The 71514-nt window shown below is 34.4% G+C and overlaps 7 protein-coding genes and 1 non-coding gene across 10 annotated transcripts; 4 read left to right on the top strand and 4 right to left on the bottom strand.

The window, feature by feature from the left end:
* The first annotated feature begins 14412 nt into the window (after positions 1 to 14412).
* Positions 14413 to 15829, top strand: LOC133288177 (dof zinc finger protein DOF2.2-like). The gene has a single exon (XM_061485886.1). The coding sequence runs from the start codon at positions 14583 to 14585 to the stop codon at positions 15603 to 15605; it is 1023 nt and encodes a 340-aa protein (XP_061341870.1). The 5' UTR covers positions 14413 to 14582; the 3' UTR covers positions 15606 to 15829.
* A 4003-nt stretch (positions 15830 to 19832) lies between these two features.
* On the bottom strand, positions 19833 to 27712 carry LOC133287250 (L-ascorbate oxidase homolog). 3 transcript variants are annotated; one of them, XM_061484835.1, is made up of 9 exons: positions 27563 to 27712; positions 27335 to 27444; positions 21666 to 21936; positions 21309 to 21372; positions 21231 to 21270; positions 20821 to 21180; positions 20360 to 20725; positions 20181 to 20259; positions 19833 to 20043 (listed from the first exon to the last, which is right to left on the bottom strand). In XM_061484835.1, the coding sequence occupies exons 1-9, from the start codon at positions 27704 to 27706 to the stop codon at positions 19840 to 19842; spliced, it is 1638 nt and encodes a 545-aa protein (XP_061340819.1). In that variant the 5' UTR covers positions 27707 to 27712; the 3' UTR covers positions 19833 to 19839. The 3 variants fall into 3 exon arrangements, with proteins under 3 accessions (XP_061340819.1, XP_061340811.1, XP_061340802.1); XM_061484827.1 differs by lacking the exon at positions 21231 to 21270 and having other exon boundaries at positions 20181 to 20260; positions 20346 to 20725; positions 20821 to 21166; positions 21276 to 21372; XM_061484818.1 differs by lacking the exon at positions 21231 to 21270 and having other exon boundaries at positions 20821 to 21166; positions 21276 to 21372.
* A 3258-nt stretch (positions 27713 to 30970) lies between these two features.
* LOC133287270 (reticulon-like protein B13) lies at positions 30971 to 32016 on the top strand. Its single transcript, XM_061484845.1, has 4 exons — positions 30971 to 31091; positions 31199 to 31397; positions 31510 to 31721; positions 31802 to 32016. Exons 1-4 carry the CDS (start codon positions 31034 to 31036, stop codon positions 31975 to 31977), a joined length of 645 nt encoding a protein of 214 aa, XP_061340829.1. The 5' UTR covers positions 30971 to 31033; the 3' UTR covers positions 31978 to 32016.
* Positions 32017 to 32342: 326 nt separating this feature from the next.
* TRNAW-CCA (transfer RNA tryptophan (anticodon CCA)) lies at positions 32343 to 32414 on the top strand. The gene has a single exon. It is a non-coding gene; the product is annotated as a tRNA-Trp (tRNA).
* A 7218-nt stretch (positions 32415 to 39632) lies between these two features.
* LOC133287691 (pentatricopeptide repeat-containing protein At3g50420) lies at positions 39633 to 46095 on the top strand. The gene is made up of 6 exons (XM_061485353.1): positions 39633 to 40007; positions 40212 to 40337; positions 40842 to 41113; positions 41756 to 41870; positions 41957 to 42175; positions 43885 to 46095. Exons 1-6 carry the CDS (start codon positions 39633 to 39635, stop codon positions 46030 to 46032), a joined length of 3255 nt encoding a protein of 1084 aa, XP_061341337.1. The 3' UTR covers positions 46033 to 46095.
* Positions 46096 to 47659: 1564 nt separating this feature from the next.
* Positions 47660 to 54016, bottom strand: LOC133288003 (nuclear pore complex protein NUP58). Its single transcript, XM_061485699.1, has 6 exons — positions 53573 to 54016; positions 53331 to 53445; positions 51924 to 52394; positions 50790 to 51324; positions 48599 to 48639; positions 47660 to 48413 (listed from the first exon to the last, which is right to left on the bottom strand). Exons 1-6 carry the CDS (start codon positions 53878 to 53880, stop codon positions 48375 to 48377), a joined length of 1509 nt encoding a protein of 502 aa, XP_061341683.1. The 5' UTR covers positions 53881 to 54016; the 3' UTR covers positions 47660 to 48374.
* A 4970-nt stretch (positions 54017 to 58986) lies between these two features.
* Positions 58987 to 59923, bottom strand: LOC133288253 (dof zinc finger protein DOF3.4-like). Its single transcript, XM_061485975.1, has one exon. It carries the CDS (start codon positions 59779 to 59781, stop codon positions 59056 to 59058), a length of 726 nt encoding a protein of 241 aa, XP_061341959.1. The 5' UTR covers positions 59782 to 59923; the 3' UTR covers positions 58987 to 59055.
* An 8179-nt stretch (positions 59924 to 68102) lies between these two features.
* On the bottom strand, positions 68103 to 70035 carry LOC133288396 (GDSL esterase/lipase At2g23540-like). Its single transcript, XM_061486152.1, has 5 exons — positions 69777 to 70035; positions 69536 to 69666; positions 69175 to 69423; positions 68758 to 69013; positions 68103 to 68326 (listed from the first exon to the last, which is right to left on the bottom strand). The coding sequence occupies exons 1-5, from the start codon at positions 70033 to 70035 to the stop codon at positions 68103 to 68105; spliced, it is 1119 nt and encodes a 372-aa protein (XP_061342136.1).
* Positions 70036 to 71514: the final 1479 nt, after the last annotated feature.

Here is a 71514-nt window from a genome sequence, read left to right as displayed (position 1 = left end):
TTTTCTAAAGTAATGTAGTCAAACATGTCACCTATGCTGACGGGACTAGTCCCGTCACTGATACTGACGGGACTCGTGCCACGTCAGCGCCACGTAAGCAGTCTAATTACCGTAAAGCTTCGGAAGGCCATAACTTGTGACTCGGGTTTCCAAATCAGATGATTTTTTTTTATTTCACATAACTTTTCAAGATCTATGCAATGACACCTCATTTGATATATTTTATCTCCCACAAACATAGTCTTATGGATAAACACTCTTGTGATTGTGATACAGTTGTTACAAATTCAAACTATGTTTGTGGGAGATAAAATATGTCAAATGAGGTATCATTGCGTAGATCTCGAAAAGTTATGTGAAATAAAAAAAATCATCTGATTTGGATACCCGAGTCACAAGTTATGGTCTTCCGAAGATTTACGGTAATTGGATTGCCTACGTGGCGCTGACGTGGCACGAGTCCCGTCAGTATCAGTGACGGGACTAGTTCCGTCAGCATAGGTGATATGTTTGACTGCATTACTTTGGAAAAACTTATCCAATCAACTTTAACCGGACAATTCTTTTGTCTAAAAACTTTAAAATGGTGCTTTTCCTGTGGTATTCCAAATTCCAAAGGAAATAAAGTTCAGGTGTATGATCATCACTGGGATCAAGTGAATGATTGTCAATCTCAAAAAAAAAAAAAATTGATCTTTGTATTATGTGTAGGGTGTGAAATGATATAACTTCGACCCCATTATCCATTAACTCCCCTTCCAAGCAAAGGAGAAAGATATAAAGGACAAATTTATTATCAAAATCATAGTCATTATCTACGATACATCAACCACTAATTAACAGTATAACCCATTTACTTATTATAAGCATAATTGCTCTAATGGGACAATAAAATAATCAAATTAAGTGTGCTATTTTGATTATCTCTAATTAGTTGTTCGGTGAAAAGGGGCCCTTTCAGATATTCTTATGATTTCTTATACAGTGAATATGGGCTTGCTGGCACATACTTTATCTTCGCCCGAAAATTGGCTTGTATGATTTTATTGGTTTCTACGAGTCAAAAAAATTAAAATAATATTTTTTAATTAAATAATTACATATTTATTGCAGTTTTAAGAAAAATTACGAATCTATTGTATACTGTGACGCCTCATTGAGGCGTCTCACCCTAAGGGGAAGACGCCCAAATGGGGCGTCTCATTGACATGTGTCACTTTTTTTTCAAAAAAAAAATTAATTTAATCATAAAACTTTTGAAGGCCATAACTTTTGACTCGAGTATTCAAATCAGGTAATTTTTTTTTTTGATTCCACACAAATTTTCGAGATCTACCGTAATGACATCTCATTTGACATATTTTATTACTCACAAACACAATTTTAATTTGCAAGAATGGTATTATAAGAGCGATTAAACCCAGAAGCCTCTGAGTTCTGAATTTGTGATTTAATATAAAAAAATAAATAAAATTTTGATTTGTGATTTAATTTTTTTTTATAATAACTTTTTTTATTATAACAAAAATTTGGTTTGTGATTTAAATTCAAAATAAAAATAAAAATTATTATTAATAAGGAAAAAATAAAGATTTGATTTGTGATTTAAACTAAAAAATCAATTTGAAAAATCTGTAGAATAAAGGAAATAATTAAATAAATATTCTAAATTTCTAAGGAAGAAGGATATTATTTTTAAAATTAATGATTACTGCTATAAGCTTCTGGGTTATTATTCGTGGTCTGAAATTAACGATGGCTTATGAATGTTTTTCAAAAATAAAATTACCTAAATTAGGCGTGATTGCCTCTGGATTGAAACCCAATTTAGACGTGATTAGTGATGTGTTAGGTTTTGACACGTGTTGACACGTGTCACATTTTTAAACTCAGAAGCCTATGAGTTCTGCATTTGTGAATTAATACAAAAAATAAATCAAGATTTGATGTGTGATTTAAATTAAAAAAATAATTTTTTTTTATTATAAAAAAATTTGGTTTGTGATTTAAATTAAAAGTAACAATTATTATTAATAAGGAAAACAAAATAAAGATTTGATTTGTGATTTAAACTCAAAAATTAATTTAAAAAATCTGTATTAATAAAGGAAATAATTAAATAAATATTCTAAATATCTAAGGAAGAAGGATTACCTGATTTAAATTTAAATTATGTTGGTGAGAAATAAAATATATCAAATGAGATGTCATTGCGTAGATCTCAAAAAGTTATGTGAAATCAAAAAAATAATTACCTGATTTGGATACTCGAGTCAAAAGTTATGGCCTTTAGAAGTTTTATGATTAAATTAAAAAGAAAATTGGAAAAAAAGTGACACGTGTCAACACCTCATGAGAGACGTCTCATTTGAGCGTCTTCCCCTTAGGGTGAGACGCCTCAATGGGGCGTCATATGTGACGCCCAAAAAAGACGTCACAGTGTGCAATAGGTCCGTAATTTTTTTCAAAACTGCAATAAATGCGTAATTATTTAATTAAAAAATATTATTTTAATTTTTTTGTCGTTTCTATGAGTTTGAAAAGTATTATAGAAACATTCGTTCAATTCGTGAATGTTTTAAAGTTTTTTGTTTCCACGATAATCACAGTTTCCAGGTGGCTTTGCTACAAGATAGAAGATGCAGGCGGGCAGGATCCTACTACAATAATCGTGCTAAATTACAAAAAAAAAAAAAGAGTTGCTGCGCTATTAGCATGCAAGGGTTGATTATAAAATTAGGGGTCTAGAATCATATTTTATGAACTGAATTTTAGCTTTTAAATATTGGAGATTATTTGTTAAATTAACATAATTTAAATCTAGTCCTACGATAATTTCCTACTCAAACTTTAACAAAAAAAAAAAAAAAAACCATTTACAATATTAATGGAACAAAACATGGATGACGTGGAAAGTGAGGCCATTTAATCCAGGAAGATTATAGTAATATCCGCTCGTTTATTCTTCAAACATACACTTTCGAATAACTGATCATATAACAGTCGGTTGATTAATTAATATGCACCGCATACCAGATACCGTATAGTTTGTAAGAGTTTGTAAACAAAAAAGTTTGTAAATATAACCTGAGGCTTAATTAATCACGAGTAAAGCTGCCTAAGCATGCAAAGCCCCAAAAATGGATCAAGCCGCGTTGATAGGCAGCATTGGAAACAGTAAACTGAAAATTCTATTAACGCCTTTGTTCGTAGTGTCGTCTAGTGAGTTCTAATTTGATTGTCAGAAATTCTTCATATAGGTCCCTCCCCATTTCAATTAGAATCCATATGCCCCCAAGCCATTAATTAGGTGATCAATCGTATTTTACTATTTTCCTACCCAAGGAATCTTTTCCAACAATAGCTTTTGTCAGCTTTGAACCCTTTGTTACGTTGGAATTCTCACTCCTCAATCAATCTCATTGTGGAATATATGTTGATGACCTACGTACGTTGCTGCTTTTAAGGTAGGGACCGTTCAATATGGCGAAGAAAAGCTACAACTAAGAACCATTCATTGACGATCTTGATCTCTTTAGAAAGATCCATGACATCCTCCGTTTCCATTTAATTAATGAGACTAAAAAATTTCAGCTTACATTTTCCCTTTGCCTTTAGCTAGCCACGGGAAACCCTAAATTAAAGTCTAGAAGGAAGACGCTATAACCGCTTCTCTAGTGTACTATAAGTATCCGATATCGATCATTTGTGTTGTTCCAATGATCAAATGAGACAGGCATTCAAGTGTTTGATATAGATTGATGGTTTCTCTCTCTGTATATATAGCCAAACACAAACACTCCTCTTTGATCAAAGGGAGGATGCATAGTAATCACATATTGGAAAATCTGTAAGTACTAAAGATCAATAAAGGCCATATCGATCGCGGTCGTAGATTGAAGAGCGAGTCATCATCGGTACTTACGGATTAGAAATGTATCAGGTTGCTGTAACAATTGAAAAGGAGAAGGAAGAGGAAAAAAAAGAGAGGGGGGGAGCCAAAAAGACGTAATGGGAAGAGCCCTGAGAAAGCTGGAGTGCTGGATAAGGTGAGACATGAGCAGGGGCCCATGACCCATGTATATGGGAATGTGCGTTTGTATCACATCCCATTCCATGCATAATGCACTGGAGTCATGTCCTTTCGTCTTCCTATCCTATACCTATGCGTTTCATGTCTACCTTACCTTCTTCATTTAAATACAATAAAAATATGATCTGTCAGCGAATGAGGATTTAATGTTTTAAAATAACATATGCAAACTATTATAATGAGCCGTTAGCCTTCCTCGTTTATTTGGAATTGGAACATTCATGTGTTAGTTTCTTATAAAAATTTTAATATTATTATTAGGGGGAAGGTTATACTCTATATAGCACCGATACAACACGTGACACGACACGACACTCCGACACGTCAATCCTAAAAAATTATGGATTTTGACACGTTGGGATACGTTTTAATATTAAATAATATTTTTAATTTATATAGTGTATATTTCATTTAATATATAATAATTTAACAAAAAATAAAACTAAATTAATAATACCTATCAACACGTTATAAAGATGGAAGCTTTAATAAAAAAAATAAGAACTGGGATGAGAGAGATATAATATCAGATAGAGAGATCAAATCATATTAGAGAGAGAGATCAGAGACAAGGAGATACAACAAGAGCGTGATAGGAATTGACAACAATGATGCTGAGATGATCTCTTATCTACTTAAGGAGAAAAAAGACAAAAAAATAAAATTGATATAATCAGGTGGAAGCTTTATTAATATATTTTATTTTTTAAAAAAAACAAATTTAAAAAAATTAAAAAAAAAATTACGAAAATGTCATTTGACCGTGTCGGACACGGTCAAATTCGTGTGTCGGAATGGTCAATGTGTCGGAAAAAGTTGACCACGTGTCTGACACCATGTCAGAGCGTGTCGCCGTATCGGAGCGTGTCGGACACGACTCTCCCTGTTTTTTACAAGTGTCCGTGCTTCCTTGGTTATACTTACAACTTGTTTTCGTTTACAATCTCTTACAATCATATCTTAACCGTTAATTTCCGCCAATCAATGATTATCATTTATTGTAAATTAATAATTAATTAAAAATTTTGATTTGCGAAAATCTTAATCGTTGATCGACGAAAATCAACGATTAAAATATGGTTGCAATTAAGTTATAAACAAAAATAAGTTATAAATATAATTTTTCTCCTGTTATTAAATATTAGATAGAACATCTTTTTTCATTCTTATCCTAACTTTCCTTGAATCTTCAAGTGATCAGAATTTATTAAGCATCATAATAATGATGGGACTTCTATTCAATCCTAACAAAGTTTAATTATATTGTAATAAAATAAATTAATACTAAACTATTAATATTAGTATAAAATTATCATTGGAGTTAATTGTGAAGGAGAACCGGTAGATGAAAAAGGTTGTACATCATTATTCGGCGCGAAGGAAGTGAAAGTGAAAAAACAGAGAAAGAGAGATACAAAACAAAATGACTGACAGAATAAAAGAGGGGCAGTAAGAGGTAGGGCAGGGCCCTTGACGGCGACTACGGAGATAAATATATAGTACCTATATGCCCGCACTGCCCGCGTTGCCCAACATGTCGTCTAAGTCTTTACAAAGTGGCGTCGTTTTCAGCTCTGCCCAGCAAAATGCCAACTTTCAATTGTCTAGAAATAAAGTTTTGCAAATCATCTATATATTATATTTAATATTCAATAATTTAACAAAAAAATAAAGTTAAACTTATAATATTCATTAATTTTATAAAAAAACATAAAATATTCTAAATATTTATATTAAAATAAATAAAATAGATATCGTAATCCAATAAATATAATAGTTAAAATTTAAAATGCAACGCAACATAATTTTTAAATCTTTGACAACAAATATTAAAATATCATGACACGATACGTCAAAATTTTTAAAATGTCGATAGTTATAGCAAATCATTAGACTACTTGTGAAGGAAATATATTATATTAGGTTATCTGTTGAATGTTTTTTTATTAAAAAAAAAAAAAAAACAGAGAGAATAAAGTTTTGCACTCCAACTGAACAAAGCACCACTCACTGTCTCTTTCTTTCCCTCTCCAAATTCTAATTTCTAGGGTATCTACCCTTTTATGTATGTATGATCTGTCACGTACAATATGAACTACGAAGGACACTAAAACTAAAAGCCAAAAAGCCATGTCGTTCTCATCTTATGAATATATTCAGAATTCTCAAGATCAAAATTGGTCTCGCTCTCCGGACGGCACGCGCGCTCAGTGTACTATTCGTTTATTTTGATGTTCCGCGCATTCATTCTTCAGACTACAGTATTGAAACATCACATCACCTGAGGAATTATGGATCTCAATAATTGACAATTGCAGTTTCGTTTTTTCACTGCTCACTCTCCTTTCTCTTTCCCTTACTTACTATTCCATTATTATTGAACTGTATTGAAAATAACACCAAACTGCACCACAGTAATTTTCTAAAACATTTCTTTAACCTGAATTGGTTTTAATTTTTCAAAAAACTTCAATTATATGACCGGTTCAGAATCAAACCTAACTATCCAACTCAACGTAAGCAAATTAAAGCTATGATCTCTGTTTAATTATATATATGTTGACCACAAGTCAGTCTACTAACAATTTCCTTGATGATTCATAAAAGCATGATGCTCGTTTAATTTCCAGCTGCTAGATTCACACTAGCATATTCTCACAACAACTTTTCTAGTTTCATATTTGGAGAGAATGTTTGCTTTGGTCACTCTCAACCAACATTGTGGCATATATGCATAGACTGATTGCTTTGTTCAACACTTTTATATGGGAAGTGAATGAACATATTTTAAATTTTATTTCTTTCTATATATTGGATTTTTCAGAAGTCAGAACAACACGTGTGAAAGAATACATTTCCTTTTGGTTAAGTAGTCTAAAACATATGGCGCTGGATTCTTTAGCTAGTTTTTGAATAAGATGAAACCACCCCAGATCATAACTATATAGTTTTTTGAATAATTAAAAAAAAAAACTATATAGTTAATCCATAGATTTCATATCAAGAGATGATATTGTAGATAGATATTACAAATTAATTAAGACTTTGTTTAGATATCACCAATTAATTGGTTGCTATATATGGTAGCAATGCTATCTTGCAACTTAAGTGATAACATTATTTTACCCTTCATCATTACTCAATATCTCAATCAATTAAGATCTTGATTGACAAATGGTTCTGCAAATCGGAGACATATAGACCCCTCCCTTTTCCCATAAGCTCCTCGTGCCAACTCTTTTGATCACTTTCGGGTAAAATTAAAATGTATGGAAAAAGTTTATTTAAAGCCTGACCAGAAATTTACGCTAAGCAGCTTATTTACATAACCATGTTACTAATTGTGGGTATCATGTCACTTTAGTGTTTAATCATTCAATAATATATGCTTACTGTGCATATGTTCTGACGCTTGGCAAGTTGATAGATCACATAAAATTGACGTTCAATTTGTCAGCTTCTTATTAGGTAAAACAGTAAAAAGTATTATGAACGCTTAATGAGTACAACTTTTTGTCATTACGACTCGGGTCTTGTTTGTAAGTATTATAAAATTTCTACTAACTGCATGCTTTTTGGCCATTTCATGTAGTCATATCAGATTGAGACCCAGACTTCCAAGTCGTCTCTAGAAGGGCATACAGTGGTCATCCAATTTCAGCTAGGAAAATGTTTCTACGTGGGGTGATATTTATGTCCTATATATTAATACAATATTGTATTAATGCTATATTCTTCTTCTTTTTTTTAAAAAAACATTAGTTTACTACAGTTTGCATATGAGTTAGTAACATATTTACAAAAAAATATTAGTAAATAAAGTATTTACTAATTATGATGTGTAGAAATTCAAACGTGTGTAAATTACATTTTTATTACATTTATATACACGTTCAATCAAATACTGTATTACGGCCTTGCCATTAAATATTCAAGAAGGAATAAATTCTACATTTGAAAAGCATAGGAACATCTAATAATAAACAAACCGAGAAAAATCAAAATACTATCATGTTCGTGTTAGGTAAAGTGGACCGGAGAATTAGAACAGCTTTTAACAAGGACCGATCCACGCACATAATCATTGTAAGGTCGTTCCTACCTACCATCACAATTATATACGGATAGGGTACTTTATTATTTTAAAAGGGTTTTCTTTTTGTCATGTTACTGACAAGAGACTATTTTTCTACACACTCATATTATATGTGGGATCCACTAAATAGTGAAGTGAGAAAAAAAAAAATCAAAGTTGAGACCCAACTTGGATGTGTGTAGGAAAATTAGGTTCTTGTCATGTAACGTAACAAACCATTTTCCCATTTTAAAATGATTGTTTAAATGTCTATATTCATAAATCTTCTCAGTCCAATTTCTAGTAGCTTAAATTTTCTCGTTTTTCTTTCCTAAAATAAGGGCCTGCTTATCAATAGGTTTATTTTTTCCTAAATAATTATTCTACTATAACTATTAACACAGATAAGAACACGTTCTCATCTCAATGAGTATAGTTCTTCCAAACCATAATGAAATGCTTGCGTGAAAGAATGATTTTTGTTCTTGTCCTATGACTTTATTTTTCACCATATATATATATATGAAAGGCTATATTTACAAATTTTTTGTTTACAAACTACACTAAGTATGACCGGTCATGCTTCAATCAAGAGTGTATGACCAGTCATCTTAGTGTAATTTGTAAAAAAAAATTGTAAACGAATCCTTCCCCTATATATATATATATATATATATATATGTGTGTGTAGGATAGGATCATTTGACACCAGTGTCAAATTTACCTACATTTTTATCATGCCGACCTTGGCTTACTACTCTACCACTCTCCAACATTGTTAGATCAAAATCTCAACTAACTTTTACAATTTCTCTCTCCTCTTGAGATTATGATCTAATGATGTTGGAGATTGGTAGGCAAGGTAGGTATGAGAAAAATGTATGATCTAATATAGTTATCTCCAACAACTCCAAAATTACACCGTTTTGAGGGTCAATGAAATTAAAAAGGATGTTTTGATAAAATTTATATAACAAAAAAAAATTCTAAAATATTTTTAGAAATTCTCTAAATTCCCAAAACAATGTAGTTTTTATTGGAATCGACACAATCTCACACACACAATTGATAATCAGAAAGGAGAGAAAGGAAAGAAAAAGTGGAGACATATTTATCCTAGTTCATCCAATGTAGGTTATGTAACACCCCGTATATATCCGACAATATTATCATAATATCGTATTAAGCTGCGCTTAATTAAAAAAATGCGGAATTACTTTTTATTTTCAATTATGATGCCATTAATATTACCAATTTGCTTAATAATCAATTAATAAAACATCGCCTGTATGTAATTGCAATAAAACAGCTAACTGAAATACCTCATAACATAGATAACATAAGTGTGGCTCTAGTCACGGAACTACAACAACGTAGACCGGACCATCTAACAGTTTATACAACTCCAAACTACAAGTACTAACAGAAAGTGTCATGGACAATCCCCATGCTCACTCAAATAAGGCAACATGCCCAACATCAGTCTCAACAACAACATATCATAAATAGCGGAAAACATAAACAGCATCCAAATCCAGTCATGCTAACATATAAGCAGAAACAACAAAATCAGCTAAGCTCCGGCCTCCCGCCGCCTGAGGCATCAGTACCCATACTACCTGATCCTGAAATAAGCATTCCCCAAACGAGGGGTAAGATCTCTAATCTAGAAATCTCAGTAAGTCAGTGAGTCCTCAAGGATCTTCCACCCCAAGCTCACTTACATGTGCAATATAAGTTCAAAAGCAGTTTATCATTTATCATTTCAAAAACAATGCAATGCAGCAGATAATCATGCCATGTGTCAATACTAATCTACTGGCCAGAGACAGTGCAGGTATACGTCTATCACCTACACACCGTGCAAGTACCACTTGCATTCACCCCGGTACACCATCTTGTATGGCGCTACATACTCAGGCTTCCCGTCAAGATGAAACAACACATGCATATTAAAAGCCATTACATGTAAAGTTCAATCAACATATCAAATATCCAAAAGCATATACACAGCATGCATAAACCATACCCCCATGGGACATGGTGGAACCACAACATGGCTAAACCGAGGACACGAAAGCTTACCTTGCAAGCTAGCTCCAAAAGCCAAGAGTCCACAACTCAAAGTCCAAACACAGCAGATTCACAATCTGTTATGGACCAACAATACATCAACAACATGCACCACAAGCATACAATATTAAGACAACGCCTTTCCTTACGTTTTCAAGTCTTAAAACTTCTAACAAAGCCACAAGCCCTTAATCCCATGATTCTGGCTTGGTCCATTAAATACAGAAGTTCAACTTCATCAATCTAGGGTCCACAAACCCCCCAATAGCCTACTGTACACACAGCACAGCTACTATTCTACGAAATCCCAGAATATCCGGATATTCCTCGGGACCATATCCGGATATGCAATATCCGGATATCTCACTGGACGTATCCGGATATGCAATATCCGGATATCCAGAATCCCATATCCGGATACCTAGTATCCGGATACTCAAAACTCATATCCGGATATCACATATCCGGATATTCGTCGGGCACATATCCGGATATTTCACGACAGAATGCAGAAAATGCATTTCGTGAAGATATCCTTCCAAGGTTGGTTTTTACCGATTTTAAACACCTAAACATGCATTTCTAAGTGTGTTCAACATTACCCCACAACAAGTTATCATCTTTTGACTTTAACATGCATCAAGCTTTAATTTTTAAGCATTAAACTCAAGATCAAAGGTTGGTATACATACCAAAGGCTTAAATGACTAACAGAACCGGTATCTGCACTTTTCTTCCGAAAAGCGACTTTCAGCATTCTTAATCACTTATTACGATTATTAAGCCTCATAAATAATTATTAGGGTCAATTATGGAATCATTTCCTATTTTCTCGTAATTTATTAATTAAATTTCTTAATTAACGGTGCGGGTTGTTACAGGTTACGTCCAGCAATGTGCACTATATTCTCCTCACTGCACTCATTAAAACATTTGGTTTACAAGGGGATATAAATAGAAACCCTAAGCAACAACAGTTATTCATGGTTCCAAGCCCAAATTACTAAGAAAAAGAAAAATACAATAAGCCAAAGGCTCACAATAGTACCAGGCCTCCGCGGTCCATAGGGAGTTGCCTCCACACCCCTACCGGGGAGGTTGCCTCGATCCTCTCTTGCCTTTCTTTGCGCCTCGCCAACAAGAGTCGTCATCTGAATGTGAAGTATGATTCATACTCAACATTCTCCCACTTGTTGAGTGCTTCGCATGTTTCTTTAGTCTCAATGCAACTGTACATCATTCATTGCCTTGGTCAAAAACTCAGCACTGTTCACCTTTGTGTCAACTTTCTTCAGCACTACAACCTTGTCTTCTATCTTCTCTCTGATAAAGTGGTATTATATTTCTATGTTATTGGTCCTTGCATGGAAGCCTAAGTTCTTAACCAAGAAAATGACACTTTGACTATCACACCCAACGATCACTTCTCCTTGTGCAAAACCAAGCTCTTTGCTCAACCTATGCAACCAAATAGCTTCCTTGACAACATGTGTCAAGGCCATGTACTTTGTCTTTGTAGTAGATAAAGCAACTGTGTTATGCCTTTTACTCATCCAACTGATAGCTCCGCCGAATAAGGAAACAACATATTCACTTGTAGACCTTCTGCTATCAATGTCACCTCTCCAATCAACATCCACAAAGAACTTCAGCTTTAATAATGTTTGTCCTATTGATTCCTTCAAGCCTTTATAGCATAACCTAAGGTCAGATGCACCACAAAGATAACGAAACACGTGTTTCACTGCCATCCAATGCTGGCTCATTTTCTGCCTTAGACATATACCTGCTCAATACTTCCACTGCTTGATCAATATCATGACAAGGAAAATCATGACATACATCAAACTTCCAACTGCACCAGCATAAGGAACTGATGTCATCTCTTCCTTTCTTTCTTCGGTCTTGGGACACTAGTCAACTGATAACTTGGAACCTGTAGACATGGGAGTCAACACTGGTTTGCAGTCAATCATATTGAATTTGTTCAGAATACCCTCAATGTACTTCCGTTGACTCGACCATAACTTTACTTTGTCCCCTCCTGATCTGTATGCCCAAGATCACACTTGCAGTGCTTAAATCTTTTATTTCAAACTGAATGCGAGTCGACATCTGAATACGAAGTATGAGCCATACTTAATAATTTTGGAGTTGTTTGAGATAACTTTATCTCTTGTGACATGAGAAATATGTTTTCACATATATATATATATATATATATATATATATATATATATATGAAAAATTGTTTCTAAATCTATGACAAAAATTATTTTTATGCCACAAACACAAAACAAGAATTTGTGCCCTTGTCTACTATTCTGATTTTTTCTTGCCCTTAATCTGGTCTAGAATTTGTTCCCAGCCCCTTTCGTTCTTGTTTGTTGTACTAGTAATTGCCATCCATATTTAAATTGTATCTTCTATACCTTTAAGGGGGTATTTGATATGGAATGATGGGAAAAGTGGGGAATATTTATTTACCATGTTTGGTGGTATCTTGATGCACCGACACTGACACGGAACACGCGACACGACACGACACGCCGACACGTAAATTCTAAAAAATATCATATTCTGACACGTTGAGACACGTTTTGATATTAAATAATATTTTTAATATATATAATATAATTTATATTTAATACATATATCAGCCCATAATAAGTCATATAACCAATCAAATTTTCAAATTTTATAACATAAATATAAATATAAATAATTTTCATACCTTGTTAATTTTTCATGTCAAATTTCATAACAGAAAAAAATTAATTTAGAAATTATTTTCTCATGTTTCGTTAATAATAAGTGTAAATAAATAAAAAAAGAAACTAAAAACTAGTAGGGCGTGGTTTCTGTTACTGTGGAAGCACATAGAAAAGGAAATCAAACTGTTTGAATCCTTAAACAATAATCACGAGTCTTTGTCGGCATTAATTGTCCTAAGTGAACAAGCAAAATGATTTCTTCTTTACATAATTTTCATTACTGATTTTGCAAAGACCGCACGGATGATATAATATGTGTAATGATTATGGCATTAATATACCTGCGATTGATAAAATCAAAGTAATCATGAGTTTTAATTTTCCCTTATTAATTATATAAATTAGTTATCCTATCCTTAAATTATAAGAATTATTTAAATTGAGCATGTTGATAGAGGCGAAAGTGTGTGTTCGATCCTCTCTAGTTTGGAAAGAATTTAAAATCTTAATCCTGAATCTGCTTCAAACAAGATCGTCTCCAATAAAAGATACACGTGGTTTATAAAGAAAAATTATTTAAATTCAATATATGTGAAGCATTAATCTATTTTTAACGTACAGATTAGATGGGGTAAACATTAAAATTCAAAATGAAATCTGTGATTAATTAAGTTATTATTTCATAAATAAATATTTCGTTCATGTTTAAATTAATTTATTTTACCTTGAGCAAATTTTAAGACTATAATATTTTAATGATAATATTTGATTAAAAGTACTGAAAAAACTTTTCATAAAGCGTAATAGAGGGACACAGATTCAAAACTTAACTATTATATGATTTAATATAATCTATTTTTAACAATAGTAAGATGCACTTTTTAACTTTATATCTCCCCATAATTTAAATGAATAGGTCATTATATTCATTTAAAAAAGTCAATTGAATTTTTTTCAATACATGAAAAATATTTATAATTGTAATTTATTATTTTTAATCTTACAAAATAATTTTTTGACTCTACCTTAATTTCAATTTTGATAATTTTTCTTAATGAGATCATATACTAATTAACCCTGCCAAAATCTTTGATTACGTACAATGCCATCTAATATTTTAAGAACATATAATAGAAGAATTGAAATTTAAAAAATTATCATTTGTAATGGTTAATAGACTTACCAACCAAGAATTTTCTCGCTTCAAATAAAACTTCCAACATTAAAGAGTTTTGATTTATGACATGGATGGCCTAAATGGGAGTTCATGAATGATGACTTTCTTTCTCTCACATGGACTCTATAAAAATATACTTTTAAATAATCTTTTGGCAGTGTCCCCATTCTATATATTCTTTTGCAGCAAGAAGGACCAAACTGACAACAAAGCAACCCCAATTGAATTCCCAAAGGTGATTTCATCATATAGCTAGATCCAACCCAATTCTCTCTCTCTCTCTCTCTCTCTCTTTCCATTTCACGCATTCATTAGTACACATAGCAAACCTACTTTCTTTCGCTTTTCTCTCCACTAACACAAAAAGACTCTCCATTCACTACCCTTTTGCTTTTCGTGTTTTTGGATTGTTCTACTTCTACATCCAAAAAACAAAAAAAAAACATAAAGATGATCCAAGAACTGTTGGGTGGTGCTAGCTTCATATCAGGAGAAAGGAAAATCTCCATTAACGGAGAAGCTCTACTAACACACACACCCTCTCCTAGCTCTCTTCCTTCTTGCACAGCAAGCGTTACCACCACTTCTACAGCTAACGCCGCCGCCACTACCACCACCACCACCACTGCTGCTGCCTCATCAAATTCAGAAAATCAAAACTTGAGGTGCCCGCGATGTGATTCGTCGAACACAAAGTTCTGTTACTACAACAACTACAACCTCACTCAGCCTCGCCACTTCTGCAAGACATGTCGCCGTTACTGGACCAAAGGAGGTGCTCTCAGGAATGTTCCGATCGGAGGTGGCTGCCGGAAAAACAAGAGCGTCAGCGTGTCCAACTCCGTAGCAAAGGTAAGTGCTACAAAGATGAAAGCAGTGGCATCGGAGCTTGGAAGGTCAGGACTTGGTCATGGTTATGATCATGAGCTTCCACTAACCCCTATCCTGTGGGGTTCGCCACAAAATACTCATCTATTGGCTTTAATGAGAGCTAGCCAAAACCAAAACCAAAACCCTAACCCTAACCCTAGTCCCATGTCCATTAATGCTGTTACAGTCAAGGAAGAAGGGAACTTAATGGGATCGCAGTCCCACATGGTGACTGAACCATTGATTGGAAATGGGTTGTTGAATCCTAGAACCCTAGGCTATGATGCTGTTGGACAAGCTCCTTCATTGGGTCTATTCAGCTCTTTTTGGAGAAACAATCAAGAGCAGACACATCAAACAAATAATGGCTTTGTACTTGGAGAACTTCAAAACAGTGGAATTCAAGAACTTTACCATAAGCTCAGGTCATCATCAGTTAATTATTGCAGTGACAGTTCACCAATATTTCTGGGAAACATGGCTTCTTCCCCTTCTTTATCCAACATTTTAGATTCATCTTCAGTTCATGGGAGTGAATTAGGGTGCTGGAATCCAACCGTTTCTTGGTCTGATCCTCCCACAACCAATGGTGCATACCCTTAACAGCTGAAACTGTTTTTCTCCATTTTCTTTTCTCATTAGGTAGAACTCCTTAATTAATTTGTATTTGTAGAGTCTTTTATTTTGTGGTTGTTTGTTTGCTTTGGTTGTGTGTTTGGTTGATGTTGTGTTTAGCTTAGCTCTCAAAGGGTAAGAACCAGAGAGTTTCCATTGACTGGAAAACGTCGTAGTGTTTCTCAAATGCTTCATGTTGTTGTTAAATCTCTTCATTTTATTTATTTCTGCACCTTCGCTTCTTCCTTTTCAACTTTTTCCCGTCTCTCTTTACTTCACCTCTAAAACGCCTAATACAATTTTTTCTGCTTTCTGTGCACTATGCTAGTGACCAAGAGTTGTGGGTCCTCTACAAATATATATATATATATATATATATATATATATATATATATGTAAAATAATAGGCATCATCAAAATGCAAAGATTTAGGGTGTATTGACGTTACATCAGAGGCAACAGTCAATATATATATTTTATAAGACCAAAGAAAAAAGAGTAAAGCTGGGCTACAAGAATATATCATCTTGGAAAACTAAAAAACTTTAGGGTTTCGTTATTAAGAAGTACCGAAGGTGGTGGGTAGCATATGCAAATGCAAGATTTTGTTTTGTTACGAGAAATCTATGAATCTAATGCAAAAGCAGCCTTTGGAAAGAGTTTCCTGAACAGCACTAGATTCTTGATGTTGATTGTGAGGAATCCACCTGCACTTGTTTCTTGATACAGCCTTCGCTGAACAACTATGCCTTACTTCTGTTTCTCCGGTATTATTGCACTAAATTTATTTACTTCCAACACTGAAAAAAAAACTCTCTCACCTCTAATCTGTGTTTGATATACACTGAATTAGCAGTATAATAGGATTATGTTATCCTATTATGTGTTTGGAGTAAACAAGATATCATCAGGATATAAATATAATTGGACTAAAATACCTTTTATAAAATTTGTGTAAAAAAATCATAGTGATAATGTGTTTTTTTCAAAAGCGAGAACGAGAACCAGAAGCCCAAAGAAAAAGAAAAAAAGAAAAGAGGAGGATATATATAAAAAAGGCTGAAGGTGCAAAGTGTTTGTTAGATGGAGTATCAAAATCAGTACATGTTCAACGAAACAGTTGAAGTTGAACTTGTAAAATTTCCCAAGCGAAGCGAGAACGAGAACTAGAAGCCTAAAAGAAATGAAAATTATTTTTCGTTAGGTTTCTTTTTTTCTTTTCTTTTTTCAGATTTGTTCCCATTGTTCGTCGATTAGGATTATTGAACGCATATTCCCCTGATTCAATTGCAAATCTGTCTGTTTTCTATTTTTGATTTATGAGAGTTAAAAGTGCTGAAAAATTTAAAATTTAATATGAAGTGGGCAAGGAAATCAAACAGGATGGATGAAAAGGGGTTTAGCTTACAAAAGGATGCTCTTGTTTTCTATGGATAAGTTGGGAAATAAAAAATTAAATTTTGCTATATTTGGTTTCTAACCCAAGCCCCCCGGTTTGGCCAAGATAAAATAACTCAACTTAATAAGTTTATTCTATCCTATGAACTCATGTAGGATTTTTTTATTTTTTTTGGGACAAAACCAAACGTCTCATAAAAACATGATAGGATAAATTTTCATTGTTCATCTTTCGAGCTAGCCAGGTAGCTGTCTACTCATGCATCTTGGTACGAAACAGTAATGTGAGCCTATCTATCCTACTATATATGTGAATTGAGAATCACCCGGCGGTCATCTGAAAACAGTGTTTGGGCTTCCTTTATCACCCCATAGTTTTCCTGTTTAGGGCTATGGACCCTCGCTCATGGTGCATGAATAAAAATCTTTTACGTCAACAAATGATCCCCAATTAAACAAAAAATATACTTAAATATTAGGAGAAGGATATACTTACCACTAAAAAAATTTACAACATTTACAACTAACTTAATCACCATTGATTTCCGTCAATCTAACGGTTATCATTTATTGGAAATTATTAGGTCGCATTTATTAATTAATTATTATTTCTAATAAATTATAACCGTTAGATTGACGAAAATCAACGGTAATTAAATTGGTTGTAAAGATGGTAAACTTTTTTGGTGGTAAGTTATCCTGCCCTATATATTATGAGAGTTATAATTAATCTCGGTAATTTAAAAAATATCTAGATCTAGTTAAAAAAAATTTTAATCTTGTAACTTTTTGATGCCATATGTTATGTAATAGGAATAGTGTAATATTATATAGGAATCTCTCTAATCAAACTAATTCTAATGACACCTTTTGCTATGTTTCACTCAAAGGTAGCAAATGATAGTTTTGGATGTCCAATAATTCTCCTCCCCCTTTCCATCTCCTAACTGCAACCATGCGCTTCTTTCTTACAAAACATATATAATGTGGTATATTGGTTTTCTTTCTTATTTATTTTTTTCAAATAAAATAAGAATATATTTAATTTCGATTATTTTTTAAATAAGAATTTTAATAAATCCTTCAAAATATTTTTTAGTGTATTTGGATGTAAATTTTTTTTTATAAAATGACTACTTAAACAAAAAAAGTCAGATATAACTTACTTTAAAAGTAATGATATTTTCATTTGTATCCAAACAAGCTCTTAATATATTTTTTAAAAGTTTAAATTTTTTTCTTATGATAAAATCATCATGTTAGATAAAAATGAAAACAAATTTTATCATGCAAGACAAGAACGGACAAATATTCTCATAAAGTACTAGTAATATTTAAAAAAAAATTAGGACTGTTATGGATATATACATCATATCCTAACTACTCACCTGAATCCACATAAATACATAATTATCTCAACAATATTGAGCAATCAAGTACTCAAGATAAGGACCTCATCCCAACAGAAAGTGAGTTGAATCCTAACGCAATCTGGGAGATCTAAAAAGGCTCAAGCCTAAGAAGGTAATTCTTATAAATAAGAGCCTAAAGACTCCAGGTACACACTTTTAACCTATTTACTATTACTGTCAACACTGTGCACACACCACGTCTTGGCTATAAGCCTATTGCTTGTGCGCAGTGATTGAGATATTGACCATAGGCCAGATACATACCTACTCCTTATCTTGAGCAATCAAGTACTCAAGATAAGGACCTCATCCCAACAGAAAGGGAGATGAATCCTAACGCAATCTGGGAGATCTAAAAAGGTCCAAGCCTAGGAAGGTAAATCTTATAAATAAGAGCTTAAAGACCCCAGCTACACACTTTTAACCTGTTTACTATTACTGTCAACACTGTGCACACACCACATTTTGGCTATAAGCCTATTGCTTGTGCGCAGTGATTGGGATATTGACCATAGGCCAGATACATACCTACTTCTACGGTATTTCTGAGCGCATACCATCTGGTATAGCAATACGGTCTATCTAGGACCTAGCAAGGACCTATCTTATTATTCATTTACGTGAAAGAATTCAAATGATATTTTTGGTCGTGTAGTGGTATGACATGTGTACGAGCTATGGCAAATTAACAAGAGCTTTGTGAATCTGTTACATTGTATTGTTTATTTTATCATGATTTCCATTATTTTTGGAGACCAGCCCAGTCTAAACAAGTATATGGGCTAAGGTCAAATATAATACAAAGTGGCCCAAATTGTAGCATTAAACCAAAGAGAAATATCTTGTGGATTCATGACACGAAGCATGATCCAGACTAAAGGGAACAACATGAAATCCTGAATTAACGAAATAGCGATTTTCACAATTTCACTATTAGGACTAATTTAAGATGACGATATCAGATTGCTAAACTAGCACCATGAGATGGATCTGGTGACCCTCCTATTTTTTATTTTTTATTTTTAATACTACCATGAGGTATCTTCACACAGGACTAACATGTTCGAATATAACTTTGACCTGAACATAAGGTGCTTTGAATCCTTGTACTTCATGTAAAATCCTTGCTAGCTGATCAAATTTAAGTGAACGAAATCCAACTCAATTAATTCATAAATTATAACTGTAAATAATTAAGTATGAAATCAATTGTTAAATTACAAATGAGCAATGGAAATTTAATACAAGACTTTTTTCAATATACGTAATAAGACTATAAGAAATTTGAGAAATTAACTTCTCTCCATATGTTCTTTTTAAAAAAATAAAAAAAAAATCTAATTGTAGTCAAGCCCTCATGACTAGAAGATAGATACGCCAATAAATAGGAGGTTGATACTTGATAGTTGATACTAAGGGTGATGTCCAACAGCTTTGCCGCAAAGCAGGGCATTATTGGGAATGTCATATTCATTAGCAAGGTTTTGCTGTGCATTCCACACCCTGAGATAGAACTGTTGACCAAGATATTGCCTTTCCCATATTGCAGACCTCAGGTTCCACATACCTTGGTTATCCAAGGACACCAATATTGTAGTCCACGAGTTTGGATACACCTACATTCATTTGAAACACACCAGTTAAGCATATAAAAAAGAAACAAACAAATAGGTAAATTTTATCATAAAAGTTTTAAGTACTTTCTCTAAAGAAATCTCAACACAAGGAATAAGGCACTTTCTTGCTTAGCTACCTGTGCAGTGTGTCTAGTCAGGGCATCCACTAGATTATAGGTACTTCTACTGGCATCTGTCCACTGGCCGAAACCATAACTGTAATTGTACCAATGAACATTATTAAAACTCCCTTAAGCTATTGCAATAAAAATAAAGATAAATCGAAACAAAACTCAAATCAAGGAAGCTGACATACCCAACAACCCAAAAATCATAACCATCAAGATGCCAAGATTGCATGGTGTTTTCATTGTTCTGGAAAACAACCTCAATAAAATCATGGAGAGAAGTTGGCAATACTGAGGTAGCTATATATGCGGGACCCTCAGAGGGAGCGCTTTGAAGTGAATTCATACTGAAGATTCCGGGAATGTTGAAGTTATCAGCAAGCTTCAGAGGGGTATCAGGGTTAACATAAGAGACCCGGTTAACAGCATAACGGAGCTTCCCATTAATCAAAGGTGCTGAATTGGCCAATTTAATTATTTTTGTAGGAGTTATCTTCCCATAATGGAATGACCCTTGTGGGTTAGGCCTAGCAGCATTTGCTGTCAGATTCCATCTGCAGGAATAGTTAATTTTAAACATATTAAAATCTATAAATAAATCAAAGCAAACTCAATAAGGCTTTTCTTTTATTAGGATTTTTTGAACAACCTGTATGTTCTAGCTTGCTTCATAGACCAATCATAATTGTCAGCGGGGGGAACAGGCAAGGGTCCTGATGCTTGGGACTGAGAGTTTGTGTAATGTAGCACTGCAGTTGTCGTGAGAAGTGTCTTGGTAAATCTTGTTGAGGCAACAACGTAATAATCCTTTGGAGGCTGATTTAAGGTTACTAACACAGCAACTGATTGCCCAACATGTACATCAAGGGAGTCGTATAGGTTCTGGACAGTGTGTGATCCTTCAACCTCAACCAGCTTTAGAGTATGACCCTGAATTCTGAAGTTAATTGAGGTTGACAAGCCCACATTTGATATCCTGAACATATAGGTTTTTCCTGAAAGCAAAGTGCAAATACCGTTGGTAAAAGCAATTTTGACATAGTCGAATGTGTCACTTAGAATTTGGGCTTTGTTGAACTATATCCTTTGAAAACACAGCCTTACCCTGGTCACCAGTGAAGGTAGAATGAGCCTGACCATTGACAAGGAGGCCATCTGGAAAGGCAAGAGATTTTCCAGAATCCAAAGATTGCCTTAATGTCTGCAAACAAGAAAAAAAATGATGTTAACAACTTAACATGACAGGAAACAATAGGAATTTTAATTTTCACCCTAATCTCAAATTTAGGGTGGCAAATTTTCTCAGGGAGCACAATGCAGTAAGGGGGCGTGACCAAGACATGGAAACGTCTTCAACATTAGACATGAATTCCTATTAAGAAATATTAGCATCCAGTATATATATCCAATGAATCTCAGCAGCAGAGCAATTTGAAGGATATTTTAAAATAGTATATTTATGAGGAAAGGGAAAAAAATCTTGAGCTTGTTTACCTTGTGGTTGGTCTTGTACCAATCACCAATGAGTAAAGTAAAATCTCCATCAGGGTTTGGATAAGGGATTGGGATGACAGATCTATGATAAACATTGAGTCCTCCAAACCCTCCAGATGCTTTATGCAGTTTAGTTGATGGAAAGTATGTATAAGTGCCAATCTGATCCTTGGCCTGAAACCTGTAAGTGTAATTTGAGTTCGGAGGAATGGGGCAGTTGGTTCCCAAAACTCCATCTTGCCATGAATTCTTCCTTTGTTTAATGCCGTTCCTATTTTATGACAACAATGTTAAATCATGTTCTTAAAGAAAATCTCACAACCAGATAATAAGGACACTGAGAAAATTCAACTCTGTTATGCCATTGCTCATTATCTTAAAACAAGGTGAGAAGGGAAAATAACGGCAGATATATTGGAAACCTTGAAAACTCTTTTTCTTTTGATTTCTGATATTGATAAAGGGGTTTTGAAATTTCAGTAAGATAATCATCTTATTGGACAAAATGCCGCTTTTCTGGCTACTATTAACGGATGCAGTGGATAAAGATGATACAACTTAACTTAATGCTGATACAGCCTAACTTAACTTCTAACTGATGCGTAACTTACGGATTCTGTTGTACAGTTAGTTAGTAGATTCAGTTAGTTAGTTGTTAAGCATAGTTAGCGTTAGCGTTTTGTTAATAGGCTTAGTGTATCGTAGAGGCTATAGCTTTCTTTTGTATATATACTTTGCACATTGCTTTATTCAGTAAGAATGAATCATTTCAATACAAATCTCAATATGGTATCAGAGCCACACAAAGGGCTCTGATAATCACGCAAACCGCTTATTCGTTTTCTTCGTTTCTTGCGTTTCTTCTCTTTTGATTTCAATTGATATTCTTGAGTTTTGAGATGGCAAATCATGTTGCTGCTCCTGATTTTGTGATGAATCCGTCGAATCCGTATTATCTACATCCAAACGAGAGTCCATCGTTGATCCTGGTATCACCTCCATTGACAGGGAAGAATTATCATACCTGGTGTCGTGCTATGACTGTATCATTGATTTCTAAAAACAAGTTAAGCTTTGTTGATGGATCTATTATGGCTCCTGATCCAACAGATCCACTTTTTCCTTCTTGGCAGCGTTGCAACACAATGGTCCTTTCATGGATCCATCGCTCAATAGCAGAAAACATAGCTCAATCAATAATCTGGATTGAACGAGCATACGAAGCATGGAGAGATCTGAGAGATCGTTTCTCACAGTCAGACATTTTCAGGATTACTGAAATTCAAGAAGACATGTACAAGCTGCAACAAGGTGATAGGAGTATTAGTGATTATTTCACACAGTTGAATATCCTATGGGATGAGCTTGAGAATCTCAAGCCATCACCAAGGTGTAGATGTATTGTACCGTGTAATTGTGGAGCCTTGACACTGGCAAGGACACAGAGAGATAATGATTACGTAATTCGTCTTCTAAGAGGATTAAATGAGCAATATGCTCAGGCGAGATCACAGATAATGCTTATTGATCCACTTCCCAATGTGAATCGAGTGTTCTCAATGGTTACACAGCAAGAACGTCATTTGCAAGTTGGTAGCATCAATGAAGTTCAACCTGATGCAGGTATTTTTGCTAATCTAGCAAGTCAAAACACCTTCCAGAGAGGAGGTGGCAGCTACAATCGAGGTCGTGGCCGTTTCAATTCCTATGGAAGAGGCCAAAACAGTGGAGGAAGACTTTGTACATACTGTGGCCGCATAAATCACACTATAGAGACTTGTTTTCACAAACACGGGTTTCCACCAGGTTTTAGGAGCAGGAACAATCATTCTGCATATTATGCAGAAGCTGGTGAAGAACCACATCAAGAGGCTCTCTCTTCAACTCCAAATGTTTCTTCTCAGCATCCTTTCTCACAGGAGCAGTATCAGCAAATTCTGAGTATGATACAGAATCAACCACAAGAGACCAATCCTGATCCACATACCTTGAACTTTGCACAATCCTCTGCTAATCAGGTAGACACAGATATGCAACCATCCCACACTCAATCAGGTAAAATTCCAATCCAGTGGTTACTTGACACAGGGGCCACGGATCACATATCACACGATATTTCCCAATTTTGTTTCCTTCAAAGGATAAAGCACACACTTATCACTTTACCTAATGGTCATCGAGTCATAGCCACACATTCTGGCACAATAAAATTGTCACCTCAGCTTATTCTCCTAGATGTGTTATATGTTCCTAATTTCCATGTCAATTTAGTATCTGTTACTAAATTTTTGAAAACTACTGCATTCACACTAATTTTTTCTGGTCCATCTTGTTACCTGCAACAGCCTCATACCAAAGTGATGACTGGTTTTGCTAGGCAGCAAAATGGGCTTTATGTGATAGATCTTGAAGGTACGGGTAAATCAACCTTCCAATACACTGCAGCTTGCAATACGATTTCTAACTCAAATAAAGACACTCTCCTTTGGCACAGACGACTTGGGCACATCCCTACGAAACTGATGCAGCAGATGTCCATTACTTTCCCTTGTATTAGTTGTTCTGAATTACTAGAACCTTGTGATGTATGCTTTTATGCTAAACAGAAAAAGCTACCTTTTGTATCAAGCTCTACTAAAACCAATAAACCTTTTGATTTGGTCCATGCCGACATTTAGGGCCCTTGTTCATTATCCTCAATTCATGGTGAAAAATATTTTTTAACGCTAGTTGATGAATTTTCCAAGTTCACATGGGTGATCTTGATGAAGAACAAAAGTGAAACCCGAAACCATATCCAACACTTTATTACACTCATTGCAACCCAGTTTAATACTACCATTAAAACCATTAGAAGTGACAATGGCAATGAATTTAAGATGAAAGACTATTTTCTCAGCAAAGGCATAATCCATCAAACATCCTGTGTTGCCACTCCTCAGCAGAATGGGGTAGTGGAGCGCAAACACCAGCACCTCTTGAATGTAGCTAGATCCTTATTTTTTCAAGCCCATTTACCATCTACTCTTTGGCCTTGCACAATTATCCATGCTACCCATTTGATAAATAGAACTATTACTCCCTTATTGTCTAATCATTCCCCTTATGAAATGCTTTACAACATCAAACCTGATCTTACACACCTCAAGGTTCTTGGCTGTCTATGTTTTGCCACAACTAACACTGCTCATCGCACCAAATTTGCCCCACGGGCCATCAAATGTGCTTTCCTCGGTTACAAACAAGGAACTAAGGGATTCATTGTTTATGATCTAGCTTCCCATCAAATCCATATCTCTCGAAATGTTACCTTTTTTGAACATCATTTTCCTTTCCAAAAGGCTGATACCCCATTCCTTGTCACCACACATTTTCATCCTCTTTATGATGTTCCTTCTATCATTCCTCCAACACCTCAACCACAACCACACCCTCACCCTCAACCACTTCCACAACCACAACCACTTCCACAACCACAACCACAACCACAACCACTTCCACAACCACAACCACCTCCACAATCCACACCTGCTGATCCTCACCCTTTACAGGATCCTTTACTTGTTCATACTGCTTCACCACGTCGATCCACTCGCCCTCATCATCCTCCTCGCTATCTTCAAGACTATCACACTGCCCTGCTTACTGCCAAGCAACATCATTCACATGGAGGTATGATCTCTTCTTCTCATGCTTTATCTACTCCATATCCTTTGTCTAACGTGTTATCCTATTCACATTGCACACCACCTTATAAAAAAATTTGTCTTACGGTTTCTGCCAACACTGAACCTCACACATATGCCCAAGCTATAAAACATGTTCATTGGCAACAAGCTATGCAATCAGAACTTGCTGCCCTTGCACTTAACCATACTTGGTCTCTTGTTGATTTACCTCCTGGCAAGCTTCCCATTGGTTGTAAATGGGTTTTCAAAATCAAATATCATGCTGATGGCTCCATTGAACGCTATAAGGCTCGTTTAGTGGCCAAGGGGTTCACTCAACTCGAAGGTGTTGATTACTTCGACACATTCTCTCCTGTTGCAAAGGTCACGACCATCAGGGCTCTTCTCTCCATTGCTGTAGCGCAGGGCTGGCACCTTCACCAGTTGGATGTAAACAATGCTTTCCTCCATGGTGATCTCCATGAGGAAGTGTACATGTCTCTCCCTCCTGGTCTTTCCTCTTCCAAACCTGGTCAGGTTTGCCGTTTACACAAGTCTCTCTACGGCTTGAAACAAGCCAGCCGTCAATGGCATTCCAAGTTGTCTACGGCTCTGCTCTCCCTTGGCTATCTCCAATCATCTGCAGATCACTCCCTCTTCACCCTTCGACGTGGCTCAGGCTTTACTGCTCTCCTTGTGTATGTCGACGATATTGTTCTGTCGGGTAATGATCTGGATGAAATCACGCGTGTCAAATGCTTTCTGGATGACCATTTTAAGATCAAGAATCTGGGCAATCTTCGCTACTTCCTTGGTCTTGAAATCTCACGATCGTCTACTGGTTTATCTGTTAATCAAAGAAAGTATGTGTTGGAGATTTTATCTGACGCTGGGCTTCTAGGAGCCAAGCCTATGGCTACTCCGATGGACTCTTCATGCAAACTCACCTCATCCTCTGGCTCACCTTTGGAGGACCCTTCTTCTTATCGTAGACTCATTGGCAGGCTCCTATACCTCACTACAACGCGTCCTGATATTGCCTTCGCTGTTAATCGCCTTAGCCAGTTTGTTTCTTAACCCTCTGACGTGCATTTACAGGCTGCACATAGGGTGCTTCGTTACCTCAAAGGCATCGCCCAGCTTCTGTCTACTGTGATAGTCGTTCTGCCATTGCTCTTGCGCATAATCCTGCCTTCCATGAGCGTTCCAAACATATCGAGATTGACTGCCATGTCACTCGCGAGAAGATCCGTTCTGGCTTGCTTCATCTTTTACCCATTGCCTCATCCGCTCAACTGGGTGATTTCTTCACCAAGCCTCTCCCTTCGGTCCAGTTTCGCCTCTTGCTCTCCAAACTTGGCGTTCTTGATGTTCACCGCCCAGTTTGTGGGGGGGTATTAACGGATGCAGTGGATAAAGATGATACAACTTAACTTAATGCTGATACAGCCTAACTTAACTTCTAACTGATGCGTAACTTACGGATTCTGTTGTACAGTTAGTTAGTAGATTCAGTTAGTTAGTTGTTAAGCATAGTTAGCGTTAGCGTTTTGTTAATAGGCTTAGTGTATCGTAGAGGCTATAGCTTTCTTTTGTATATATACTTTGCACATTGCTTTATTCAGTAAGAATGAATCATTTCAATACAAATCTCAATAACTTCTAGGCAAATATGTCATCTCTGACTCTCTTTTAATAAACCTTAGAATATACAGTCATGTAAAAGTTTCATAAAGTTTAAACCGCTATTGAGTTGAACTAATGTAGCCCTATTTGTAGAAGTTAAGCAGTAAATGCTGCCTATAACAAAAATGCCACCTTGTTGCCCAACTCTGTTCATCCAACATGTTAAAATAATAAGATCTATCATAACTAAGCAGCTAAAGGGACATTCAAAGAAAACACAAGTTGATATGTACACAAAAGGGAGTTTATGCAGACCATAAAGCACAGATTATGAATCAAGCAGGAGAAAAGGCACAGGGAATCATAGAACCTCACCAAGTGAGTAGAAATGGCTCGTCCAGCTTGTTTATGAGGTTGAGAATTACGTTGTCATTAGTTACCAAGTCAAGTCTAGGGCCGGGAAACTGACCATTGATAAGAATAACCTTCAAAAAGAAAGCACCAAAGTGTCAGAATCAGAGTTCCAAAGATAACCTCTAGAATCTAGCATCAAGTAATCCAAGAATAGATCATAGATCCAATAAAAGCATATTGGTTACACACCTGTTGGGGACTACCCAGGGGAGAAAGAGTCCCATAAGTCACCGTCCATGTGTAGAACTTATATGCATCTTCTGCTTTTACTAGAGACACACTTGCTAAAGCAATAACAATGCATTGCAGATAAAGCAAACTAGTTTTTCCCATTGTGTCTACTGAAAATGACAAGAGAGAAAAACACACTGATATTTTATTTCACTTCCTTTGAGAGAAAATAAAAGAATGCCGGGAACTAGGAACTAAAAATGGAGCATCAATGTTGAGTTTCTATAAAAGGAAGCTATTTGGAAATTACCAGATCTGGGCTCTGATGAAAGAGTTACACACTTCAAGAGTGACACACCCACTTAGGTTTGGAGCCTTAATATAAACAAAAGTGAACTGAGCTGGAAAACATGATTGGATTTACTAATTGAGAATTGTTTTAATAATAATTTGAAGATTTTGTTTGTTTCCTAAGGTTGCAAATTGATCATTCATATTCGGCGCGGCTAACTAACGCGTTTCCGTGTGTAAGTTGTTGCTTCCAGCTAAGAAGTACCATGCTACTTTTGAAATTATGTCGAATATATGATGGGTTTATCATCTATCATTTAACATGATCATAAAAAGTTTCCTACACACAACATTTTGTGGGGCTCGTATGAAAAAAAAAAAAAAAAAACTTCGGCACGCAACAAATCTCTATAACATAACACAATCACTTTTCCTATAACATAACTCTTATAAAATTCATATATCATTTTATTAAAGTTAAACTGTTGCTAGTCCCATAACTCTTATAGAATCCACTCAGATTTATACGAGTATAATAGAAAAAAAAATTGTATAACAAAAACAAAAATATTAAATCTTTAAACTATAGGATAATAAAGAGTAAGACAGAGCACCGACAAGACCATTATTCTGAATTTCTTTTTGGAGCAATTTGACGGATATGCATTTATATTTATAACATTTAATACATGTTTCAAAATATGTCCATGTGAAGTTCATAAAGGGTACAAAGAGCTTTGATGAGATATATAACTTTTGTTTAACCACTTGAATTTAAAATGAAAAAACTCTGATATAAAAAATTAATAATAACGTTGAAACTAAAACATATGAACAAAAGTAAAGATATACTCTGCTCGTAAGTGTATACCACGTGGTAAATTGAGCAACCAACCGAGAGAGAGGCGAATAAGACTTCAATTTTATTTGTAAAGTACTTTCCCAATAGTTTGAAACGTTGATTAAAAATAAAGCTTAATTATAATTAATCTAATTTTCTTTCACTTTCAATGTAAATATTGTATATTTAGTATTTAATAATGTGCTACAATATTATTAAAAAGGTTGGTAACATTTAATTTTAATGTATATTTTAAAAGTGTTTTATAGATCATTAAATGATTTTGTAAAAAAAATTATGCAGTCCTAATAATGTAGCTAATTTAAACCCATTTTATGGATGAACATAAAATAAACAACATATAAATACTATCTATGTACACTATCGATTGCATACATCATACATGCAGTTTCGCGAATCTACTTCTGGTCTATATTATTTTTCCACGAACTTTCTTTCTCTTTTATTAGTATTGCACTCTTTTTGAACTACAAGAAATCAAGAATAGCCCAGAGGGGCAATACTGTACAATCGCCGATTCTGACATCCCAGAGACAACTGTAATTATTTTAAATTTTTGTTGAATCATACTGGTTCAAGGCGGCTAGTTTCCATTCGGAAATTGTGTTATCGAATCTAAGCTAGATAAGACTCGTTAACATGGAGCTTTAAGTAATGCACATTGGAAATTATCTAAAAGAATAATGAGGCAATTACCGAGTCTTCCCTTGGACGGCCAAATAATTAATACAACTCTTACGATACAAAAAAAACTCAACCTAGGAGAGCTCATCCTGTAAAGAATTGTGATATACCACTCCAAAAGCTAGCTCAAAATGTGAGAGTGTCTAAGGTCTTATAAACTCTCACATTAGTTGCTCTTCAACTAATGTGGGACTATATATCTCAACACGCCCCCTCACGCAAGAGCCATCTTGGCTTGAAGCGTGGATTATACAACAGGCCCAATCTTTGGTTCCACTTTAAAGTGGGAGGCGGTGAGGATCAAACCTCAAGCTCTGATATCATATAAAGAATCTTGGGATACACCACCCCAAACGCTAGCTCAAATGGTGGAAGTGTCCAAGGTCTTATAAACTCACACATTAGTTACTCTTCAACTAATCAACTAATGTGGGACTATATATCTCAAAACATCCTTAATTTTTTTGATTATCCGGAGGCAACTAGGGCATCAAATCCTAAGAGGCACATATTGATTGTGTTTAACTCAACTATTAGTCAACAATAAAGGGGGTAAAAAAGAATCAAATTTAATAAAGGCCATAAACAGATGGGCATATTTTGTGTGTATCGATAGCTTCTTGCATATTTTGTAAATTATTTATATCTTTATTTCTTAAAATATAGAGAAAAGTGTTTATCCTTTTAAATGATACAACTTGTGTTATTTTTTTCTCACAAAGAAATAAGATCCGCACCTTTATTTTATTTTTTTGTCCATTCTCTTTTCCTATAATCTATCTTTTTCTCTTAATTAAAATGACACAATTTTATATCTTTTAAAATGATATCTATTTTGTTATCAAAAAAAAAAAATGATATCTATTTTTTTTTTTCTAAAACATAATGGGAAATTTAGACAGGGTGTAGGAAAAAAAGTTGGACCACGCCCAACAGTGATGGGCATACACACGATGAGACATTGAGATGTAACACATAGATAAATGGGCTAAAAGCCCATGCTTCGGGAGGATGGGCGTGCCCATGACGAGATATTGAGATGTAAGTCACATCAAGAAAATGGATGCACTGTTCAGATCTCAAGTATCCCTACAAATTAAGAACAAAACTTTAGTGCTCGGTAGTTTATTTTAGATTAGGTAGATGAATTTTGAGATTCTAGAAATTTGTATAAAATTTGCCTACATATTTTAAAATAAATAATTAATGCATTGAATTTCAATGTATCAGTTGCACTTAAGATATTTTTCTATAATTTATCATCATATTATTATAAGAGGAGGGTTATATTAATAAAAAAAATTAGAAATTTATAAATTACATGGATAAAATTTCATTCAAAAATATTTTATTAATAAGATATAATATAAGTTATATAAAAAAATTATAAATATAACGTGTCCTTTCTTATTATATATGACAACATCAAATAGAAGAATGTAAAATGTAGGTGGAGGTGCCACGAAGGCTACAAGGTTTCCACGTTTGTTAGAGTCCCACACGTGTAAGGCAGGCACAGAATCACCCTGTTGACAAAAACCTCCACCGAAAGTCTAGTATATTGGTACAACATTTTGAAGCGAAAACAATACCTGGTAGCTCCTGCTCCTCATACCCTTGGATATAATCTTCATTCAATTTCAATCTTTCTCATGTCTGCAAACATAGAAGCAGAAACACAACCTTTGACAACTCCTCCTTATTCCTCAGGTAATTAATTTGATTATGCTGTATGCTCATTAAGTGGTAACAATATTTAGAGTTGGAAATTCTCTTGACCCAAAGATCATGTGTCGTGCTTGGATTTTGTGGCGCAGATGGTAACAACGAAATAGTGAAGGACGTAATCCTATGGAGAAGAAAGAAACTAAGTGCGACTGTTCTTGTAACAGCAACATTAACATGGGTGTTGATGGAAGTATGGCAATTCAACTTCCTCACTGTGGTTTCATGGGTGGCTATAATTGTTACTGCTTCAATGTTCCTCTATGCCAATATGCTTAAACTTTTGGGCAAGTAAGCACCCTTCTGCTACAATTTTCTCTGTCTAATGGAAGATTCTTCTTCATTACATGTAGTAGCTAGCTTAATTTATTTATGTTTTTTCTTCTGTTTGTGTGAAATTCAGGGAACCCCTGAACTTGTCGATGTTGGAATTAAGAGAAGAAACAACTCTAAGAATGGCTAATACAGTTAGAGCATGGATTGAAGAAGCAATAAGGTGGTTGTTCCTGGTGAGCGCAGAGAAAGATTGGCCTGTATTTGTTGGAGTTGTTGCTGGCTTATGGTTACTCTCTTGTGTAGGAAGCTGCATGGACCTCCTAACACTCATTTATATAGGTATATAATATGAGTAATTTCTTTTATACACTCTTTCCCTCTCGATCTCTCTTTATGTATATTTTATTTTTGGTGTATAGGTATATTAGCGGGCATGACGGCTCCAGTAACATATGTGAAGAACGAGGACAACATTAAGAGATTCATAAAGTGGTTGAGGGAGAAATGCGAGAGGTCTTACGAGGTTTTTGATGAGAAGGCCATTAAGAAAATTAAGAGAGTAGTGAACGAGAAGAAGGGGAAGAAAACAGAGTAATCTGCTTTTGTAGTTTGTAACTTGATATGTAAATTATATGCGCGGTTATCTTTTATCAATTAATAAATATTTTAAGTTGTTACATTCCTATTTGTTATATAGGAAATATTACTCTCCTTTCACATGAGGTAACTTATCTCATTTTCTCTCACTTCGATTTTCGCACCCTACTTTTTTTTCTTTTTCTTTTTTCTTACAATAATGGGACCCACTCATTTTCTCTCTACCACATAAGTTATCTTATGTGGAAGGAGATTAATAAAACCCTTCTTATATTTGGCAATATCAGACAAGGACTAGGATTCACGACCTAAATAATAACATTTTTATATCAGATTATATTGTAACCAATTATGCTTAAAAGTGGATCCGTGGCGCAATGGTAGCGCGTCTGACTCCAGATCAGAAGGTTGCGTGTTCGATTCACGTCGGGTTCAAATCACATTTTTTGGCCTTCGAGGGTTCAAATATCGGAATAGTTTAGGGGAAAAAAAATTAAAATAATGTTATTTAATTAAATAATTACATATTTATTGCAATTTTGGAAAAAATTACGGATCTATTGCACACTGTGACGTCTTTTTTGGGCGTCACATGTGACGCCCCATTGAGGCGTCTCGCCCTAAGGGAAGACGCCCAAATGGGGCGTCTCTCGTGTGGCGTTGACACGTGTCACTTTTTTTTCAAAAAAAAAATTAATTTAATCATAGAACTTCTAAAGGCCATAACTTTTGACTCGAGTATCCAAATCAGTTAGTTCTTTTTTGATTCCACATAACTTTTCGAGATCTACGCAATGACATCTCATTTGATATATTTTATTTCTCATGAATGTTTTTCAAAAATAAAATTACCTAAATTAGGCGTGATTGCCTCTTGATTGAAACCCAATTTAGACGTGATTGGTGATGTGTTACGTTTTGACACGTGTTGACACATGTCACATTTTTAAACTCAGAAGCCTCTGAGTTCTGCGTTTGTGATTTAATACAAAAAATAAATCAAGATTTACCTTGGCGCTGAGTTAGTGGGGTTGGATATGTGTTCGATTCCCGCTGAATGCATTCTTGGGGAGGGGGCTGAACCTTTAGCCATCACTGTTTCCGTTCCCCCGCACTCCGGATTAGTCTCATAGCCGGCTCAAAGAGTCGAAGCTCGTGGGGATACCGGAGGGAGCCAACTCGTCTCAAAGAGATCATTAGGGTTGAGTAACTCCAAAAAAAAAAAACAAATCAAGATTTAATGTGTGATTTAAATTAAAAGTAACAATTATTATTAATAACGAAAACAAAATAAAGATTTGATTTTTGATTTAAACTCAAATATACATATAGTTTGAAAAACTATTGGTGAGAAATAAAATATATCAAATGAGATGTCATTGCGTAAATCTCAAAAAGTTATGTGAAATCAAAAAAAAATTTACCTAATTTGGATACTCGAGTCAAAAGTTATGGCCTTTAGAAATTTTATGATTAAATTAATTTTTTTTGGGAAAAAAAAGTGACACGTGTCAACGCCACACGAGAGACGCCCCATTTGGGCGTCTTCCCCTAGGGTGAGACGCCTCAATGAGGCGTCACATGTGACGCCCAAAAAGGGCGTCACAATGTGCAATAGATCCGTAATTTTTCCCAAAACTGCAATAAATACGTAATTATTTAATTAAATAACATTATTTTAATTTTTTTGCCATAGTTTAGGTGTTACTTCTTCTCTCTCTTTTTTTAACTAGGTTAGCTTTTACTTAAAGCTGAATAAAATTACTTTTTTAATTACATCGGGAGGATCGGGAGTACGTGAATCTCCCATTGACACTTTTTTTTAGTACAACAAGGGGCAAATCTTCAAAAGAAAACTACAAGAAAATTAGATCTGAGACCAAACACGAACCCAGCTTAACAGGACACTCAGAGAGGAGAACAAATGGCTCCCTTCCAGAGTTGGCAAGTTTAGCAAGATGATTTGCACGACAATTACACACCTGTTTCACATGCTTGAAACTGAGACACCAATCAAGATTACACATCTTTTTAATTCTGTCCACCAGCTGAAGTTGGCAACTACTGTCATTAACTGAATTGATGGCTTGGATTGCTAAGAGGCTATCACTCTCCACCACAACGCACCGAGCATTGTTATCCCAAGCCACACACATGCCTATATAAATAGCCCATAATTATGCCATGAGAGGGGGACATATCCTAATCTTATATAAAAAGCCTTTTATCCACGAACCTTTATCGTTTCTTATTAACCCTCCACAAGTGGCTAACTCAGGGTTCTTCTTGACTGAAGCATCAACATTTAATTTCCACCATCCATTGGGTGGGGTTGTCCAGTTATCTCTTTGCATAGGAACAGTGGGGACTTGAGTCCGAGGCTTGTTGATAGAACTAGTTTTGATATCTCTAATGAAGGAGGAAATAGCCACTAAGGGGTTATCAGGCCTAGGGACTCAAGGGGAGTGAGTCTCGCTGTTCCGCCACTTCCACAGGTACCAGATGGAGGTCACAAAAATGTCCTTCCAATTTAAGAGTTGGTTATGGGGCCAACCTTTACTCATATTTTTCTGGAATCAATCCTTAAAAGGTAAAGAGGAGAAATCAACTGGAATATTACCTGAGAACCAGGCATCCCAGAGGGAGTTCGCCTTGCTGCAATCACGAAAGACATAGGAGATACTCTCCTCTTGATGTGCACAGGTATGGTAGAGGGGTGATCCTCCCCACCTGGTTGTGTGCTTGTTCGTGAGGATGCGTTCATGATACATCATCCAAAGAAAGGACCTCAGCCTGTGGGGGCTATTCCAGCTCCAGATTTTGTTCCAATTTGTATCAGTCTATAGCTCATCAAAATTCATAAGCATGCTATAGGCACTTTTGACCAGATTTTTAGGGGTACCTTGTCCTTTCGAAATCAATTTATCATATCCTTTCTCCTTAGAAGGAGGGAGGATGGCGCAGATGGACTGCATAGCCTCCACAGGAAGAACTCTTGAATATCCTCCAACTTCCAATTTCTTAACGAAGCATCCACGATGTCAGCTACCTTTATGTCCACATCTTCCACAACAATAATGTTATCCGAAACATAATCAAGCAAGGGTCTATCCAGATGAGTCCACCTATCTTTCCAGAAATAAATGTCTTCCCCATTTCCAACATCCCAATGAAGGTTATTGAGCAAATCCTTCAACACCCGACCAACACCTTTCCAGAGGTTGGAGTCATACGGTTGCACTTTGGTAGGAATAGAATTAGAGGACAAATCTGATGAAGAAGAGGAGGACATTAATTCTTTAAGGATTCTAAACCAGAGACGAAATTGGGAAGTACAACCTGCAAATCGGTTCACCTTTCAAGATATTGAGATGTAGCTTAACATTATTGACGTTGAAGTTTATGATTATAATCATGTATGTGATGATTATCCGATCAATGATGATAATTCAATTTATGATGATTATCCAATTTACGGTAATTATCTAACATACACTGAAAATTCAGTTTATGAAGATCATCCAGTCTATGATGATCATTCTGATGGAGAATCAGATGATGAGGATCTAATAGAGAAAGAATTATCATTTGAGTTTGTATCTAAAGAGATCGAGATCAATGAAGATAAAGAAGATCCGAGGACGGATCTTTTCCTAGCATGGGAGAATGATGCAATTAATTTTGACACATTGCACATGATCCAACCATTGATTCAAGAAGTTCAAGATAAACAAAAAATGTGGCCCAATTATTAAAAGGAACAATAATTTAAAATATAACAAGTTATGATCAAATTCAAGTCCAAATAAAGCAACAAATATGATTGTGATTTGTTTGGCAAGAAAAAGAAAGCAAAAAATTTGTCATGATTTGAGATCTACGACTTGGGGCGTGTTTTTAATGATTGAATTGTAATTATTTGTTTATTTTTAGAATTTAATTATCATTATATTTATTTTTAGGAATTTTCCTTATTTTTTAGATTTTAAATTTTTGGATCAATTTATAATTAATTTATAAAATGGTACTTATAACTCTTATTGTAGGAGTTGAATTTTGTTATTTTGTTAATAAAAATTGAGAACTGGATTGATGCTGGAGAAAGATTCAGGGTTAAGTTGGATTGAGGCCAAGAACAACATTCATGTGTTCTCTTCCGGAGATCAATCACACCGTAAGGCTGATGAGGTGTTGGCTGAACTGCAGAGGCTAAAAAGAAATATGATTAGAACAGAAAATGATAGCAGTGAGGCACAAATACAGGCTGCATAAATTGCAGAGGCTAAGCTTATGCTCTAGAGGTGGAATTTAATTCAAAGACAAGTGAAATATATAGAGAAACTGTTTAGAGGAAATAGATAAGGATTGAATTTTTATCAATAGAGATAGTGGGTTGTAATTTACCATCTTCACTTTGTATTCTGAAAGTTTTGTAACATTCTTTTCTATATCAAAATATTTGTTAAATGTACTAATGCAATAATATATTTGTAAATTAAATTAATATTCTTAAATAATTATAAATTTTTTCTCTTCGCTTCTATTTCTGCTCCTTTTCTTTTGTAATTTTACACTCATCTGAATGTGCCATTTGTGGTACTTCTGGTGTTAAAATTACTATGCATGGTTACTATTTTATCACCTCATACGATCTAACAAATAACTAGTGAAGCGTGTTTATTTCTCTTCAAGTGTACCATAAAGAAGAAATTAAAGTGATAGACTGATATTCAATCTCATTTTCATTGATCTTTTTTATTTGTATTTTTTTATTTTTAATAAATCGATTATGGAAGATTTGCATTGACGACCAAAGAAGAGTTTTCTCATCGAATAGGGTGTAGACATCAGTAAAAATCAACAAAATTTGAAATACTTGAGAAGGTTTCAATCAAGCAGTAAATAGTCAATCATATGATGTCCCTTTTAGTGTTCAACTTCAATTCAGGATTGCCCTCAACTTATGTTTGGATATTTTGTGGAGGACAAAATAAGATGATTCATTATAGAAGGAAATTGACAACAGAGAGGAGGGAGAAGAAACCAGTGTTATTAAACCCGACCCGAATATCGACCCAGTCGAGGTACTGAATCACTGGTCGGACCGGTTGATCCGGATATATATATATATAGGATGAGTAGTTTTACTTCTCTTCTTTTACTAATTCAAACGTCACACTAGTCTAAGTTAAAAAATATGTTAGTTCTAGTACAATACTTTAGTTTAATACTTACTTACTGTAAGTGATAAATTGATTTAATTATACTAGAATATATATTTCAATTTTTTTCCATGGTTATATTTATACACTTATCATTTGTATATTGCATTTTTCTTACATATTATTTATACACTATATCTGTATATATGATAATGGACTGGTGGCCTAAGGTTGCTCTTGTGACCTTCTGGTCACAGGTTCAATTCCGAAAAGCAATTTTGTTGTAAAAATACAAGGGTAAAGTTGAATAATCGACCCTCATCTTTATCCTGCAAGTCAAGAAGCCATGTGCACCAGAATTTGCCCTATATGTATATATGATAATGAAACCCTATTTCAAGTTGAACCTCAAAACCTTAACCATTTTCCATTACCGATTCAATAACTGGTGTGATTTTGAAAACATTCATTCAAACAACCTAATTGCGAACAAACAAACAAACAAAAAATTTCACCAGAACTGTGCTCTCCCAATTATTTAATAATTTAACCATAAGCATACAATTGTTTTATGGGAAAATATTTTCTCATGTCGTAGAAGAGTTGTTTTCTTCTACTAGTGACTTTTCGATCTTCGTGCAATATTTTTTTTGTTTTTTTATTTTTTTAATAGATGTTGGCCTCACACAAGATATGTCTACAGCATGAGAAAATTTTCTCTTATTTCATTGCATACAATAAAATTTTAGAAAATAACCCAAAACAGGAACAAGAAAATCTTTATGCTTCAACTATCATCACAACCAGTATTGGGAACATTTAAACCTATTCCAAATCCCTTCATGCTGGCAGTACAATCCACAAGACACAAGCTTAAACATCCAAATATTCCAATAATTTGGTTTACATTTAATTGTAGGATGGACTGTAAGTAATTCCTTTGTAATTTCCAAATATGGGGCAGCTAGTGCTTATTAAGTTAATGTTATATATTCAGTTCTAGGGATATTTTAGTAATTTTCCATAAGGATCTTGAAATCCAATATATAGTTTTGTCTATCTATGTGCTTTCCAAAGTTACAATTATCTATTGGGCTTTTATTCATGCTTATAGGAAGCTGATTATTTGACTTGGGCCTTAAGTTGCGGACTACTTGGTCCACAAGTTTAAGTAGCCCTATACAAGTGATATAACCAACTATACCAAATATATAACAAAAAATAAAGAGATTATTTAAATGGGTCTCTCTCTTAGATGTGATGCCTAAGTTAATTTCTTCTACAATCCTAATTCTCCCTTACAAGTGAAAAGATCCCATTCATTTCGCAAAAAGCATTAAGTATTCACCTTATCAAATCCCTAATAATCCCTTGTTTGAATATTCCCTAAACTCCAAAAAATTCCATTTCCTAATCTTGAAGGTTAAACCCTTACTCTTTTTACTTGCAAACCAGCCCTCAAAAGGAAACTGTGATTTCCATATCAATCTTTTATCTAAAACAACTACATAGTTTGTTACATTTTATTATTTCATTAATCTTACAATTAAATTAAAAGATTTTATCAATTTTCAAAATCTTAATCAAAATATATGTGGGACCAATCTCGTATTTAGATAATGTACTATTTGTGCATTTGTAGGGTTTTTTTTTTTTTGGTAAACCATTTGTAGGGTTTTTTAAGACTTAAAAAAGTCAAAACATATATACAAAAAAAAAAAGGTCACAACATAGTGGGATAGTCATAAATCATAATAAACAGTGTTAGCGTGTACGGCAATGTGTTTTGACGTGTATAAGGCGTGCTCTATTAGTCTAGGCCTATATGCAAACTAAGGTTGATATCATGATCGCATAAATCATTGAATCGGGTTCAACAAAGTACATTTTTAAGCATTTTTAGTGTTTGTCTTCAAACTATAATTTTGATATTCTAATAGAAAAATCAATTATTTGAGTGGGAGGGATAAGTTACCTGGCAACAGAGAGGAGATTCTCAGCTTGTGATTAATTAATCCGCATCAACCATTGCAATAATTTCAGAGGAAACGTGGGGTGGGGAACTATCATCAATAAATTAAAGTAAATTAAGTTCATATACATGGGAGAATATATGTAAATATAATGTATTAAAGTTTTGAATTGAGATATGATGTCGGACTCATTTGTTATGATTTTAATGGTGATCTCCCATTATGAGCTCCTCCTTGATCTGTCCGACAGTGTTATCGGTGCTGGATTAGACTTGCGCTAGCCAGATATTTGAATAGTGGCAGATTAATTAAGTATTTTGGACCTAAGTACTGGTAGAGAGGATAACATATTAATATGGAATTTTAAAATTGAGAGAGAGAACTCACTATGGATGGTATCCCCCCACCCCCGTAGGTTCCATGTCCTAACAAATACATTTCATGCAATGCCAAATTCAACTTTGTATCTTTCTATATATAGAGAATAAGAAAGAGCAAAGCACAACACAAGCATAATAATGGCTGAAGAAAATATCGACCCAAAGCATTTTGTTCTGGTGCATGGTGTTTGCCATGGCGCCTGGTGTTGGTATAAGCTTAAACCACTATTGGAGTCTTCTGGCCACGAGGTCACAGCTATCAACCTTGCAGCTTCTGGCATCAACACAAATAAAATTGAAGACGTTCATACGTTTTCTGAGTATTCTAAGCCTTTGTTGGATTTCTTGACTTCGCTTGCTCCAAATGAAAAGGTGGTTCTTGTGGGACATAGTTTTGGAGGGTTGAGTATAGCACTTGCTATGGACAATTTTCCAGAAAAAATACAAATGGGAGTTTTTTTAACAGCTCATATGCCTGATACCCAACACAAACCATCATATGTATCAGAACAGGTATTTTTCTGCGAAAGGCGAACACTTTCCCTTGCTAGATACTTCTTATAGTTACTATCATTTAATTTGTCAATACTCGAATATGAGAATATTGCTTAAATTTGTCAAATGAGAACACTTTTGTCCCAATAAAAATCAATAATTAATACATTTCCTTGGTCTTAATGTTCGTTACTAATCTACTTGACCTTTTGATATGGATAGTTCATTGAGAGATACCCAGTTAAGGAATGGTTAGACTGTGAGCTCTCATCCCGTGGAAGCAAAACGTCATTGCTTTTTGGTCATAAGTTCTTGTCCACTAAGCTCTATCAACTCTGCTCCACCGAGGTATTCCTAGTTTCTTCTCTCAGCAATCTCATTTCACTCTTCAAGAAATATAATAGGGATAGGTTATACTTACTACCTACTTTTCTTACTATCTCTTACTACCAAATCTTAACCGTTGATTTCCGTCAATCTAATGGTTATAATTTATTGTAAATTAATAATTAATTAATAAATATGACCCCATAAATTATAACCGTTAGATTGACGGAAATCAACGGTTAAGATTTGGTAGTAAGAGGTTGTAAGAAAAATAGGTAGTAAGTATAACCTTTCCCAATATAATATATGATATTGTATTAAATTGATTCTTTACATGATATTAAAGTCTTTGTGATTAAATGATCACAAATTTCATGTTATTATATTAATATATAATAAATATTATATAATTTCTTAAAATTAATGAATAAATTTATGCATTATCCATTCTTTAAATTTCATGTTATTACACCCACAAATGCTTGTAGCCCATTCAAAATCTTTTTGGCGGCTTGGATTTTGCAGGATTTGGAATTGGCCAAGACTTTAATAATGCCAGGGTTACTTTTTTCTGAAGAGTTGTATAAGGCAAAGAATTTCTCTAAAGAGGGATATGGGTCTGTTCCACGTGCTTTTATTGTTTGCAATGAGGACTTAGTATATCCATTGGAGTTTCAGCAATGGATGATCCAAAATGCTGGGATTGATGTGGTGCGAGAGATCAAAGAAGCAGATCATATGGCTATGCTTTCCAAACCCCAAGAACTGTGTTCATCTCTCCTCGAATTAGCTAATAAGCATGGATAACTAAATGCAGTGATTCACTTTTGTCTGATGCATATAAGAATGGATTATAAATATTCATGTGTGCTTACGTGTGTCATTTTGAGCTTTTTAGATTTATTTTATAGTTTAGGATTTTTTAATAATTATTTGTTATGTCTTTGATTCTATTTTGGTTTTATTTTCATTTTATTTTGCTTCACCTATTTAAGGCATAGAGAACTCTATTTTTATTTGATTATTTTTGGTTAAATAAAATTCAGAAAAGAGAAATAATTTTTTCTCGCTATTCTTGCGTTTAGTTTTTCTTTCTGTTTAACCAATGGGGTATTGCTTTGGCATCATTTGGTATCAGAGCACTAGGTTGCCTTCAACCAATGATTGAACAGAATTGTACGTAGAGGTCGTCGATGGCAGAGTCGTGATGGTGAGGGAGATGGATTCGTTCTTAACGAAGACAGATAACTGTGTCGGACAGACTCGCGGAAGGCTGATCCAAGATTTTAAGCTACAACTTGAGCTAGTATTGGACAAGAAAATTCAAGTTTTGAAACAACTATTTGTGCAAGCGCAGAGCAAGAAAATCCAAAATTTTGAACGACAACTCGTTCGGGCATATAGCGAGAAAATCCAAGTTTTTGAGCGACAACTTGTAGAAGCGTAGAGCATGAAAATCCAATATCTGGGACTACGATTTGCGAGATCAAAATTGGCATTCAATCCGAAGAAGGAATGAAATTAGAGGACGAATCTGAAGACGAAGAGGAGAACGTTAATCCTTTGGGAATTCTAAACTAGGGACGAAATTGGGGAGTCAACCTGCAAATCAGTCCATCTTTCAAGATATTTAGATGCAGCTTAACATTACTAACTTTGAAGTTTATGATTATAATCCTGTTTATGATGATTATCCAATCTATGATGATAATTCAATTTATGATGATTATCCAATTTACGGTAATTATCTAACATACGCTGAAAATTCAGTTTATAAAGATCATCCAGTCTATGATGATCATTCTGATCGAGAATCAGATGATGAGGATCTAATAAAGGAAGAATTATCATTTGAGTTTGTATCTAAAGAGACCGAGATCAATGAAGAGAAAGAAGATCCGAGGATAGATCTTTTCCTAGCATGCACATGACTCAACCATTGATTCAAGAAGTTCAGGATAAACCAGAAATGTGGCCCAATTATTAAAAGAAGCAATAATTTAAAATATAACAAGTTACGATCAAAATCAAGTTCAAATAAAGCAACAAATATGATTGTGATTTGTTTGACAAGAAAGAAAATCAACAAATTTGTCAAGATTTGAGATCTACGACTTGGGGCGTGTTTTGAATGATAGAATTATAATTGTTTATTTATTTTTAGAAGTTAATTATCTTTATGTTTATTTTTAGGAATTTTCTTTATTTTTTAGATTTTAAATTTTAAATTTTTCGAGCAATTTATAATTAATTTATAACATGGTGCTTATAACCCTTGTCAAAAGAGTTGAATTTTGTTATTTTGTTAATAAAAATTGAGAATCAGAGGATTATTTTTTTTATGAAATTGTAACTTTCTGTTTAGTCACTTTTTCTGTGCATTTTCAGCATCATTACCATGGTAGTTAAAATCTCTATTTATCAGTACGTTTTTAGGATTTTTTTTCATTAAAATATTTTTATCAATATTCCAAACGTTTTTACAATTTTTTATGCCCCTTCTATATTTACATAAAATATCATTTTTAACTACCTTGATCATTACCATTGCCTTGTTCTTTTTTATTTTATTTTATTTTTGGAATTTTGACCATTATGTTATATGATATCGTGGCCTCGTGGGTTAGAATAATACAATATAATAATCTAATAAACTTTTGACTAGGGTGAGGTAGGTCTTATTTTAAACTGCAGGTTTGATCTATTTCTCAAACATAAAATTTGAATTAATTATTTTATTTATTTGATATAGACTACAGTCTCACTTTTTTAAATCTTTAAAACAAACTTAAGATTTTAAATATATTAAAAAATATATAATTTTAAGATAGTGTAATAATAATAATAATAGCATTGTTATTATATATATTCATATTTACTTAAATAGACTGGCTCGTCAAGCTTAAATTGCCTTTTTGATAACTTAAAGTATAGCTTTATAATTATATAAACTTTAAAATAAATCTTAACCCAACTTATGTAAAAATTAAGCTAAAATTTGTAAATATTTAAAAACAGTTGTTAGCTAAATTAAAATGGTGGAGGTCATTCAATTATTATTTAAGAGTTAATAAGAATTCAAATTCATTCAGGTAAATGAATCCTGACTTTCTAGTAATCGCTTCATTCTTTCTTATCTGTCTTTTAATGTTGATGTCCAAAAGCTTACAAAGTTGTTATTAAAGTGATTAATGTTTATCATATTGCTGGAGATAATTTTATCTCTTATATATATATAATTTATAAAAACAAATGTACCACACACATTTTTTATGTGGGTAGAAAATAAAAATAATTATCTCCTATACATAATAAACTCCAAATCCAATTATTAAATAGGGTCAATTATAAGAAAAATAAGTTCATCTAACTGGAGTATGCGTCATTGAAAAAAAAATATTATTGTTGTTCTACGTATTTTCTCTATCACTTATCGATATCTAAGGCAAAAAAATTTCCGGGGGGGACGAATGCCTCATTAATATTTCAAAGAGACAGAAAATAAGGAGCAAAACGGCATTCATTACAACAAGGGGTACATTTTTTTTTTTTTTGATAACATAACAAGGGGTACATTACATACATGAACAAGGTATGTTATTGTGTAGCAGAGGCTCATGTTCTGTCTCTGTTGCAAAAATGCAGCACCCTAACCTCACTGCGAGAGGCGCGTCAACTCCACGCCCTCATATTAACTACTACCACCTCCTTCGGCTCCCATTCTCCCTTTGTGTACAACAACATCCTCTCCATGTATGCACGTTGTGGTTCACTCAGGGACTCCCACCTTGTGTTTGACAAAATGCCTCATAGAACTCTTGTTTCTTACAATGCGCTCCTTGCAGCCTATTCTCGAGTATCACACCATGCCATTTCAGCCCTAAAACTGTATACCCAGATGGAAGCTAGAGGTCTTATGCCCTCCAGCATGACTTTTACTAGCTTACTGCAAGCATCTTCCTTGCTTGAAGATTGGTGGATTGGATCTTCACTTCACGCCAAGGGCTTGAAGTTGGATTGTTTGAATGATGTTTGTGTCCAAACTTCTTTGCTTAATATGTATTCTAATTGCAGGGATTTGAGTTCTGCTGAATTGGTTTTTCGGGATATGCCTGATAGAGATGATGTTGCTTGGAATTCTTTGATTGTAGGATATCTGAAGAATAATGAGATCAAGGAAGGTGTTGGTCTCTTTATTGCAATGGTGAGGTTTGGTTTTACCCCAACCCAATTCACGTATTGTATGGTTTTGAATGCTTGTAGTCGTCTGAAAGATCATCATTCTGGGAGATTGATTCATGCTCATGTAATTGTTAGGAATGTGTCACCCGATTTGCATCTGCAAAATGCTCTGCTTGACATGTACTGCAATGTTGGCAATACACAAACAGCATATAGGATTTTTAGTGGAATGGAAAACCCGGATTTAGTTTCTTGGAACTCGATGATTGCTGGGTATTCTGAGAATGAGGATGGAGAGAAGGCCATGAATTTGTTTGTCCAGCTACAGGAATTGTGTTTTCCTAAACCAGATGACTATACTTATGCTGGCACTATATCTGCAACGGGTGCATTCCCATCTTCCAGTTATGGAAAACCTCTTCATGCGCAGGTAACTAAAGCGGGATTTGAGAGAAGTGTGTTTGTAGGAAGTACTCTAGTGTCTATGTATTTCAAAAATCATGAAACTCAAGCCGCTCAGAGAGTATTTGATTCAATCTCAGCAAAGGATGTTATTCTCTGGACTGAAATGATCACTGGTTATTGTAAAATGACTGATGGAATGAATGCAATTAGATGCTTTTATGAAATGTTTCATGAAGCCCATGAGGTCGATGACTATGTTCTCAGTGGAGTTTTGGGTGCATGTGCTGACCTTGCAATTCTAAGACAAGGTGAAATAATTCATTGTTACGCTGTTAAATTGGGTTATGATGTTGAAATGTCTGTTTCTGGGAGTCTAATTGATATGTATGCCAAAAACGGTAGCCTCGAAGCTGCATATTTGGTATTTTCTCAAGTTTCAGACCCAGATTTGAAGTGCTGGAACTCAATGCTTGGAGGATATAGTCACCACGGAATGGTGGAGGAGGCATTGAAACTTTTCGAGGAGATTCTTGAACAAGGTCTGGTTCCAGATCAAGTGACATTCTTGTCTCTATTGTCTACTTGCAGCCACAATAGGTTGGTTGAGCAAGGAAAATTCCTCTGGAATTATATGAACTTAATTGGTTTGGTTCCTGGACCTAAGCACTACTCTTGCATGGTAACTTTGTTGAGTCGGGCAGCATTACTGGAAGAGGCAGAAGAAATTATCAAGAAATCTCCTTATATTGAGGATAATTTAGAACTGTGGAGAACTTTGCTAAGTGCCTGTGTCATAAATAAAAATTTGAATGTGGGAGTTCATGCAGCAGAGGAAGTTTTGAGATTGGATGCAAAAGATGGTCCAACGCTTGTTTTGCTTTCTAATCTATACGCTGCTTCAGGGAAATGGGATAAAGTTGCAGAAATAAGAAGAAATATGAGGGGATTGATGCTGGAGAAAGATCCAGGGTTAAGTTGGATTGAGGCCAAGAACAACATTCATGTGTTCTCTTCCGGAGATCAATCACACCGTAAGGCTGATGAGGTGCTGGCTGAACTGCAGAGGCTAAAAAGAAATATGATTAGAACAGAAAACGATAGCAGTGAGGCACAAATACAGGCTGCATAAGGCTAAGCTTATGCTCTAGAGGTGGAATTTAATTCAAAGACAAGTGAAATATATAGAGAAACTGTTCACAGGAAATAGATAAGGATTGAATTTTTATCAATAGAGATAGTGGGTTGTAATTTACCATCTTCACTTTGTATTCTGAAAGTTTTGTAACATTCTTTTCTATATCAAAATATTTGTTAAATGTACTAATGCAATAATATATTTGTAAATTAAATTAATATTCTTAAATAATTATAAAAATATTTTTCTCTTGACTTCTATTTCTGCTCCTTTTCTTTTGTAATTTTACACACGTCTGAATGTGCCATTTGTGGTACTTCTGGTGTTAAAAAAATTATGCATGGTTACTATTTTATCACCTCATACGATCTAACAAATAACTAGTGAAGCGTGTTTATTTCTCTTCAAGTGTACCATAAATAAGAAATTAAAGTGATAGACTGATATTCAATCTCATTTTCATTGATTTTTTTATTTGTATTTTTTTATTTTTAATAAATCGATTATGGAAGATTTGCATTGACGACCAAAGAAGAGTTTTCTCATCGAATAGGGTGTAGACATCAGTAAAAATCAACAAAATTTGAAATACTTGAGAAGGTTTCAATCAAGCAGTAAATAGTCAATCATATGATGTCCCTTTTAGTGTTCAACTTCAATTCAGGATTGCCCTCAACTTATGTTTGGATATTTTGTGGAGGACAAAATAAGATGATTCATTATAGAAGGAAATTAACAACAGCGAGGAGGGGGATGAAACAAATGAAGAAAAGGACGAATGGTCAAATTCAAATTCAAAAGAAATTGAGATTCCATTGTGTTCCTAATATTGCTGCACTCATTTTTTTTCTTATTGTCGGGTACAATAGCACTTTGACCTTTTATCCAATCGGTTACACCCTCTATTTGGAAAGATTAAAAAAAAAAAAAACAAGAAGAAGAAAGATGAGAAATTGAAAGGCACTTCTGCTTTATGGATGTTATGTCCCTGCGTCAACTTCACCTAATTAATTTAAGTAGTAGTTACAGTTACCTCAAACGAAGTTAACCTTATTATATTAACACCTTTGGTGAAATATTATATACCTACTTTACGCCTAATTAATTTAAGTAGTCGTTAGTAAGCTTGAGACATTAAATATCCAAAAATCACTTTAAATAATAATCTGAGTCGAGAAAAAATAATTAAAAGCTCCCGGCCCATATAATTTTTTCATGTTCCCACTCACAATAAAAAAAAAAATTGACCATCTTATCCTTGCTTTTTCTTTGATTTTATCTTTTTATCCCCTACGTGTGAAAGAGAGCACCTACAAATTCTATAAACTTGAACCATAGAAATACTTCTCCTAAGTCGAGTTAGGTAAACCCGCCAAGAGTCAATCTTTTCCATTCTACATAAGTCTCGATAAATATATATAAAAAAAAAGGAATATGATTTTCTAAACAAGATAAATGTAAATTTAATAAGCACTAATGTTAGGGAAAATCAATGTAATTATTCCTTTATTTGAACATCGAAACATTGGCAATCAAATCCCATACTTCCTTTCCTCGTATATCCCATCCCAATTGGTCCCATCTCCAAAGTCAAACTCTATCTCAATGGAACAAACGGAGATTTGAGTGAAAATCGTCAAATTAAAAAAGAAATATTAAAGATCAGTTACTCCACGTTTAAAATATATCAATAAAATGTATCCAAACAATTTACCAAGAAAAAAAAAATGTATCCAAACAACCGCCTAGCAACTTTGTATCTTTTACAATAGTAAACGATGAATCAGGCCCAAACCGGAACCGGGAAAGAAGCTAGCTACAATGTATCATGAAATAAGCTAGACAGGCTAATTACACCACTCTCCGTTAAACCTTGACTAACGAAGATTATGTGAAAGCAATTTTTATACGCAACATTACCCTTACATAATTGCAGAAAGGTTATTTCCTTGATTCGAACCCATGACATTTCAATCACAATGGCACAGTTTTACCACTGCTCCAATCTTGCTCTCTTCTAAACAGACTAGCTACAATTCATGAAAATTTCGCATTCAAAATCATCTAACCTATATTAATCTACAATGATAAAGAAAATGGGTCCAATAGTAACTCATAGAATGCCAAATGAAACAACTCCATGGATTGAACCCTGATGTCAACATGTATCCGTGCCTTCAAATCAGCATCCACGTTCCAAGACTCATCAGATTCATAGCAAAAACCAATCCTAAGACCATCTAACAAGGAAAAACCAATATTTCAAGTGGAGCATTGTATGTTTGTTCGGTTGCAGAAAAGGATCCCATCAACTCTATGATTTCAGATCGCTTTTATTACCGTCGGGCAGTTCTGGATTTTGGCCGTGGATTTTTCTGCAAGAACATCATAGAAAAGAAGGCTTAGAAGATCCAATCATGCAAACCATAAAAGAAATCACAAAACTAGCAGATCACAATGCTTAATTTTATCAAGGCTGACGTGACAAAGTATACTAGGATTCTGTTAATTTATTGACAGAAATAGTCTATAAATGAGCCAGAAAGGCAAGTTTACTTACTGATCCATGCCCAAAGCTTGCCCCTGATCCTGTTGCAGCACCTGAGTAAAAAAGTGAAGATCGAAATAAGAAAGATGAACAAAATCCCACCCACCCCACCTCCCTTTTTTTCTTTACTCCAAATAATGAAAGAAAGGAGGAAAATCACAGAAATTGACAAAGTCATGGCCTAAATGTCTAATGGTACTCGAAGCCATCCTGTTTCTTTTATTTCTCTCTCTCACAGTCAAGTTCAATAATATTATATTCGATGATTTCAACCAGGTTTTCAGACACGGACTGGACCATCTGGTCATACTGGAAAAACCGGGAATCAGCCCTCCGGCTGGTCAAAAAAGATCCTAAAAAACCATGTTTTCCAAAACCAACGTTTAAACCAGAATACCAGTATCGGACATATCAATCCATGTAATAGTTCACATGATTGAACCAATTCTTTAAAAAAAAAAAAATTATTAATTTTATTATTAAAAACAATTTAAAAGTTTTCACTACACTGATTATTTGGTTCCCTATTTAGAACCCAAACTCCGTCTCACTCCTATTGATACGTCCCAATATAAGACAAATACAAGCTTGGCTTCAGTTTATAATGGAAATCTTCAACTTTTTTTATACATATTTGATATGAGACTAATATAGGATGAGAAGTTTTACTTCTCTTCTTTTACTAATTCAAACATCAGACTAGTCTAAGTTAAAAAATATGTTAGTTCTAGTACAATACTTTAGTTTAATACTTACTATAAGTGATAAATTGATTTAATTATACTAGAATATATATTTCAACCTTTTTTTTTCCATGGTTATATTTATACACTTATCATTTGTATATTGCATTTTTCTTACATATTATTTATACACTATATCTGTATATATGATAATGGACAGCGAGCCTAAGGTTGCTCTTGTGACCGGAAGGTCACGGGTTCAAGTCCGAAAAACAACTTCGTTGCAAAAATACAAGGGTAAAGTTGAGTACAATCGACCCTCACCCCTACCTTGCAAGTCAAGGAGCCATGTGCACCAGAATTTGCCCTATATGTATATATGATAATGAAACCCTGGTTCAAGTTGAACCTTAACCATTTCCCATTACCGATTCAATAACCGGTCTGATTTTGAAAACATTCATTCAAACAACCTAATTGCAAACAAACAAACAAACAAACAAAAACTTCACCAGAACTGGTGCTCTCCCAATTATTTAATAATTTAAACATAAGCATACAATTGTTCCATTGCATACAATAAAATTTTAGAAAATAACCCAAAACAGGAACAAGAAAATCTTTCTGCTTCAACTATCATGACAACCAGTATTGGGAACATTTAAACCTATCCAAATCCCTTCATGCTGGCAGTACAATCCACAAGACACAAGCTTAAACATCCAAATATTCCAATAATTTGGTTTACATTTAATTGTAGGATGGACTGTAAGTAATTCCCTTGTAATTTCCAAATATGGGGCAGCTAGTGCTTATTAAGTTAATATTATATATTCAGTCCTGGGGATATTTTAGTAATTTTCCATAAGGATCATGAAATCCAATATATAGTTCCAACTTCCATCTATCTATGTGCTTTCCAAAGTTACAATTATCTATTGGGCTTTTATTCATGCTTATAGGAAGCTGATTATTTGACTTGGGCCTTAAGTTGCGGACTACTTGGTCCACAAGTTTAAATAGCCCTATACAAGTGGTATAACCAACTACACAAAATATATAACAAAAAATAAAGAGATTATTTAAATGGGTCTCTCTCTTAGAAAAGTTAATTTCTTCTACAATCCTAATTCTCCCTTACAAGTGAAAAGATCCCATTCATTTCGCAAAAAGCATTAAATATTCACCTTATCAAATCCCTAAAAATCCCTTGTTTGAAATTCCCTAAACTCCAAAAAATTCCAATTCCTAATCTTGAAGGTTAAACCCTTGCTCTTTTTACTTGCAAACCAGCCTTGCCCCAAAATATCATGTACAAGCCTTCAATTCCCCTAATTTATTCCCTTAATTCTCCCAAGAAAACCCTAACTTTGATCGTTTAATTCCTATGTCTTCTGTTGTCGTGAATCAGCCCTCAAAAGAAAACTGTGATTTCCATATCAATCTTTTATCTAAAACAACTACATAGTTTGTTAACACTTGAAAGTAAGATAACTAAGAACTATAATCAAAGAGAGTACCTGAAACAAATGGAGTTGAAAAGAGTGAACCTGCAGCCGGAGTTGTACTAAACAATGGAGCAGTATTACTAAACAGAGAGGGAGTTGATGCAGGACCAGGTAAGGATGATGATGAAGGACCAAAAAGTGAGGTTTGAGGTGTAGCAGTAGATGATCCAAACCAAGATGATCCTGGAGCAGGAGTTATTGGTGTTGTAAACAAAGAAGATGGCATAGAAGATGATGGAGCAGAAGAAGGCGTGCTAAAAAGAGAGAAACCACTTCCTGATGACAAAGATGAAGTTGCTGCAGATGTCTGCGGGGCAATCAACGCCCCTTGAGTTACTGAACTGGAAAACAAACCAGCAACTTGAGTTAAGGGTTGTGAATTTGCAGGTAAATGCAACGTTGGATGAACTCTTTTTGAAGCAGCTTCTTGTCTTGCAGTTTCTCGCCGATCAGCTTCTAGAAATGGATCATTCACCTCCCCCCGGCGGCGCTGATCAGCTAGGTATGCTGATTTCATAGATTCAATGTACTGATGAATGCTCTCCACCTGAATAGGCATTTAAAAACCAGATATTATTACTGTAAACGAGAATTGGCAAATATTATACAGCACAATTTTATATCTGCATGAGAACTTATTTTGAGCAAAGCTGCAACCACACTTGTATGATGTATCATCATCTCAAATACACCAAGTATTGTCCTTTGTTCATTACAATAAGCAGGAAACCGAGCATGGTGCTAACTATAGCATTTCCATAAGAAGAATAGACAAAGAATCCAAATTTAAAGTAGCATAGACACATAAATAAGGGGGAGGTGAATGAACTACATAATGGACTCCATATAAACAAAAAAAGCTTATAATTTGACACAAACTAACAACATCAACATCAACAACACCTTTATCCCAAACAATTTGACACAAACTAACAGCAAAAAAAAATAGTTGAGTTATATTAGAATATGATAAAAACAAAGGAAAGGGACGAGAAAAAAGTATTAAGAGACCTACATCATAAAATTTCAATGTCATATTCTGAACAATACCTATGAATAGGAAAAGTTTAATTCGCTACAACGTGCATAAACTCATAGCTGTATGGTGTGACATCAGTTAAAAAAGCTATAACTTTTTCTCTTTACCTTTGCAGCCACGTGAACAAAAAAGTCATGCACATTTGTCATGACTTTGGGAAGGGATTGCAATAACGAGGATCCATTACTGGAAGTATTTCTCTCACTGTCAAAGAGAAGCAGCTGTTCCAACTCCTCAATCCATTGATGGCATTCACCAAGATACTTCTCAAATCTTAAAACTGTTTGCTGAAAAAAGGGTGATGGTTTCTTTGGAAGACCGCTATAGAAATCAAAAACAGGCACTATAGATGTACCCATTGGTTGGCTACTCGAACTAGGTGTTAAATTTGCCCCAGGAGTCTGTGATGGGGCAGTGGCACTTGATGCACCCCCACTGGGATGAAGGAATCTTGGACGTAGCATCATAAAGGAACGAACTGCAACCTCTGTGTTGTGTAACATATCCTTAACAACGGACATCAGTTCCTGCAGCAAAGTTTTCTGTCGTTCCATAGCAGTGCTAATTCCACCAAGTTCCTATCAAACATCAGAAGAAAATAACTATTGTTTCATAAATAGATCAATTAAGCACGATGCTGAGAGAGAATGGAGCAGTTAACCATGTCAACATTAGAAATAATTCATTCAAAAAAACTACTGCTTAACAATACATGAAAAGCAGACAGGAATAGAACAATGGATTGCAAACCTTACCACATCATAAATAACCATCATGCTTTAACATCTCTAAAAAGTAGATTTGTAGGTTTCCACAAAAATTTCACAAGAGTTGGATTGTCTGCTTAATCTTAAATAACCCATTTATGAAGGTTAATAACCATATACTACCTTTAGGTGACAACAAAATACAACCAAGCACAGATTCTTTATTAATAAGGTCATAGGCCCTGCCTAAATGAACTAATTAAATTTGATATGCTTCCTTTATAGAGGAACAGCGCAAACCATGCAAGTCAAGTGTCAACTATCAACTAGTTTTGTTCCAACTTCTTTCCCACTTTACAATGTAAACAACAAATAATATACATTTAAATTTCTTATAGAAGTCAGCTAACGATGGTAATATTTGCTCTTTTAACAGAGCAGCAATAGAAATGGCCAGCATTCAGCTCTTGTTTAAAACTGGCAAATCTATAATCCAACTTATGTTTTGCTGCATGCAAAATTCTAGTGACAACAGAGACTCTGTTAATTGTCAGCAGAACACCTCCGGCATGTAAATTACAACAAAATTAGACATGAAATTAAATATGCCTCAAGTAGAAAACGTTAATCTATACTCTCTTTTTTTCTCTTTTTTGGGAAGGAGGAGACTGCTTTTTATTACAGTTCTAATATCCAAAAAAAAAAAAAAAAATTACTATCATATTTCTGATTTATAACAAGAATGGAATAGATAAATAACCAACAACGTGAAGGCAACAACAACCAAAAATATCACAAAGAGAGCACCTGAACAATATGGCTAGCATCAAGCTCAAATCCATCGTTCGAAACTGAAGAATCATACAGACGATTACTCTGATCTAGTCTCTGACTTTCGTCCCTATACTCCAATATCCGCCCCCTAAGTAACAGATAGCAGTTAAGCAACTAAAAATTCAAACAAGGACCACATAATAACCAAGAAATACAAACCCTCCTCTCTCAATTTTTGCAGAAACATTGAGGAGTGAGGGGAAATTAGAACATACTCGATAAGAAGGAGAAGCTTCTGGGAATCAGGATGTAGATCCGCCCAATTGGTACTATAACTAGCGGGAGTTCTATCGTTAGTGTACAAGAACAGCTGCGGTTGCTGCTGCTGCTGTTGTTGCTGTTGCTGTTGCTGTTGTTGAGCTTGAAATTGTTGTTGTTGTTGTTGTTGTTGCTGCTGCTGCTGCTGCTGCTGTTGAAGGAACAAACTACTCTGCTGGAAAGGAGACTGCTGCTGTGGTTGAAACAGTTGCTGTTGCGGTTGCTGTTGCTGTTGCTGCGGCGTGGAGAATAACGAAAATGACATTGTCGTATCAGCTATCAGATTGAAGAAAACCCCGTGTTAAACCCTAGGCGAAGAGAGAAGAAAGAGAGAGAACACACGCACGCGCATTGCTCTGGGAATTTTGGGGGGAATCTTCTTCACTGAATTCTTCTTATCAAACTTTCAATTTCAGAGTTGGGATTGAGCATCTTTCTCAATTATCATTGTCAAATCCCGCGTCCAGAACCCATACCCGGCCAACTTCAAGAGATAATGGACTTCAATGCAATCATGGCCTATTAACTCAATCTTGTTGGCCCTGGCCCATGTAAACCATAATTTTCAAATGAAACATATGCAACTTTCTTATGTTTGGATTGGGGAATGCAATGGGATAAAGGGCAGTTTGGATAAGCTTTTTTTCTACCAAAAGTTGCTTTCTTGAAAAAAATCACTTTTTATTTTTAATTCGTTTGTATGTTCGCTTTTAAAAAAAACACAAGTCATAAAAAAAAGTCAAAAATCTACTTTTTTTCATAAGCTAAAAATTTTAACTTCTAAAAAAAGCAGAAGTCAAAAGTCAAATATTTTTAAAAAATATAAATAGGTTTATCTTTTGTAAAAAAACATTTCTAAAATAAGGAAGAGATAAAAGTTACTTTTTTGATAAGGTGAAACAAACGGGCTTAAAGTCATATCTTCCTCTAAGAACGAAAATAGGTAAGGTTATGATATATTTAATCTAAGAGGCAAGGTCATTTTATATCAATATAAATTAAATTCTTAATTTCAGTCATTAATTGTAATTATATTTAATAATTTTAATTTATTAAATATATGAGTTATTAAATGCAAGCACAATATCAGTCTCAGCATAATATTAATTATTATTATTATTGATGTTACAAGAGACGGCGATTACCAGTCAATTCAATTTAAGCTTTAAGAGAAAATAAAATTTAAATCGATCAATTTCATTTGTCTTAGGCTGGGTTTATTGTTTGGAAAAATTAATGTCAGTCCAAATTAAATCAATGTACTAATATCCTGTTTGTTTGGATCGTCATCCGGTTCAAGAATTGTTATTATTATGTTTCAATACGCATTATTTTTTTCAATTGCAAACTTTAGTTCGCTTGAACTTGATTTTCTAAATATGATTCTCTTGAAAATGTTGGGACAGCGTCCCTCAAATAGCACAAAAATAAGTCACAATCAGGCCAACCAAATCGCAAAAAAAAAAATAGAAAATGCAGAAATTGAGAGGAGAGAAAACACAGCATATTTTAATATGAAAAATCTTCTCTAATATAAAGGAGTAAAAAATATGGGACCTAATCCAGAAAATCTTCCTGCTATCATAATTGTAGGATTTTAATTGTCAAGTTTTCTTAATATCATTGGAGGTTTACACTCAAACTACACCTATAATTGTGGTTATAATATTATTCTCTAAAGATGTCATTTACTCAAATTTTTCTTTAGAAAATTCTTACATAAGTTTTTAGCTCACCTTGCACAAAAGTTTTATTTTCTTTATATAGGTAAGGTGGAACACTTCACCTCCATCTAAAATCTTCTCAAACAATGAAGGAGAAAATATTTATTGAGGTGGTTATTCGGATATTGAAACATAAACTAATAAATGTGATACATAGTCACCAAATGTTAATTGGAGAAATACAACATAACAGAAAAGTAAGTTTATAAATTATATTTACATTTAAAAAAATTATCCAAAAATGATTTTGATAAATCTATTACTCCATATAATGGTAGAATGAGAAAAGGCTTAAACTAAAAGTGGACAACAGAGTTGTAATTATGTGTATTTATTTATTTTTTGAATAAATAGATAATTGTAACTTATAAAGAATAATATATATGTTGTAATTTTTTTCTCTTATAAAATTTCCTGACCGTGCAAGTGACTCTTAAATGTGTAGTTATTGAGATTGGTATATAGATATTATTAGTGTGATAATTTGATGATAAATTATAAGGATATTTTTTCAAATATGTATTTAAGAGATAGGATATTGTGTCTACTTTTTTTTTGAGTTGGATCTCACACGGTTGAATATGGTCTAATGGCTTGGTTAGGTCTTTGCTGGAATGAGTGTTGTAGGATAGTGTCTCCGTAGGATGCTCTGTAACTTTGTGGGCAGGATATTCAGCAAAATGTAGGATTTGCGGCAGGGCATCTTGATTGGCTAGGATGATTGAGGATATCTACAAGCCACTTTGACGCTCAAATCAATATGAGTTATGAGCTTTAGTTGATATGGGAAAAATGATCATACTTCGGCTTCGAGTCTCTATTTACGTGGTTGAGTGTCTTGCTTATGCTGCCTTAGCATGATAATCTAATTTATTCTCATTGGTATGTAGAAGTGGCTGTTGCAAACTAATCCATGTGCGAAATACTTATTTATGGACTATACCTTATAAGTGTAGTTGATACCAATGTCTGTCCCTTAGCTATTGATTATTAAGATGGCTATAGACTTCTAAACTCGTGTGTCAACGTACCAGCGTAATGACATATATATACTCAGAATGATCATGTTGGAGGAGGAGGTGGGTCGGAGGGGAAGGGTTTGGCTCGGTGAAAGGAGGAGATGGGTCGGAGGCGATCCCGCCGAGAGAGGAGAACCAAATGTTTAAGAAAGGGTATTTTTGTCCAAAAGTTTTAGAAAATTTCCCCATGGCAGGAGAATCCAAGAATTGTGGTGTTTTAGTCACAATTTCCACACAACAAAATCGTGGACAAATCACTTTGCTAGGTAATTTTCTTAAAATTTTCTACCAAACATGGACAAATTGAAATACCATCTTCACTTTTCTAAGAATTTTAAAATAAAATCTCCGCCAAATATGGACAAATTGAAATACCGTCAAGCCATCAAACTAACTGCACGCATAAGAAAGCCTTAAATGACCCGTCCAAAACGTTTCCTCTGCAAAAGTAGGCATTGGACAATTTGATGGGCTCGTATCATCTGATAATACCTTGCAGGAATAATAACAATCAATACAACAGACTGCAAAGGCTCGGGTCTAGAATATTAAAATGCTAAGCCCCTAGATGATGATGTGAAGACCATACTAGACATGCTCAGGTTGTGAGTCCCACAAATAGAACATTTCATGTAGGAAACGAATAAATCATACTCCATCCGTGAGAAAAATAGGTTGAAACGGAAAAATAATGGCAGAACGGATCATTGGTGACCAATATGTAGATTACAGATTTACAGGGCTTGAAATGACTGTATTCAAGTGGCTGTGACTATGATTGTCTGAATTATTTGAAAAAAAAAAAAAAAATCGCAAAATTCTAAGTTCCGTGTGAAATTGAACGCTACCTATTTTGATTTACAGACAAGAGAAAGAAGAATAAAATGTAATGTCGATTATCAATATACAGAACAAATGTTAGACAAATAGTACAAGCGTTTATTTACATAAATTCGTCTATAATCTAGCCATTTCAACTTTTGGAAACAAATAACCCTCCTACATATTATTAGATGATCTACTACCAAACAAGATCCCCTCTCCTTGAACTTTTTTAAGTTTGGATAAACTACTGAAGCTTGCCAATGATTAGATTAGGAAACACGTTAACTGATATATGTAAATAATTTAATTATCCAAATTAACTAAACTAATTCTATTTAATCTATGTAATTTTGACTTAAAATTAACAAGTTATATATGGAAAAAGTATTTCTCCTAACATCTCCACTAAATTTAAAATGATGTCGTTTTGAGTTATAAGATTAAAAAATTATAAATAATAAAACAGAAAAATTAATTGATCAAAGTACTTCCAAAACGACATCGTTTTGGGATTGAAATATTAAAAAATTATAATTATAAAGACTATAATAATCTTGAAATAAATTAAAATTAAAAAAATAACATGATATCCGGCCCGAAACGACATCGTATTGGGCTCACTGCGGATGACTTATCTGCAATGACCGCAGAAAAAGTGAACCCATAATATAAAATAATATAACCCTACAATATATTAAAATTACAAAAACATCTTGATTTTCGTATCAAACCGATGTCATTTTAGACTCATCGGAGATAACTTATCTCCATTAACCTGATAAATTCTTTACCCTATATATATATATATATATATATATATATATATATATATATAGGCTTAACATTTCTGCAGTTGCCGTAAATAGTGTTATCTATAGCTGACACATAAAGTGGGCCGCACGGATTTTTAAAAATAATCAAATTGCTGATAATCCTAACCTTAGATATCAATTAATTAATTTTTCCAAGCATCCAGCCCATATATATCCGTTAACAATCCGAATTGAAAGTTACTTAGCAAGTTTGAAACAGACTTGCACAAAAATAGAATAGAAACAAAGGTGTGAAGTATAAACCAAACCAAAAGAAAACAAAACAGACCATGATCTCAAAGGAGGATATTTCCCCGAAACAGCGTGAGAATAGACTGCATGGTTGCATTATACCTGTTGTTTGGTAGGAAGTAACAGGCTACGGCGGGTACATATTCTTCCTCTTAAGCATGTGGTTGAAAAGAGAAGTATGGCGTATAAACAAAACGCCAAGAGCCCAAGACAATAATTCTCTCCTTTTATTTTTAATACAGCCAGACAGACAACAACACTGATGAACTTTATTAAATAAAAGAAATACGTATTGAGTTAAAATAATATTATTATATTCATCCTCTAATTCCTTTCTGCAATAAGCAATGTCTAAAACAACAAAAGAACAAGCACTACGGGTCAGAAATTGCTGCGACTGATCTTTCTTTTCTATATGTGCGTTTCCACTTCCAGCCTTATAGCTCCATTGTCCTTGCAGGGCGGTGGCAGATTCAAATCAGGATCAAACTTTTTTCTTTTTTTTGGAAACCAAAAACGTATTAAAATAAAAACGATCAAAACACAAGTGATGTCAGTTACTAATTAATACAATCACACAGCTCAGTCACTAAACACTAAACAGCAGTAAACATAAACAGAACAAATTAAAAACAAGAGGCAAAAAAAAACAGAAGTCTTAACAATTGTTCTTCTAATTTCATAGATGATGATAATATACCATGATTCCATTAAAACACGCAGTAACCCTAGACTTAAAACCATCAGTGAGAGCAACCTCCCTTCAAGAAGAGAACCAAAACAAAAGAGGGGGAAAAAAAGGGTGGGTTCATTTGAGACCATTTCCAGGTGTTGAAATCGCTAGTCCAGGCCATGAGAAGCAGTCTCCACCTACAAACCCACCTTCGCCGTTTTCAAACTGCCATGAATTTCCGGCACCGGGAGCAGCAACACCACCGCCAATGTTACTGCCATCTGGAATTCCGGGGAAATTCCAGCCTGGTCTCCCCATTCCAAACCCCACATCTTCAAACCCAAGCCCGTGTCCGTGCCCGAGTCCAAGCCCAAACCCACCAAGAGCAAGAAAGCCAGGTCCTTGGGGGTTGTTGAGCAAGGAAGTGAAGCTCCCACACATGTTCATATTTGGCTTCATTTCACCAACACCATCAACACTGCCAGTACCGGCGAACTGCATAGACCCTCCTTGAATGGGCACTAATACTGGGGTTGCAGACAAGGGGTGATCCTGATGAGCAGCCGCCGAAGTCACGGCGGAGGAGGAGGAGATTGCAGAAACAGTACGAGAGCGTTTGGCGTTTTTGCGACTGCCACCACCGACGGGAATGTCGCGAAGGGTGCCCCCATGAGTCCAGTAACGGCGGCAAGACTTGCAGAAGTGACGTGGCTGGGAGAAATTGTAGTTGTTATAGTAGCAGAACTTGGTGTTTGTCGAATCGCATCGAGGGCATGGGAGGTGCTCTTGTTCTGGTGGCGGAGCTCCAGGGTTTTGGGTCTTGCTTGGTCGACGGTTTTCGCCGGAGTCCGACGACGGCATCTCGTTGTGAAAGGAAGCTAGCTAGCTGATAGCTGCACAGTAGTGAAGATTTTTTCTCTCTTAAATATGAACGGAGATATTTAAATAGAAGTAGAAGAGGTTCTTGTCTTCTTCAACTGTTGGAAGAAGCGAGAGTATAGGTTTTGAGCTAGTGGTGCGAATGAAGAGGAGAGGGGGGTTTTATGGGAAACGAGAGGTGTAGAGAAAGAGAGAGAGAGAGCACGAAATGGCACAGAGAGAGAGAGAGAGAGAATATCTGCGGTTGGAACAGAGACATCTTCTGAGGCTTATATGAGCCAGAGTGGATCAGCTTTACAGTATTCTGTTAAGCACGACATTTTCAGTCGGCTCCAGAACACACTCTACTTGGGTCGGCTAATAGGGCTGCGGCTTCTGCAAATTTATTTAACCCACAACAGCTCAGCTCAAAGCCTCTTCCTTCTCTCCAAATCATTTTTTCTTTTCTTTTATTTTTGCTTTTGGATCATTAGGATTATGAATAGGAGGTATAAAATGAAGTGGGGGAAAACATCAAATGGTATTCTAGTGCTTACATTACCAGTTAGATGTATTTGCCTCCGAGTCAATTATGGCATGAAAAACTCTATCCAATAAAACAAAAACAAAAAAAACGCATATTGTACGTATTGCCAATAATCTATTCCTCCAACTAACGACACTCGTCAATCTAATTATGGCTACGGCTCATTAACCCACGTTCCAATATTATATTCATAATAATCATATCTACTGTCCTTTCCTTTTCTTATCCAATCTACTTTGTAGGTCGTTGGGTGTTTTGCAATGGGGCTATGTATGCATTGCATCGAGATTTGATCTTTTTAGTTATTAAGAATTTAGGTAATAATTGCATTCTGGCCTTGTTGCTTATATTTTTTTCTCCTATTAGTCAAACATAAATTAACAAAGATCTAGTATTATGCAATGACGCACACTAAAAAACACATCACTAATAAAATATTATTTAACTATTTGCAATTTAATTAAAGAATTCCAAACCTAACTTTGATTAAGCCTGAGTGCCTAAAACATAAGCTCAGTGGACCTCAATTTTGAATAATGATAGATTGAGTGGGGGGCGTTGGAATAAACGGTTGCCTCTATATCTAATCCGATTTCCATGAATTTTTCCAAGGCGTGCGTCCAAGGAGAGGGTCGTTGGTTTGGTTTGGTTACGGACACAGCCAAAATTTGAAGGTGGCTACGCGGGCTATTCGTAGAGAGAGAGAGAGTGAGAGAGAGATTGATGGGTGTGGGAGTGGGTGGGGACAGGGGAGACAGAATCATGAGTGTCGGGCAGCGTGGGGAGCAATAATTGGGTCTCCCCTCTGATTTCGGACGCGTCATGTCCGCATCAGATTCCTCCTCCGTACTCACTTCTCTATCTGTCACCGGATTTTCCGCTTCACTGTAGCCATTACCAAACAAACTATTTGCCCTAATCGGACACGCACAATTTCTTGGCCGTGGGATGACCATCCGGCGGTGGCGTTGTGGGTCACGTGGGAGAGACACCTGTCAGGAGACACACCGGTGGTTGTCGGTGATGGGAAGGGGGGAGAGGCACGCGCGGGGTCATCGAAATGGTCTCTCTCCGGCAAAGGCAAAAATAATCAATCATAGGTCGCTGTCAAATCAAAACCAAAACTTGTATCGGAGGCCCCGAAAAACAATCGCTATCGGTTCATCAGTGCTCAGACCCTGACCCCAGTCTGCATCGCTTATTCGGTCGCCCATAATCACTGACAATGTGTCCCCGCCATCCTTCCTTCCCCTCCCTCACTCACTTCACACTTTGAATCACCTCTTCTTTTTGGCCTTTTCTGCTCAAACATGATTCCTCCCGCACGATCAATTGGAATTTCGCATGCTTATCCTCCTTCTCATCCACTGTTCATTAACATTGCTATTATTATTAACCATCATTCGAAGAAAAACTTTTTGACATCCATGCACGTTTAACTTTGGGAGGGTCCACAATCAAATTTTACAGTTATTATAGTGACAGGATTAAGTTGATTCAAGTTTAGGGTAACGGGGGGAAGTATTAATTTAGCTTTAATTTTGACAAGTGAAAATTCTGGAATCGGAAACCAAAAGTGAAATAAATAAGATATCGCTGTTTCTTTGTTCAATGACAGATTCTGCATTGAAAGATTCAAGAGACTAAAAAATACATAAAAAACTATAATGTATTTTTTATTTTTATATTAAAAAATTATAATAATTTATATAGATAAAAGTTTTATATATGTTTATAATCACAAAATGCAACATTTGATGCTAGCTTTATAAATTTTTAAATAAAGCAAAAAAAAAACACAAGGCGTAAAGAATTTTGGGATACACCACCCCAAAAGCTAGCTCAAATGGTCGGAGTGCCCAAGACATTAGTAAACTTCACATTAGTTGCTCATACGACCAACGTGGGACTATATATCTCAACACGCCCCCTCAAAAACTTCACATTAGTAAACTTCACATTAGTTGCTTATACAACCAACGTGGGACTATATATCTCAACACGCCCCCTCACACAAGAGCTCATTGAGCTTGAAGAGTGGATGATGCAACAGGCCCAGCCTGGGCTTGAAAAGTGGTTGATGCAACAGGCCCAGCCTACCTGTGGTAAGAAATTCCACAAAAGAAAGTGGGGGACGACGAGGCTCTGATACCATGTAAAGAACCTTGTATACACCACCTCAAAAGTTAGCTCAAAAGGTGGGAGTGCCCAAGCCCTTATAAACTTCACATTAGATGCTCATACAACCAATATGAGACTATATATTTCAAGAAAGAACACAAATGTCCAATCTCTTATTCAACAAAGTATTTATCCTTCAAGCAATGAGGTTGGATTAATTTGATATTTTAAATAAGTTTAAAACAAATTCAACCTAATATTTAAATAAATGGAGTAGTGTTTGTCCTTTTAAAGATAAAATTGTGTAATTTTAATCAAAATTACTGTATTTTATGATAAGAGAAATAGTTATACAATAGAAATCAAGGTGGAAGAAAGTAGAGGATTTTTTAATTTAAATATTAAATAATAATAATAATTAATTTTAACTAAAATATATGTCTTTTGAAAAGATAAACATTTTTTAAAATAAAATATATAAATGTTATGTATATATGTTTGGTGATACATACTAATGATATGTATGTTAATTAATGCATGTTTTTTTATAAAAAATAAAGGGAAATATAAGTATAATGATGTAGGAAATAAGTTGTTTCATGTTGTTCTTTTATAACTATGTATTTTGAGAAGTACATAATTGTAATATTATAACTATTTTTTTCTCTCCTCGAACACTTATAAAAGCATGTATGGTGACGGAGAGAAAAAAATTTTAATATTATAATTATATATTTTTTAAAATATATAATTATAAAGGATGACAAGACACAATTTACATCCTGCGGCATGACATCCGATGGACTCAAAAATAAATATAAAATATCATTTCAGGGAATTAAAAACAATATTCACTCTTACAAAGAGTAGATGTGAAGGCTCTATTACCCAGGTTTACGAAAAAGTTGAAGGATTCACAAGATATATATGTTAGTTTCGGTGCTACTCAAGAAGGGTTTAAATTGAGTAATTGTAATTCTTATTGAAATTTTATTTTATTTTAGTTTTACTAATTAAACAGAAACTGCACAAATAAAGAACACAACGATTTTTACGTTAAAAAAACTCCTAGACTCAATAGGAGTAAAAAAAAAAAACGACTCACTTAGATTCCCTAATCCAATAGGATTTAAAAAAACAATTTCACTCATTTTAATGAGTCAAAATATTCAAGAACGTACCATTGAGATACACTCACTTTGATCTTACACCTTAAATCAAAGTTCACAATTATTCCCTGATAATTCTATGCTTATTGTTATCATTAACAATAGTTAATCTCCACAGGAGACAATTCTCACACAAAAAAAGACCACCTTATAAAAGCTTCTTGATAAACAAAAAGGTGACAATGAACTGATCACGAAGCACTTAACCTAAGCTCACAAATCTTCAATGAGCATAACACTTAGGAAAATATTCTTGTCAAAAAGTTTTTAGCAGAGAATGTATTTTCTATATATTCCAAGAAGTTTGGATATATAGGCTTAACTTTTGACCCCTCTCTGTTATCCTTCAAATGCTCCCTTATCCAAATTCCAGCCTTTTCTTTTTTTTGTTTATTCACTCGAGCATCTTCAACTTTGGATTTAAATTTTTGTTATGTCCTGAAGAAGAGTTGTTTAGTCCTATGGACTAGTATGTTACTCTTGGTTCTAGGTGCTCTTCCTAAGTTATTTATGAGTTAAATATTCTTAAGTCAAGCAAATCACTGTGCACAAAAGAACACTAAACAGTAAGAGAAAGAGTGTAAACAAACAAAAAAGGCTTTATGTCTTATTTATAGCGTTTATACGTGGGTATTAGATTCTGAACCTTCTGTGCCTTTCCTATCAGCCCACCCATGTATTATATTATCATATTAGGATTAATATTCTTGATGGATATCCTTATTTAATTATATCTGATTTATATCTGAATTGCTCCTTATTGGGCTTAGCAATCAATGGGCTTCGTATATGGGTCGATAACAATCTCCTATTTTTAAATCTCATTGCAACAACAACATGAGTTACCATCTCTATCTTTTATAACATTCCTTCAAATAAGTTTACAGCTTCTTCAGTTGCTGAATTCTCTCCAACAAATAGGTCTTATCATATCCACTTTAGGCTCCTTTGATTTTTAATAATTTATCCAAATGCTGCAACCAACTAACAACCATAAGATTTATTCTGTTATTAAACAACAAACAAGATCGTTAGCTTTTTAAATTTCAAATATATCACTTGTGTCATCGTCAAAATTTCAACTATATACAATCTCTGTTGTATCACGTTTTGTCAGAGGAGAGAAACATGTGTGCTCATGACTTGCTTGCTAGACTCTTGGTCACTCGATTTCTTTTCTTGTACTGTTGTGGATCTCCTTCCCTTTCTCCAGCTAGCCAATCTTCTTTGGCAACACTGTGGAGCAACGGAGGGGCTAGGAGTGATGATCGCCCTCCTCAGTCCTCAAGTTCATGAAATTTTTATCTTAGACCAAACTTAAAGAAAGGTAAGGCAGCATAAATTTATCCCCTTCCTTCTTATTATTCTTCGTATACAAAGAAAAGTCGGAAAGTTCTTCAAATTTAGCTACGTATCGACCCATGCCACCATGTGTTGTTTTGTCTAAATTAGTGTGAATTATTCTTTTCTCGTCCCCTTCCAAAAAATTTCATGATTCCGCTATTGTTTGGCAAGATTCATTCGGTTAACCCACCTTGGTATGTATGGGCGTATTAGAGCCTCTTTGTATCCTATTATTTTTAAGCTAGAAATTACTTATAAGCTAAAGCTAAAATAAAAAAAGCTTAAAAAAAAAGCTAAAAACTGTTTGGAAATTACATAAAAGTTTTAGTTTAAAAATTACTTAAAATCACATATTTCAAGATAATTATCTCTCTCTATCTTTATCACTCTTCGTTTTAAAAAAAACTCACAATTCAAGAAAAACAGATAAGAGCTTAAAAAAAAGCTCCTCGTAAGAGCTTTTAGTTTTTACCTTTTTTCTTCATTATAAAAAAAGAGCTTTTCGTTATAAGAGCTTTTCCCAAGACCTGTTTGGCCTAACTTATGCTTAAAGGTAGCTTCGATCTTAAAAAAAAGATCCAAACAGGCACTTAGTTTGGTGCTTTTGAAGGTATATCATCAGAAACGCGGAAGCGGATCGTACCGATGTGATGAGGAATGAAGAACACCGCTTTGATTATCTGAGATGAAGCAGCGAGCGTGACAATTTCTCACGTTCTGTTCTCCTCCTTATGACAATTTCTCACTGTTCTCCTCCTCCGATCTGCAACAACGCACCACGAACGGTCGCAATTCCGCTCTACGGTTGATCTTCCAGGCTATGACTCAAGGGGATCAGGCTATGACAGAGTTTATGAACCGTTCAGACGATGAACGTCTGCCTCTTTGTGTTTCTGATTTCTGTAACCCCTGGGAGGCACTAGAGAGAAAAGAGAGTTTATATACTCTGTCCAATCCTAGACTAACCCTAAGCTTCATGGGTTGAATTTAGTCTTTTGGGCTCACTCTCACTAAAGCTATTGGGCTTAAGTGAAAAGAGCATATTAAACCCAACAATCTCCCACTTGCTCTTTTGGACACAAACTTGAGTTCATAAACTCAAGACTATGTAGCCCATAAGCCATCATCATCTGATTATACAACGCATCCCTTGTCTCGAGCTAGCCTGGGGATCTACCATTTGTCACTCATCAAGGCTCCTGATAATCTTTGAAAGATTATCTAATTCGGCGCTACTCCACTAAAAGCCCGAACGTGAACCGTGAACTCCAAGATTAATGACCTTTATAACATGAATATGCATCGCCCCTTTGTAGAATGTCTATAATTGATTGACAAGTTTTCTGTAACTCAATCAATTATTTATTTCCTTGACTATGATAGTTTCTCTAATGGATTGCATGCACTGGCCAGTGTCTTTAATATCCAAGTACCGAAACATATCAAAGGGACATATCCTACAAATGATATAGATCGCCCCGTGCATGTTGTATAATTAATTTTGAATACCTAAGTCAAAATTAGCTTACTCGTCATGTTGTATAATTAATTTTGAATACCTAAGTTAAATATAAAAAATAAACTATATAAATATGGAAAACATTATTAAAAAAATAGTATATCTCAAAAAACATTATAAGAAAAATCATAAAAATCTCATATAAAACATTATATACATTTCAGTTTTTTGAAATAATGTTTTACTGTTTAAACGACAATATTTCATGTAATAATGATAAAATAAAATAAATTCTAATAATATATATACACGAAAAAAGTTTATCTATGTTCTGGTCTTTTCTCAATTGGATATTTAAGTCATTAGATCAAATTTAATTTCACTCTATGGTAATTCTGTGTATTAAACATTGCAAGTTTTTTTTTTTAATTATAAGATACTAAACTATAAATTTGAAATAGTCAATCTATTTAAATCCATTTCATTTTATTACAATGGAATTACTATTGTTGCACTACAAAGGTGACACAAAAATATATTAGTGATGAAGAATTTGCAAAATTTCTAGAACTTCATAAATTTAAATATACGTCTACCATATAAATAAGTGTTTAATTCAATTTTGACATAACTGATCAAACCAATTGCTACTTTTCTAAAATACTTTTGCAACGTTAAAAAACATGCTTGCATTGTACAATGCATAATTATACATTCGACATGTATGTTACATGTATTCGGATTTTGGAATAGGCTATCAAAACAACAACTTAGGGCATATTTTAATTCTGTTTTTAAAAACAATTTTTTGATTTTCAGAAAGAAAAAAAATAAAAAAAATATGTTTGATAAGGTCTGTTTTGTAAAAATAGTTTTTTTTTAAAAAAATATAACTATTTTTTAATTTTTAAAATCAATTTTAGAGAATATTTTTGTTTTGTGTTTTGACTTTTAATTTTTAAAACCAGAAAATACAGAAAACACAACTATTATAATAGATATACAGTCTTAAGAAAAAAAAAATAGAACATAATCAAATATGCCCTTAGTTGTGATCTCTAATTTTCTGCATATCGGCATATATAATATGGATTTAACATTTTTTTTCCAGCAAAAAATATGTATTTTGTACACTTATATAAAAATAAGTGGATATTACTAATTTGTTCTCTCAAATCTCTTCAAAATGAAACTAAACATAACTAATTTTCCCATGTAATATTTTATATTTTCATGGTTTTTTGCTCATGCATGCCAAAATTAAAAAAGTTATGAGTAGGTTAAATTTTTTAAACGACCAAGACGCAAAAAGTTGTTGAACGAAATGCTTCCTCGATGTCTGTTATCTATCACAAAATCGTCAACATCAACCGACAAGAAGATGAAACGTTACCCATATCCACTTGAAACGAGTCACTATCTTTGAAGTACTCAAATTCAACGCAAAGACCAAATTGTTAAACTGGCAACGGGATAAAAACTTGAAACCATGATGAATATGCATTACTCAAAAGTAACGAGAAGGAAGCAAATTACGCTAGTAAAACTAGTACTATATCATTACACGTAGTAAAAAAGAAAGGAGCCAACCTCGCCTTGTTGACTGCTACAGTTTGATGGAGAATTGAATAAAAAGGGGAATTGCGTGGACAAATTAAGTTATGGAAACAACAATAATGTATGATCAAATATCCTTAAGTTGCCTAAGATTCATTGGAGATATGTATCTCTTGTCTCCGTCAAGTAGCTGCTTGGCGAGTATTAGGTTGGAAGCCTCGCTTGGGTGGTATGCATCCCAGAACACGTGCTTGTACCTATCTGAGCACAAGCTAGACGTAGGCCCACATGGTATTATCCCTGCTAACTGGCCCCCATTTCCACAGCAAGCTGTGCTCGCTGTTGTAAATCCTGCAAAACAACATATATTATTATTAAATAGACAAATACTGTTTAAAACGTATAAACTATCTGATTGAAATACTAGTTGAGTCACTAAATTCTTAAGTAAAAGGTTATGCATTTAATTGCGAGGACTATTTAAGGCCGTTTAGTACACGGATTTTTTTCGAATTCTCATAAAATTTAATTTTTTTAAATTTTAAATTTTCAGATATTTTCGTAAATGTAAAAATTATATTTTTAAAAATTGAGATTCTCGGACAAATTTTTTTTTTTCCTGTACCAAACGTTCCCTTCATGTAAAATATAATAATATAGTAAATCTCGCAGAGCATGTATCTATCTATCTATATATATATATATATATATATATATATATATATATATATAAAGATAGTAAACTCCTATGACGTAAATAATTTTAAGACTAAATTATTTACCATATTTATCATGATTTCTTATGATTTCCATCACTAAATCATACACATCTGCAAGTACGAACGTGGCTCCATGGAGATTGTCATTTAGCTCAGCAAGCAAGTCCTTCAATCGGGCATTGTATTGGATTGCAAGCTTGTTAGCCAAGTCCGCACAATCATCTTCATTCAGCTGATTTATAGCCTTTTGGTAAGGTATGCAGCCTATTGGGCCAACGTTGGCGATGACAAACTTCCGAGCATCCATTTGGTAAAGTCTCTGTCATTCAATTTAAAAATTCAAAAGTAAAAATTTCATTTCGTGTATATGAAATTTATTTAAAATAGTTATTTTAGAAAGTTCAATTCATTCATAAAGTTAGTTTATGCATTGTATTTGACATAATTTACAATTAGTTTAATTTAGATTAAGGTGTATACGGTAAGTTGGGCCCTGAAGTGATTGATCATGTCGTCGACGAAAGCGTCTGGGCTTTGAGAAATTCTAGCTCCAGCAGAAACAACCGGAAGAAGATAATTGTTAAGGAAATCATTGGCCCCAACGGTGATGGAGAATAGGGATTTCTTCATTATGTACTCTCTGGCCTCAGATTCACCTAGCAATTTGTCAATCTGTTTTCTTGTTATGTTGAAGTAGTCTATTTGAATATCCATTCCGATCCTATTCACCTGACAAATAAATTTAAGCATATGTAACACGGAACAATTATATATATTGCTTATTTTAAATCGAGATTAAAATTAACCAAGAAATAAATACACGAGAGTTAAAAATACTGACAAATAAGCTTCCTGTTGCATTCAGAATCCCTCCTCCTCCTGAAGCATAATTCACTCCATTTAGTATGGCTTTCCCAGATGCGTTTGGTGCCAAAAATGGGACAGCATAATTTGGTTGTCCCAATTCCTCTCCTAAAAAGGTTAAAAAAAAATTATATATAGAAATCAAACGAGAAAATGAAAGGTAATTGTTTGTTAACAAGGACAACTAATATGTGAAATATAGTTGAAAGAAATGTTACCTACAATATCACCAATGGTTCTTCCATTGGTGAAACGGCCAGTGGGGTTTCCTCCGGATGCTTTGAAATCAATTCCATTGGGCTGGATGTTTGCCTTCGAAAGAGTTGAAAGATAGTTGTTGTTTCCTGCATCTACCAATGAGTCTCCAAAGATGAAAGAAGCTCCTAAACTATCATTCTGAGCAGCAGCATTTTCATGAAAGCTCAGGTTGACAAGCAAGAAAAGAAGGGCCAAGGTGTTAAAATACTTCAATGCCATGACTTTCATGCTCTACGATTTTTGTTCACGTCAAGAAGCACTTAAGTACCATTGTATGAGGCAAAGCTAGAGGAGAAGCTTATAAGAAGCATTTTTTCTTCACAAGAGAAAACTTGTACGCTTTAGTTAAATTCAATTTGCGTTGACCCCTTTTTTCTCAATTTTCTTTTTTTTCTTTTTTGAAAAAAAGAACTGTAAAGGAGTGGACAATTTGAATACAAATGTTCATGTGGTAGGTCATCAATATATGTATATATTCAGATTTCTCAAGGTGCGGACGTGGTCTCGGAGATTTTGTTTTTTACAGTAAGCTATGTCTACCAATTAAAAGTCATATAGTTGATGCATGATGTGAGATAATAGAACAATTCAATATAAGTAGTTGGGTTACAAGACAATTTGTTGTTTGTTAGTTATTTGATACTCAATGCACATAATGAAAAATTTGTGATATCTATGAATAGAATAACGTAAAACTTATTGAAATACACTTTGTATTATGTATTATTTCGTGTATATTATAGTGAAAAAACATTTTCTCAGTTGCATGATAATTAAATTCTCATGTTGTGACCTTTCGATTTGCGTGTAAAGTTTTTCTTTTCTTTTTCTTTTTTTAATAAATGTGGGACCCACCATTAGTTGAGTCACAACATAAGAATTCAATTCTCATACAGTGGCGGAGCCCCGAGCCAGGATTGGAGGGGAAGGGGGGCAAAAATTAATCTTTTGTCATGCATAATATCAATGTTTTCGATACCAATTGACCTCATACTTTTATGGAACTCATTTAGGTAATTTTTTACCAAAATATTAACATTTAACAACATTTCAAAGACCGAAAAATATACTATTGATCGTATGCAATAATTAAAAACAAAAAAGGATAGTGCCTTCATTTAACATCAACTAAAACAATGCTTTTAACTATAATTTTTTTTTTAAATAAATAAAAGGCTGAACTAAGTTGCCCCAAAAAGTGAATCTTTTAAGTTAGAGCAAACTCATTTTCTCTGTATGAAACCACTACACAAAGAGAAAAACAACCATGCAAATGACGCAAAGTAAAAATGTGAAAGCTTTCATTAACCAAAACATAGCAAATGAAAATAAAAAAAAAATATACAGAAAAGGGTACACATGACACACATATTAGGTGAAGTGGAGGTAAATTTCTACTTGGATCTCAAATCAGAACTTCCAGAATACACATATTTAACAATAACAACAGTATCACGTCTAGCCTACAATTGCATCAAAAAAAAATTTGGAGGGGGGAGGGGGGAGGGGGGCGGCCGCCCACCCTAGCCTCTCCCTGGCTCTGCCCCTGTTCTCATGCAACATGAGAAAATTAAAGCCCTATTATAGTTGGAACTTGAAGAATAAATAAATAGTAATTTCTTTTTTTCCTCGTATAAAATTTTGTAACTCGGTTTAATAAATAAATAAAGGAAATTAATTTTTTCTATGTTACGTAAA

The sequence above is a fragment of the Gastrolobium bilobum genome, unplaced genomic scaffold (assembly GCF_033153095.1).
Source record: "Gastrolobium bilobum isolate Gb01-03AN ecotype WA unplaced genomic scaffold, APGP_CSIRO_Gbil_v1 utg2810, whole genome shotgun sequence".
NCBI lineage: Eukaryota > Viridiplantae > Streptophyta > Magnoliopsida > Fabales > Fabaceae > Gastrolobium > Gastrolobium bilobum.
The sequence above is the reverse complement of the archived record's forward strand: the minus strand, read 5'-3'. Positions and strand labels throughout refer to the sequence as shown.

What these genes read in the sequence shown, in the direction of transcription:
- LOC133288003 (XM_061485699.1), bottom strand. Translation starts at nt 53,880, where the DNA reads ATGTCATTTTCGTTATTCTCCACGCCGCAGCAACAGCAACAGCAACCG. An exon ending in AAGCTTCTCCTTCTTATCGA is followed by an intron (nt 53,446 to 53,572) that starts GTATGTTCTAAT and finishes TCTGTTACTTAG; the next exon opens with GGGGCGGATATTGGAGTATA. An exon ending in CAAGCTTTGGGCATGGATCA is followed by an intron (nt 48,414 to 48,598) that starts GTAAGTAAACTT and finishes ATGTTCTTGCAG; the next exon opens with AAAAATCCACGGCCAAAATC.
- LOC133288253 (XM_061485975.1), bottom strand. Translation starts at nt 59,781, where the DNA reads ATGCCGTCGTCGGACTCCGGCGAAAACCGTCGACCAAGCAAGACCCAA.
- LOC133288396 (XM_061486152.1), bottom strand. Translation starts at nt 70,035, where the DNA reads ATGGCATTGAAGTATTTTAACACCTTGGCCCTTCTTTTCTTGCTTGTC. An exon ending in ACTTCAGGGCCCAACTTACC is followed by an intron (nt 69,014 to 69,174) that starts GTATACACCTTA and finishes ATTGAATGACAG; the next exon opens with AGACTTTACCAAATGGATGC. An exon ending in AAGAAATCATGATAAATATG is followed by an intron (nt 68,327 to 68,757) that starts GTAAATAATTTA and finishes GTTGTTTTGCAG; the next exon opens with GATTTACAACAGCGAGCACA.
- LOC133288177 (XM_061485886.1), top strand. Translation starts at nt 14,583, where the DNA reads ATGATCCAAGAACTGTTGGGTGGTGCTAGCTTCATATCAGGAGAAAGG.
- LOC133287270 (XM_061484845.1), top strand. Translation starts at nt 31,034, where the DNA reads ATGTCTGCAAACATAGAAGCAGAAACACAACCTTTGACAACTCCTCCT. An exon ending in ATGCTTAAACTTTTGGGCAA is followed by an intron (nt 31,398 to 31,509) that starts GTAAGCACCCTT and finishes TGTGAAATTCAG; the next exon opens with GGAACCCCTGAACTTGTCGA. An exon ending in CCTAACACTCATTTATATAG is followed by an intron (nt 31,722 to 31,801) that starts GTATATAATATG and finishes TTTGGTGTATAG; the next exon opens with GTATATTAGCGGGCATGACG.
- LOC133287691 (XM_061485353.1), top strand. Translation starts at nt 39,633, where the DNA reads ATGGCTGAAGAAAATATCGACCCAAAGCATTTTGTTCTGGTGCATGGT. An exon ending in CTCCTCGAATTAGCTAATAA is followed by an intron (nt 41,114 to 41,755) that starts GCATGGATAACT and finishes GACAACTTGTAG; the next exon opens with AAGCGTAGAGCATGAAAATC. An exon ending in CTGAAGACGAAGAGGAGAAC is followed by an intron (nt 41,871 to 41,956) that starts GTTAATCCTTTG and finishes ATTTAGATGCAG; the next exon opens with CTTAACATTACTAACTTTGA.
- LOC133287250 (XM_061484835.1), bottom strand. Translation starts at nt 27,706, where the DNA reads ATGGGAAAAACTAGTTTGCTTTATCTGCAATGCATTGTTATTGCTTTA. An exon ending in GAGCCATTTCTACTCACTTG is followed by an intron (nt 21,937 to 27,334) that starts GTGAGGTTCTAT and finishes GTCATAAAATAG; the next exon opens with GAACGGCATTAAACAAAGGA. An exon ending in AGATGGCCTCCTTGTCAATG is followed by an intron (nt 21,271 to 21,308) that starts GTCAGGCTCATT and finishes GACCAGGGTAAG; the next exon opens with GCTGTGTTTTCAAAGGATAT.